General features: G+C 41.1%; 2 protein-coding genes and 2 pseudogenes across 4 annotated transcripts; 3 read left to right on the top strand and 1 right to left on the bottom strand.

Moving 5' to 3' along the window:
- Nucleotides 1-9,394: 9,394 nt before the first annotated feature.
- fam114a2 (family with sequence similarity 114 member A2) lies at nt 9,395-22,634 on the top strand. Of its 2 annotated transcripts, none has more exons than XM_029627641.2 (14): nt 9,395-9,527; nt 10,010-10,290; nt 10,448-10,547; nt 10,694-10,795; nt 12,011-12,114; nt 12,217-12,351; nt 12,455-12,613; nt 12,884-13,007; nt 13,221-13,306; nt 13,588-13,683; nt 13,791-13,930; nt 20,121-20,193; nt 21,642-21,695; nt 21,815-22,634. In XM_029627641.2, exons 2-14 carry the CDS (start codon nt 10,027-10,029, stop codon nt 21,914-21,916), a joined length of 1,539 nt encoding a protein of 512 aa, XP_029483501.1. In that variant the 5' UTR covers nt 9,395-9,527; nt 10,010-10,026; the 3' UTR covers nt 21,917-22,634. The 2 variants fall into 2 exon arrangements, with proteins under 2 accessions (XP_029483501.1, XP_029483500.1); XM_029627640.2 differs by having other exon boundaries at nt 9,396-9,518.
- A 249-nt stretch (nt 22,635-22,883) lies between these two features.
- Nucleotides 22,884-26,544, top strand: LOC115105513 (CCR4-NOT transcription complex subunit 8). 2 transcript variants are annotated; one of them, XM_029627637.2, is made up of 7 exons: nt 22,884-22,996; nt 23,809-23,973; nt 24,102-24,295; nt 24,466-24,627; nt 24,780-24,924; nt 25,272-25,382; nt 25,620-26,544. In XM_029627637.2, the coding sequence occupies exons 2-7, from the start codon at nt 23,857-23,859 to the stop codon at nt 25,746-25,748; spliced, it is 858 nt and encodes a 285-aa protein (XP_029483497.1). In that variant the 5' UTR covers nt 22,884-22,996; nt 23,809-23,856; the 3' UTR covers nt 25,749-26,544. The 2 variants fall into 2 exon arrangements, with proteins under 2 accessions (XP_029483497.1, XP_029483498.1); XM_029627638.1 differs by having other exon boundaries at nt 23,772-23,973.
- Nucleotides 26,545-32,343: 5,799 nt separating this feature from the next.
- On the top strand, nt 32,344-35,600 carry LOC135563710 (intelectin-like; annotated as a pseudogene).
- Nucleotides 35,601-37,318: 1,718 nt separating this feature from the next.
- On the bottom strand, nt 37,319-50,997 carry LOC135563709 (gem-associated protein 5-like; annotated as a pseudogene).
- Nucleotides 50,998-72,089: the final 21,092 nt, after the last annotated feature.

Here is a 72,089-nt window from a genome sequence, read left to right as displayed (position 1 = left end):
CCTTCCCGCCACATTGTATGCTTTTCCAATATCAAAATATACTAATGAAATCACTTCCTTCATTGATAAAGCTTTGGTCACCTCAGTAGTGATTTTAACTAATGCATCAAGGGTAGGTCTTCCTTTTCTGAATCCACTCTGGTATGGACTTAATAGACCCCTATGTTCCAGATAATACGTAAATCTTCCTACAATCAACTTCTATATTAATTTACAAAGATTTGATATAAGTGCAATAGGTCTATGATTAGCAGTGTCATGACTGACCACGAGAATTCCAAATAGGTCAGATCCAGTTTGCAATGAATAACTTAAATCAGACCCCCTTTCACCAGTTGAGGGGGGAGGAAAGAACTAGTAGGGATTGATACTTACGTCCTGTTGTAAATCAAGGGAGAAGATCCAATCCTGTGCTCAGAATTCACCAAAGGAATGTGTTTTGTCTCAACAGACCTTTTCCCGCTGAAACTCTAACACATTCAAAAGCAAATACTGGAACAGTATTTCGAATGTAGAACATGCGGAATGATCAGAGGCGATCTACAGAACACGAATGTAATTTTGTTTGTTATTTTGTGATGTCATAAAAAGAAAATGTTCGCAGGCCTACTAGCTGCTACCGCAAATGTTCCGAATTATATGATGAGAGGTTATGATTAATAAATTGACTGTTTATAGATGTGATAGGTAAAAACCTTTTAGAGTTTAATTCGGGAGATGGTAACTATTTAAAGAACCGCTCTTGTGATGCCCCAGATCCTAATGGGTTCATTTTTATATGATTAATTTAATTGAAAACCTGTTGTTTTGCAATCATGTTGTACCTTGCAATCATGACACAATATGCACCTACACATGCAGACCATACTTGCTATAAAGTTACAGAACGCTAAACCGACAACTACACAAACTGAAATTGGATACATTGTAAACAGAGGTCTAGCTAGCAATGATTTGTTTTTGCAGAGATATATTGTGGTGATTGATGAACATTCATTTCTCTAGGCCCTACTGTTGCATTAAAGACGCGGTGGCGCTATGCTGTCAAATCCTCCCACGTTTCTAGTTTGTCCAGATGTTTTCAGCAACGGGTATTTTTTTCTTTGGTTGTCATATTGGCAGGTTTGCTATCAACAAACTATTTAACTAGCTTCTAGACTAGTGTTTGATATGCAATGTAATCTCCTTGTAATTGTCAGTGTTGAAGTGTAAGGGATTACCTCTTCATCCGAAAAGGAGAGGCGGAAAGGATCGGAGGACCAATATGCGGCGTGGTAAGTGTCCATGGTTCTTTTAATAAGAAATAGTACACATGAACAACTGAATACAAAAAACGGGGAATGAACGAAACCCAAAACAGTACCGTGTGGTGAAAAACACAGACACGGAAACAAACACACAGTGAAACCCAGGCTACCTAAGTATGATTCTCAATCAGAGACAACTAATGACACCTGCCTCTGATTGAGAACCATACTAGGCCGAAACATAGAAATCCCCAAATCATAGAAAAACAAACATAGTCTGCCCACCCCAACTCACGCCCTGACCATACTAAATAATGACAAAACAAAGGAAATAAAGGTCAGAACGTGACATGACGAGTGTACTGACGAGAAGGCAAACTTTTCTAGCTGTGCCAGGCAAAACCAGGCATTACCAGCTCATTGTTATGGATTTATCCAAATAAATGTCAATAGAAAATAGCTACTTTGTTGTTATTCTGGCTGCAGAGGTTGTGACTGTGTTAGCCGTAGCTAGCCGGATAGCTAGCTGGCAAGGGATAGGAACGTTGCCAGCGAGCACAGATATTGAACTAAATCGAACGAACGACTGGGTCGCGTCGATAGCAACAAAAGTATGAATTTGCTAATATAAATGGAAATATCAACGAAAAACACATTTCTACCGATAAATCCAAAAGGCTTCTTAACAGCTACTACCAACAAGCCATAAGACATCTGAACAGCTAACCAAATATCTCCCCAGACTATTTGCATTGACCACCTCCCCCCACCCCACCCCCATTTGTATGCTGCTGCTACTCTCTTATTATCTATACATATTCACTTTACCTCTACCTACATGTACATATTACCTTAATTACCTCGACTAACCTTATTTTTATTTATTTTTTCTTCAGTTTATTTGAGTAAATACTTGACACTTATTTTTCTTAAAACTGCATTGTTGGTTAAGGGATTGTAAGTAAGCATTTCACTGTAAGCATTTCACTATTCACTACCTGTTGTATTCTGCGCATGTGACAAATAACATTTGATTTAAATGTATGCTTTCATATTGTTTTCTTTGGCAACTGTGGTATAAGCGGGATAAACAGTTACTTAAGAATTTATCTGCACTGTATAGCTAGCCAGACAGTTGTAGAGGAATGATTGCATTATTTTTTTCAAATTAACTGCCAATGTGCTACACTCCAGTTTAACTATGCAGTCAATCCGAAGCCATACACTGGTTGAAATCAGTTGATAATAGGACTTAGACAAGTTGTAAATGCAACAAGTACTGATATTGTATCATATAATAGCACTCACAGCTTTCAGAGAAAACAAAAATGTAGACATTTATGGTCTGTTAACATATATTTTAGAAGCTATTTATACAGAAAATTGGCACTAACCCCGTATAAACTGTATTCATTATTATTTTACAATATTTTAGGTTGACAATAATTCCATGAATATATTTTAATAATGTTACATGCCTTATTTTTTATTTTCCTGCATAAATAAAATCACGAGTATGCCTCTACTGCTGGTTTGGATTTCACCCTGACCAATATGCTTGCCCATTTCTTCCTATTCTGGAACTTTGAGGGTTTATGACAGCCCTTCTAGTAATTGAATAGGATCTCTATGCGTCAAACAACCTTGTGAACAATGATATCTGAAATGCAGAGTAAAGTGGTGCGGGAGGAGCTATATGAGGACGGGCTCATTGTAATGGCAGGAATCGAATAAATGGAATGGTATCAAACATATATAAACCACATGATTGACTCAGTTCCATTAATTATATTCCAACATTTACAATGAGCCCTTCCTCCTATAGTTCCTCCCACCAGCCTCCTCTGCCGAAATGTCATAGATACACTACAAAACTAAGAAACATGCCTGCAAGAACAGGTCACTCTGGAGTCAGATGTTAACAGATGTAGTGATGCGTTGTTCGCGAACAGCTCATTTCGAACAGATTTTTTGGTGAACATCGGGAACCAACTCACATCTGAGAAAGAGCCATTCATTTAGGGTCATTCCATGAAAAGAGTGCATGCCTTTTGAGTAGAAATTGTGCACAAATATTGCATTTTAAAAGCCTTCTATATTAAATGTAGTGCCCTTTAATATAGGCCATAATGGGAATTCAATAAATATTTTTTTTATATGAAAAAATACTTGCTAAAGTGCCAAAATTCAGCATTTTGACATGTCCCTCAGTGCACCCTCTGTGAATTATAGGAAGATTTTAACCCACCCCGACATTTCTTCAGGTTTTCACCATCATTGTAAAGCCCTAGTTATGTTGTTGCTTTGACAAAGTCATTTCTGAAGATCATTATTTATTTAATGTGATTAGTGATTCATTTATATCAGTCCCTTATTTTAAGGCAAACCCTGTTACATTAACTGAACTCTTGTTTTAATATGAATTCACTATTCCCTTTGAAAAATACATTTGCAAAAGAAACAATGAACATCTAATAGTCAAATCATAGTGTAAACACAGGTGAGCTGGTTCTACTCTTTTTAAAAAAAATGTGGTGTTATGTGGTGGAAAACTGAGCGGTTCAAGCATAACACATCACATACACATGTTTAGCAGATGTTATTGCGGGTGTAGCAAAACTCTGTTACCCATTGACAGGCAAGAAATGTTTTAACAATTGACAATTTTTTGTTAAGCTTGCATTCTATTGCCATTCCCTGTTGGACACAAAAAGCTTCCGTTCCCCGCGTCACAGGGGGATTTATGGCTGATTTAAGATGAAATTATCAACCCTGTCATGGTCAACCCTGCTACTTTATTTGCCACTTACTATAGTAATCTTGAGATGGGAACGTTTTATTTGACCAAGTTTCACTTGAATTATTCAATTATTTTCATTTTTTTTGCAGGATATCTAATAACTCAGTCAAGTAAAATGTAATTGAACTTTCATGTCAATATCTGACATAATGGTAGCCACATTTTCAGGTTTTACATTTACATTTGAGTCATTTAGGAGACACTCTTATCCAGAGCAACTTGACTTACAGGCAATGTTCCCTCTAATTATTTTCTACACTGAGAAGATTTCAGGTCTGCTGAGCGCAAACTTGAACCAAATTGAACATTTACTGTGAACACTGAGGCTGTGCCCTCTTTAAGTTACAGTTCCAGACAGTGGTCAAGTAAGCTACTGTGGGTAATGTAGGCCTAACATTGAAAGTTAATATATTTAAAAAAAAAATTGAAAGTCAATATACATTGAAAGGCAATATAAAAAAAACATTGAAAGTCAATATATTTTTAAAAAACTATGGAGAAAATGCATTCAAGAACATTTTAGCATGGAAATACTGTAGCAGTTTTATCATTCAGCCGACAGTAGCAGCCAATGTGTGGTGAAACATTGAAACATTGAAAGTCAATATAAAAAAAACAATTGGAGAAAATACATTCCATAACATTTTAGCATGGAAATAGTGTAGCAGTTCTATCATTCAGCCTACAGTAGCAGCCAATGTGTGGTGTTCAATGTAGGCCTACATTCCATGGGACTTTAAAAAAACATGCAGGGCTTGACATTAAGTAACCTCCACTTCCACGTAGGTACTGTTAAGGTGTACTACTCCAGTGGTCATGACACCACCCTGGAATTTCTCTCACAACTCACCTATCTCTTATCTTTTCCAGGGACCATCCCTTACCTCCCCCATCAACACCACTGACATAACAAATTACAGGTATTCTTTATTTTCTGTCTGCAATTAACATTATTGCATGTCTAATCAAACATTTAAATTCAATAATTCAATAACTGTATTTTTACGTACCTGATCAACCTGTAACCTGTGTGTTTGCTTGTTTACATCTGTCTCCTACCCTGTTCCCTTTACTCTGCTCCTGTTCTCCAGGACCTAGGGGTTCTGCCTAACACTCAGACATGGAGCCACCTGATGTACTCCATTACCAACCACCCTCCAATTTTTCATGACATTATCTACAGCTACTGTTATTGTCATGTTGTCATTATCTGCTTAGAAAGAGCAAGAAAACTATCATAATGTCATGCCCTGACCTTAGTATTCTTTGTTTTCTTTATTGTTTTGGTTAGGTCAGGGTGTGACATGGGTGATGTATGTGTTTTTGTACTGTCTAGGGGTTTTGTAGGTTTATGGGGTCGTTTACTATCTAGATGTTTATGTATGTGTATGGTTGCCTAGATTGGTTCTCAATTAGAGAGAGCTGTTTATCGTTGTCTCTAATTGGGAACCATATTTAGGCAGCCATCTTCTTTGGGTATGTCGTGGGTTATTGTCTATGTCTAGTTGCCTGTGTTTGCACTGGTGGAGCGTAGCGGCACGTTTGTTTTGTGTCTATCTTTATTAAAAGTATCATGTATTCACATTACGCTGCGCCTTGGTCTCCTCTGTACCACGAATGTGACACATAATGGGCACATAATGTGAGATACACAGATTAGCTAAAAACACTAGCACTGCAAACACTCAGAACAAAGAGAGCAGCAGTGCCTGGACTTTGCAGTCACCCTCTTCGAGTCCCCTTTCCAGAGACTGACTGCCTGTTGAGAACAAGTGACAGGCAGAACCTCCCATCCACACTGCACGCACCTCCTCTCTACTCCACACGCTAGAATTCAGTATTTGTCTATGATTACCATGTGAGTGTACAAAAAAATCTATGAAAGTAAATTGACACACATGTACCAAAAAGAGATCAAAGTTTATACATTCAAAACTTAAATATTACTGTAAATTGTAACATATCCCTTGATGGTATTTGTTAGTTCAACATTATTCATTGTTGTATCCTCTGACCTACGATAGATATATATTCAACCACAAGGGTGTACTAATGAGCTATGATAATTGTTTTTATCATAATAGAGAGCTACTAAGGAATGGCCAGTTTAATGAAAACATGCCAGCCAGACAAGCCAGTGTATGAATGGAATGTATTTGCATGTGAATGGAGTGGAAATTAGCTGACTTTGTGATCTGTAAGGTAAGTAATATTGTTGAGTGTGTGTGTGTGGGGGCATCGAAATGATTCTATTATAGCGTCGTCCGGGTCAGGGAGGGTTTGGCCGGTAGGGATGTCCTTGTCTTATCGCGCACCAGTGACTCCTGTGGCGGGCCAGGCGCAGTGCGCGCTAACCCAGGTCGCCAGGTGCACGGTGTTTCCTCCGACACATTGGCTTCCGGGTTGGATGAGCGCTGTGTTAAGAAGCAGTGCGGCTTGGTTGGGTTGTGTTTCGGAGGACGCATGACTTTCGACCTTCGTCTCTCCGAGCCTGTACGGGAGTTGTAGCGATGAGACAAGATAGTAACTACTAATAATTGGGGAGAAAAAGGGGGGTCAAAATTCAAAAAATAAAAAATATATAAGTTATCCTGTACGAGTTTATGTGCCGAATACATTACGACGTTACAGGTGTCAAGTTTATGGGCGTGTGGCAGCAGTCTGTAGGAGGGAGGGTCCAAGGTGTGAGAAATGTGCAGAAGGGCAAAAGAAAAAGGAATGTGTAGTATTGGGGAAAGTAGTGGAATGTGTTAATTGTAGGGGTGCCAATGGAGCTGGGGATCAGAAATGTCCCGTGAGAGAGAGGCAGGTTGAAGTTTCCAGGGTTAGAATAGTGCAGAAGTTGTCAAAAGTTGAGGCAGTGAAGAAAGAAGCGGAAGATGGGTTGAGGGGGAGGAGTAGTGAGAGTACTAGAGATATACCAGTACAGAGGGCTAGGCGAAAAAGTGATCTACGTTTTAGTAAGATTGAAAATTGTGGTGGCAGCTGTAGAGAGGTATTTGGGTGTGCAAGACATGACATCAGAAGAGTTACAGGGTGTGTTAAATGGTGATGTCCCATCCTTTCAGGATGATGGCACGAGGTAGGAATACATATATTTAATTAGTGGAGTAGGGTGGTGTTAATTTTATATAATTTTGAAATTAGTGAGTGTAGTGTTAGATGGTAGGGTATTTATTTAGTACATTTTTATTTGTCAAGCAAAGTATAAGGGAGTTGTACTCCAGTCTAGTAGGTGGCAGTAATGCAACAAATTGGATGCCAACGGCCGGTAAACCTCATAAAGAAGAAGACAGTCCACGTTAATTCATGGCTGTATTTTATGGCACTAGGAACACATTAGGTGACTTGGTGCTAAGTATCAGTAGCTTAATTCTGGAACGAATCTCCTCCCATACTACACGATCTTACAGCCGACAGTGATGCTGAGCTGGCATGTGACCATGCAGCGCGCATGCATTTCGACCTATCACACTCACAGCCACCTTCCCAGTGATGCCAATTTAGTTGCTAGATTTAGCAACTTTTCAGAGTACCCTGGCAACTTTTTTTGAAACAGCACCTAGCAACAAATTTAGCTACTTTTAAATATGTATTTGGAACTTTTAGCAACTTTTGAAAAGTGACTCAAACGCAAAAATGCATTTTCCCTCTATATGACACAAACCGATTTTCTCTGCCACACACTCAGTCACAACACACGTGCCTGGCTGCAAAAGTGCATTGTGAGTGAAGTCAGCAGCAGGCGCTCAGCTCGTGCACAGGCAGCAGCAGGCCAGCAGCAATTTCAGCAAATTGCAAGTCATTGTTGGCTGACTGCAGCAGCAGTAGTATGTGTTCGAGGAGACAAACTCAATGAATATAGTTGGTCACAAATGTTTGATCTTGAACAGAACTTACAACATCAATCAACATGTCTCAATCAAAATTGTAAAGCCAGAAGTACAGAAAATAGTGTGAGTCTGTACCTGAATTTAAAGGGTGAAGTCAATAACTACACACTCTTCCGGGTCAATTTCATTTGAAGAACTGTGCAAAGCTGCACTCGCTGCCCTCTCCTTGTACACTCAAATGCGGAGGTTGAACGGCTGTTCAGCCAAATGAGTGTGGTCAAGTCAAAGTTAAGAAATAGAATGTCACTGCACACTCTCAACTCCATACTCCTGGTGAGGTATGGACTGAAGCTGGCTGGTGATACCTGTTATCAGCATAAACTACCAAGTGAAGTTCTGCAGCTGTTTGGCACCACAGCAGCATACAGCTTTAAGGCCACTCCATCCTCTACTGCTGGTTCCAGCTCCGTGACAAAGCAGTTGGACAGTGAAGATGAAGAGGATTTCCTTGACAATCTATGATTCATCATATTTACAGTACGTATACAAGGAGTGGACTTTCTAGAACTGGTGGAGACACACAGCTGATGGTGGCAGTGTGCACTGCAGTGTGTGCGAGAACAGTGGCAATATCTGGAGGAAACCATTGAGCAGCTAGCCAGCCAAGCAGCACAACAATCTGGAGAGAGATGGAAAGAGATGCCTAGCGCACACATTATTTGAGTTAAGTTGCTTGTTCAATAAGATAGCATATATAACTTGTTATTAGCTTGTACCTATAATTGTTGATCAGTTAGGTAGCATGTTAACTACCAATACACTGCTTAAAACTATAATTGTTCAGAATGTGTAGGTTTACTAGTTAAAAATAAAATAAATCAAATGTAATTGTTCAATAATGTGTAATTGTTTAATAATTCAATGTGTTGTGTTTAAAAATAAAAATATCTGATTATATAAAATGTGTAGGGTTAATATTACTTTTACAAATAAAAATATATGATAATAAATGAACAAATCTAAACTAACCATTGTCAAATCATATTTTTCGCAGAGATGGCCAGTCAATTTGAGTAACGTTATTGTGTATTCTACGTAACGATGCAGTTTTACGTTATTACGCAATGACGCCATCACGCAATGACGTCACAGCGTCATTTAGCAACAAATCGAACTGCCTCTAGCAACGCTCATGTGCTTTATGTATTGATTTGTTGTTAATAAAAATAAAATATAAAATAAAAAGACCTGCCTCTAGCAACTTCCCCAGAAAATTTGTTGGAAAAACTGCGCATTCCCGTTTACGTTCTATATGGAACACGATCTACTAACGATATATCCCTGTCAGGCCGACGTCGGCGAGATGAACAGTATGTGTGAGTAGTAGAACTACTCCCCAACAATGGTTTTGGACCTAAAAGCAACTGGGAGCTAATGCTTGTGTAATGTTCCCTCCAGGTCAGCAGTTGGCGTTGTGTACTGTTTTGAACACTATAAGTACGTGTTTATGCAGTAGAAGAAGAGATCCCTCACCATAACAAATTATCGTGTGACGTGGCTAATAGGGGGTTTTGTAGCTAGACCTTGCAAGATAACGAAGAAAATCAAGACTATCACACGAAATCTGGGATAAAATGTGTTAGTAACGTAAATAGATGGCATTCTTGATCAAAACCATGTGGCTTCTTTCTTAGACATTTGTCTATCACCTAGAAGACTTGGGAGCAATGACTTTAGCATAGAAAGCTAACAGCTAGTTAAGGGAAAGTGCAACAATGTCTAGCCATTGATGTGCTGTCACTGATGTTTTTTGGACACAGTTACGCTTGGCTCAGACAACTGTTATCTTAGCTAAACAATAACTATAAAAGTCTGATTATCAGTCTCTATTCTCTGTAATTTAGTTTATCTATGTAGCTAGATTTAATCTGCAAGAATAGCCTGTCACTAGACTTCTCTTGCCCCAGGTTGTGGCTGGACTCAATTTGAGTAACGCCTGGGGTAATGTGAACTTCTACTGTACATCCCACTTGTTTTGACTTATTGATTGGATATAAATTATTTTAAAAACTATGGTTTCAATGAAACATTACACAAATTCTTATTGTCTTTTCATCCAATAACAACAGGTATGTGTTAAGTTAAGATGTCAGACAGCGAAGCCCCTGGTGACCCTGCTGGGAGTTCAGAGGTCGCAGAGACAGAGGCCCCACCACTGCAGACCTCCACTGTGACGCCACCAGACAGTGCTCCACAGACACTACCTGGAGAGAGCACCACACATGACTCCACAGATGTCCCCCCAACCAGGAACGGAAGGAAAACCAGGAAGAGACCAGATCCAAAACCTCCAGTTGAAGTCCACAAGACTCAGGAGGAGAAACCTAAAGTAGATGGAGAGCCAGCCAAGGTAAGACATGCATGGATACAGCAGAATGAAAGATTCAACAAGCTTAGCTTCTAACCTTGGGGCCTGGATATGGTTTAGTTTTTTTATAGCTGTATAGGGTACAAACGATAGCCAGGTACAAACGTTTTCTCCCTCCATCTCTCTCTCTCTCCTCCAGACATCCAGTGAGTCAACAGTAGTCCAGGGAGGATGGGGCTACTGGGGGAGCTGGGGAAAGTCCATCATGTCAACGGCCTCGGCCACTGTGGCCACTGTAGGTGAGGAGAACCAAAAATGGTGTTTTCTGCTTGTGGCCATTTTGTGTTCTCATTATGGTGTTAAACAATGTTTGCCCTTTCAGTGAGCATATGTAAACTTTAAAATATCTAAAAAATACATTTTATTATGTTTGTTTCATTCTAAGGTCAAGGAATCACCCAGGCTATTGAGAAGGCAGAGACTTCTCTGGGAATCCCCAGCCCCACAGAGCTGTCTACACAGATTGGAGAGGAGGACAAACAAGAGGGTAATGATGGCATACACTGGTCATCAACACGATCAACACATGAGTCATCACTCTAGATTTAACATCAGCCGTGATAAGCCTTAGTATATTTAGGATGCGTTTGTTGTGGAGATGTAAACTGCTTCACTGTTGTAGCTATGCACGTTAGGTTGATGTCTGAGATCTACAGTGCGGTCTGAAATTATTGACACCCTTGATTTAAGATAAGCAAATATTACTATAAAATATTTTATAGCTATTATGTATGCTACATTTTTTTTGTAAATATATATTTGTCTACTAATACAATTTCTCAAAGAGATTTTGACCTCTAACAAAGTTAGAGGTCAAAATTGACATCCCTGTTTTCAATACCCTTCAACAGCTCGCCTTGCGAGGATAACGGCACTGAGCCTTTAAAAAAAAATGTTTCATGAATTGGAGAACGCATTGGGAGGGATCTTTGACCATTCCTCCATATAGAATCCTTTTAGACCCTTGATATCCTTTGACTGCGCTTATGCTCTGCCCTCTTCAATTCAATCCACAGGTTATCAATGGGTTTCAAGTCTGGAGACTGAGATGGCCATTGCAAAACGTAGATTTTTGTGGCCAATTAACAATGTCTTTGTGGATTTTGGTATGCTTAGGGTTATTGTCTTGCTGGAAGATCCACTTGCGAGCCAAGTTTCAGCCTCATTGCAGAGGCAACCAGGACATTTTAGCCAAGACAATAACCCCAAGCACACATCAAAATCCAAAAAGAAATGATTATTTGGCCAGAAACTCAACATTTGCACTGTCCGTCTCTGTCTCTGGACTTGAAACCCATTGAGAACCTGTGGTTTGAACTGAAGAATGTAGTCCATAAGCACAGACGAAAGATATCAGGGATCTGGGAAGATTCTGTATGTAGGAATGGTCTAAGATCCCTTCCAATGTGTTCTCCAACTCATTTTAGAAAAAGGCTCAGTGCCGTTACCCTCGAAAGATGAGGTATTGAAAACAGGTGTCAATAATTTTGACCCATAACTTTTTGAGAAGAAAAAAAGCATTACTTCTTAAACATAATCTCTTCCTCTGAGCAATTGTATTAGTATCAAATAATATAATTTAAGCAACAAAAAAATTGCAAAGAGTATAGCTGAGTATTAGAATTATTTACTTTATATAGACTTTTTGCTCATCTTTATTAAGGGTGTCAATTATTTTGGAACTATTGTATTTTACTTCTAGGTGAACCCAGTAATGAGACTGATAAAGGGGAAGGAGATGGCGCATTGGCTATGGGAAGCGCCATTGGAATGTTCTCATCCCTCAGCAGTGTTGTTCAAAGCACCGTAAGAAACAATGCTTCTTTGCTTTTTTTGGCGATTACCATCATATGTTGTTTATGGGCAAAAGTGACTTGGTTACTGACTAAATGTATATCTATATTTCAGGGGAAAACGGTCCTAACAGGGGGTTTAGATGCCTTGGAGTTCATAGGCAAGAAGACCATGGATGTCATAGCAGAGGGAGATCCAGGGTACAAGAAAACAAAGGGTCTGATGAACAGGACTAACACTCTTTCTCGGGTGAATATTGTTGAATGGATGTCAGAGAAGCCACCCCCAGTGTTGGGCTTACACCTTATTGGAGTTGGAAAAATTGAATTCAAGGTTTTTGTTTTGGCTGAAGGTCTTACGGGAGGCCAAGGAGAGAGAGGAGCAGGAAACAGCCAAGGAGATGTCCTCCGACACAGAAAATAAGGCCCATTACGGAATGCTGTTCGATGAATTCCAGGGCCTATCCCACCTGGAAGCTCTGGAGATTCTCTCCAGGGAGAGTGAGTCAAAGGTGATAATGAGCAAGTTCCACATTTTACTTTGTACAAAGAAACAAGTAAACGGCCTCTCAAAATATGATTGATTGTGCACTGTGCACAGCCTACCATTGAAATCAGTACAACCTTTTGCTAGCAATACTTTGCACACTTGTAAAGAGAGCACCTACAACCATTGCAACCTCTTGAGATATAAAAATGGATCCATGCCACTTTAAAATCCTCCTGGCTCCTTTTAGTAGATGTTATCTATGACTGAATCAGTTGTCTGTTGTGTGGTGTAGGTAAAGTCTGTTCTGACCACTCTGTCTGGAGAGGAGCTGGACCAACTTAAAGAGGACCTGGAGCTCATAAAGGAACCCTTCTCTCTGGTGGAGTTTGAGGAGGAGGAGGTGAACGAAAAGAAAGGTAGCCTATCGTCACAGAACTGCCACACAAAGTCTACTATCACAATGTTACATTTACATTCTTTTAGTACTACTAGTAAACAAAATACTTTTGGTGTATGCTTTTCTTCTGTGGGTGATAAGCCAACTGAAAAACATCCGATGTGTTATCTTGTTTCTGTGATAATACAATGAACAAAATCAATACATTTTGTTTATTCATATTTATTTTCAGATGAAGATGGCGCTGAGTTTCTGAGGGAATTAACAGGGGCCCTGGATGGACTACACATATCCACAACATCTGACAAACTTCGCAAGGTTGGCACAATACATTTCTCTCTTGATTTCATTTAAAGCCAGATATCTTTCCGTCTCATGCTAGTGGTCCAATATTGTAGCAGTCTTCTGAAGAGTTTTGGTAGAACTGAGTTTTAAATGGACTTAGTTCACTACTCGTCTTTGCGTATTTGTGCCTGCAGCAATTTTTAGATTCTATATGTTTCTGTATTCTCCATTCATTGCAATTCAGGCAGCACCTCTTCTCCAGTTGATAGATCACTGATCTCTAACCTATTTCCTCTCTGCATACCCCTTATCAGGTGAGTAAGAATGCATGTGACCAGATTGCCCAAATGACCAAACTCATAAAGGAAGAAGGGAATGAAGAGGAAGTGGCAAAAACCTATACTGTTGAGGTATGGAAAAAAAAGGATCAAGGTCATTATCTGACTGTGACTATTGAAATGGAGCTTTACTCCTTTCTGTTGTAACTACTGATGTGAGAGTTGTTGATTCCTCTCAGGATGTCCACTCGTTGGCAATCAGAAACCTGGCTGAGCTCACAGCCAGATCCATAGAGCAGTTCCACAAAGTGGCCGAGACGATTCTGTTCTGTACCAGCCAGGAGGTCACCACTCTGGAGCAGGCCAAAATCCTCTCGCAGTAAGTTCCTACACACCATCAGCCATCTACAGTGTTATATTACGAGTCATAGATACAGCCTTCAAAGTATTCACACGCCTAGACTTTTTCAGACTGAATTTAAAATGGATTAAATTGAGATGTTGTCACTGGCCTACACACAGTATCCCATAATGTGAAATTATGTTTTAGAAATGTTTACAAATTAATTAAACATTATCATCTGAAATGTCTTGTGTCAATAAGGATTCAACCCTTTTTTTATGGAAAGCCTAAATAAGGTCAGGAGTTAAAATGTCCAGTCACATAATAAGTTGCATGGACTCACTCGGTGTACATTAATAGTGTTTAACATGATTTTTAAATGACTACCTTATCTCTTTACCCCACACATACAATTATCTGTCAGGTCACTCAGTTGAGCAGTGAATTTCAAACAGATTCAACCACAAAGACAGAGCGGTTTTCCATTGCCTCGCAAAAAAGGGCACCTATTGGTAGATGGGTAAAAATAAAACAAAGCAGACATTGAATATCCCTTTGAGTATTAATTACACTTTGGATGGTGTATCAATATACCCAGTCACTACAAAGATAAAGGCATCCTTCCTAACTCAGTTGCCGGAGAAGAAGGAATCCGCTCAGGGATTTCACCATGAGGCCAATGGTAACTTTAAAACAGTTAAGGAAATAATGGCTATGATGGGAGAAAGTTACTCCACAATACTAACCTAAATGACCGAGTGAAAAGACGGAAGCCTGCACAGAATAAAAATATTACAATAAAAGCATCCCGTTTGCAATGAGGCACTAAAGTAATACTGGGAAACAAACGTGGCAAAGAAAGTAACTTTGTCCCGAATACACCTTATGTTTGGGGCTTATTTGGAGTTTATTTATTTTTTAATGAAAGAATAGAACTCAACACAGGCAAAATCCTAATGGAAAACCTTGTTCAGTCTGCTTTCCAACAGACAATGGAAGACAAATTCACCCTTCAACAGGACAATGGCCAAAAATACACTTTAGTTGCTTATCAAGATGACATTGAATGTTCCAGAGTTGCCTAGATTTGACTTACATCTGCTTAAATCTATGGCAAGACTTGCTGTCTAGCAATCTTCAACAACCAACTTGACAGAAATGAATAATATAATACAGTGAGGCAAAAAAGTATTTAGTCAGCCACCAATTGTGCAAGTTCTCCCACTTAAAAATATGAGAGAGGCCTTCCTCCATGCAGATCTCCTCTAGAGCAGTGATGAGGCCTGTAATTTTCATCATAGGTACACTTCAACTATGACAGACAAAATGAGAAGAAAAAAAATCCAGAAAATCACATTGTAGGATTTTTAATGAATTTATTTGCAAATTATGGTGGAAAATAAGTATTTGGTCAATAACAAAAGTTTATCTCAATACTTTGTTATATACCCTTTGTTGGCAATGAGAGGTCAAACGTTTTCTCAAAGTCTTCACAAGGTTTTCACACATTGTTGCTGGTATTTTGGCTCATTCCTCCATGCAGATCTCCTCTAGAGCAGTGATGTTTTGGGGATGTTGCTGGGCAACACAGACTTTCAAGTCCCTCCAAAGATTTTCTATGGGGTTGAGATCTGGAGACTGGCTAGGCCACTCCAGGACCTTGAAATGCTTCTTACGAAGCCACTCCTTCGTTGCCCGGGCAGTGTGTTTGGGATCATTGTCATGCTGAAAGACCCAGCCACGTGTCATCTTCAATGCCCTTGCTGATGGTAGGCTTTGTTACTTTGGTCCCAGCTCTCTGCAGGTCATTCACTAGGTCCCCCCGTGTGGTTCTGGGATTTTTGCTCACCGTTTTTGTGATCATTTTGACCCCACGGGGTGAGATCTTGCGTGGAGCCCCAGATCGAGGGATATTATCAGTGGTCTTGTATGTCTTCCATTTCCTAATAATTGCTCCCACAGTTGATTTCTTCAAACCAAGCTGCTTACCTATTGCAGATTCAGTCTTCAATTTTGTTTCTGGTGTCCTTTGACAGCTCTTTGGTCTTGGCCATAGTGGAGTTTGGAGTGTGACTGTTTGAGATGGTGGACAGGCGTCTTTTATACTGATAACAAGTTAAAACAGGTGACATTAATACAGGTAACGAGTGGAGGACAGAGGAGCCTCTTAAAGAAGAAGTTACAGGTCTGTGAGAGCCAGAAATCTTGCTTGTTTGTAGGTGACCAAATACTTATTTTCCACCATAATTTGCAAATAAATTCATTAAAAATCCTACAATGTCATTTTCTGGATTTTTTTTCTCATTTTGTCTGTCAAAGTTGAAGTGTACCTATGATGAAAATTACAGGCCTCATCTTTTTAAGTTGGAGAACTTGCACAATTGGTGGCTGACTAAATACTTGTTTTGCCCCACTGTATATATATATATATATATTTTTTTTAAAGAATAATGTGCAAATGTTGTACAATCCATGTGTGCATGGCTCTTAGTCTTACCCAGAAAGATCTACAGCTATAATCACTGCCACAGGGGATTCTAACAGAGATTTCTGTATTTCATTTTCAATACATTTGCAAACTTTTCTAAAAACATGTTTTCACTTTGTTATTATGAGGTATTGTAAGGAGATGGGTGAGGAAAAAAATCATGTTTAATCAATTTTGAATTCAGGCTTTAACACATCAAAATGTGGAATAAGTCAAAGGGTATGAAGACTTTTTGAAGGCACTGTATAACTCTGGTTCACACCTCCCTAACCTGCAGACATAATGTGTATTGATAACATTCATTGGTAACAATGAGGGTATCAATCAATGTTGTCTCTACCTTCTTCCCTTTGTGCTGTTGGCTGTGCCCAATAAGGTTTGTACCATGTTTTGTTCTGCTACTATGTTGTGTTGCTACCATGTTGTCATGTGTTGCTGTCTTGCTATGTTGTCTTAGGTCTCTCTTTATGTTGTGTTGTATCTTGTCATGATGTGTGTTTTGTCCTACTGTTCAAAAGTTTGGGATCACTTAGAAATGTCCTTGTTTTTGAAAGATAAGACAATTCTTTTTGGGCTGTTAAAATAACATAACATTTATCAGAAATGCACTGTAGATGTTAATGTTGTAAATTACTATTGTGGCTGGAAACTGCAGATTTATTTTTAATGGAATATCTACATAGGTGTACAGAGGCCCATCAGCAACCATCACTCCTGTGTTCCAATGGCACGTTGTGTTAGCTAATCCAAGTTTATCATTTTTATAATTGGCTAATTGATCATTAGAAAACCCTTTTGCAATTATGTTAGCACAGCTGAAAACTGTTGTTCTGGTTAAAGAAGCCATAAAACTGGCCTTTAGACTAATTGAGTATCTGGAGCATCAGCATTTGTGGGTTTGATTACAGGCTCAAAATGGCCAGAAACAAAGTACTTTCTTCTGAAACTCATCAGTCTGTTCTTGCTCTGAGAAATTAAGGCTATTCCATGCGAGAAATTGCCAAGAAACTGACGATCTCGTACAACGCTGTGTACTACTCCCTTCACAGAATAGCTCTAACCAGAATAGAAGAGTGAGAGGCCCCGATGCCCAACTGAGCAAGAGGACAAGTACATTAGAGTGTCAAGTTTGAGAAACAGATGCCTCACCAGTCCTCAACTAGCAGCTTCATTAAATAATACCCGCAAAACACCAGTCTCAACGTCAACAGTGAAGAGACGACTCCGGGATGCTGGCCTTCTGGGTAGAGTTCTTCTGTCCATCTTAATCTTTTCTTTTTAATTGTCTGGTTTGTGATATGGCTTTTTCTTTGCAACTCTGCCTAGAATGCCAGTATCCCGGAGTCGCCTCCTCACCGTTGACGTTGAGACTGGTGTTTTGCGGGTACTATTTACTGAAGCTTCCAGTTGAGGACTTCTGAGGCATCGGTTTCTCAAACTAGACACTCTAATGTACTTTTGTTTAGTTGTGCATCGGGGCCTCCCACTTCTCTTTCTATTCTGGTTACAGCCCGTTTGCGCTGTTCTGTGAAGGGAGTAGTACACAGCGTTGTAGGAGATCTTGAGTTTCTTGACAATTTCTCGCATGGAATAGCCTTCATTTCTCAGAACAAGAATGGACTGACGAGTTTCAGAAGACAGTACTTTGTTTTCTAATGTTCAATTAGCCTTTTTAAAATGATAAACTTGGATTAGCTAACACAATGTGCCATTGAAACACAGGAGTGATGGTTGCTGATAATGGGCCTATGTAGATATTCCATAAATAATCAGCCGTTTACAGCTACGATAGTCATTTACAGGATTAACAATGTCTACACTGTATTTCTGATCAATTTGGTTATTTTAATGGAAAGAATTGAGCTTTTCTTTCAAAAACAAGGACATTTCTAAGTGACCCCAAACTTTTGAAAGGTTGTGTGTGTGTTATAATATACACACACACACACAGTTGAAGTCGGAAGTTTACATACACTAAGGTTGGAGTCATTAAAACAACTCGTTTTTCAACCACTCCACAAATTTGTTGTTAACAAACTAGTTTTGGCAAGTCTGTTAGGACATCTACTTTGTGCATGACACAAGTCATTTTTCTAACAATTGCTTACAGACAGATTATTTCACTTTATAATTCACTGTATCACAATTCCAGTGGGTCAGAAGTTTACATGCACTAAGTTGACTATGCCTTTAAACAGCTTGGAAAATTCCAGAAAATTATGTCATGGCTTTAGAAGCTTCTGATAGGCTAATTGACTTCATTTGAGTCAATTGGAGGTGTACCTGTGGCTGTATTTCAAGGCCTACCTTCAAACTCAGTTCCTCAAAAGAAATCAGCCAAGACATCAGAAAAGAATTGTAGACCTCCACAATCTGGTTCATCCTTGGGAGCAATTTCCAAACGCTTGCAGGTACCATGTTCATCTATACAAACAATAGTATGCAAGTATAAACACCATGGTACCAAGCACCCTGCCGTTATACCGCTCAGGAAGGAGACTCGTTCTGTCTTCTAGAGATGAACGTACTTAGGTGGGAAAAGTGCAAATCAATCCCAGAACAACAGCAAAATGACCTTGTGAAGATGCTGGAGGAAATGGGTACAAAAGTATCTATATCCACAGTAAAACGAGTCCTATCTCGACATAACTTGAAAGGTCGCTCAGCAAGGAAGAAGCCACTGCTCCAAAACCGCCATAAAAAAGCCAGACTACGGTTTGCAACTGCACACGGGGACAAAGATCATACTTTTTGGAGAAATGTCCTCTGGTCTGATGAAACAAAAATAGAACTGTTTGGCCATAATGACCATTGTTATGTTTGGAGGAGAAAGGGGGAAGCTTGCAAGCCGAAGAAAACCATCCCAACCGTGAAGCACGGGGTTGGCAGCATGTTGTGGGGGTGCTTTGCTGCAGGAGGGACTGGTGCACTTCACAAAATAGATGGCATCACGAGGAAGGAAAATTATGTGAACATATTGAAGCAACATCTAAAGACATCAGTCAGGAAGTTAAAGCTTGGTCGCAAATGGGTCTTCCAAATGGACAATGCCCCAAGCATACTTCCAAAGTTGTGGCAAAATGGCTTAAGGACAACAAAGATAAGGTATTGGAGTGGCCATCACAAAGCCCTGACCTCAATCCTATGGAAAATTTGTGGGCAGAACTGAAAGTGTGTGTGAGCAAGGAGGCCTAGAAACCTGACTCAGTTACACCAGCTCTGTCAGGAGGAATGGGCCAAAATTCACCCAACTTATTGTGGGAAGCTTGTGGAAGGCTACCTGAAACGTTTGACCCAAGTTAAACCATTTAAAGGCAATGCTACCAAATACTAATTGAGTGTAAACTTCTGGCCCACTGGGAGTGTGTTGAAAGAAATAAAAGCTGAAATAAATAATTCTCTCTATTATTCTGACATTTCACATTCTTAAAATAAAGTGGTGATCCTAACTAACCTAAAACAGGGAATTTTTACTAGGATTTAATGTCAGGAATTGTGGAAAAACTGAGTTCAAATATATTTGGTTAAGGTGTATGTAAACAAAACAAAAAAAAAAATATATATATGTATGTTGTTTTATCCCAAGCCCCCGTCCCCACAGGAGGCCTTTTGGTGGGCTGTTATTGTAAATAAGAATTTGTTCTTAACTGACTTGCCTAGTTAAATAAAGATTTTCAAAATATAAATATCATAGTATTTGATTGTTCTCTAACTCAACATTTTGTTCTCCCCTTACAGAATAACAATTCTTCTGTGTAAAGAGATATCATTACTTTCCAAGAAGTTCACCTCCTGTTTAACTACAATAGGGGTAAGATGGTAATTCTTTACGAACCTATATCACAAAGTATATTTAGCCTATCACTTAGCTAACACTCTTCGACGCTACATTCACAGAACTCTGCTTCAGATGTTAATATTCAAGGCTTTGCACAACAACTTTTCATCATGGAACATGTTTACTTCATCACTATGACAACTAATAAATGGTATTTTGTGTTTCACAAAGTAATCATCCTTACTTTAAAGCAGTGGTATTCAAAGTCGTGGTCATGACCCCTATTGCGTCGCGGGGGAATTGGAGTGTGGTCCCCAAAACAAAAATAAATTAAGAGAAAATATTTGTAGCGGACAATATACAAATGTGTTTGGGAAAGAAGTTGATTAATGAGATGAAAATGTAATTATTTGAACGTTGCTGGTTGATTTAAAAAAAAAAGATATAACTGTTTTTAAGGTTGTCCTTGGATTTGGGGAGGGGTGTATGTGTCTTTCGGAGGGGTTGGGTAAAAAGTGGACATTTCAGCTGAACCTTGTGAGCAATTGGCCAATAGAGTGATCTTAAACAAAAAATATGGTGGTGGATATTGATTTTATGGGGCTATTTTGCTTCCACTGGTCTTGGGGCCCTTAAGGTCAATGGCATCATGAACTTGACCCAGTACCAGGACATTTTATCCAAGACAACAACCCCAAGCGCACATCAAAATCTACAAAGAAATGGTTAATTGGCCACAAAAATCAACATTTTGCAATGGCCATCTCATTCTCTGGATTTGAAACTCGTTGAAAACCTGTTGGTTAAATTGAAGAGGGCAGAGCATAAGCACAGACAAAGGATATCAAGGATCTGGAATAATTATGTATGGAGAAATGGTCAAAGATCCCTCCCAATGTGTTCTCCAACTCATAAAACATTTTAGAAAAAGGCTCCGTGTTGTTATCCTCGCAAGGTGCGGTATTGAAAACAAGTGTCAATTTTGACCATTACCTATTTGACAACTTGTAAAACAAAATCTATTTCTCGGAGCAATTGTATTAGTATAAAATAATGTAAAGTAAGAGTACAGATTGTTGTACTTTTTTGAGAACGATAAGTTAAGAGATGAGAATTGTATTAATTGAAGGTTACGTGTTGATGTAAAAAATGAAGTAAAATATACAGATTTTAAGGTTGTGATCAGACTTGGGTAGGGGTGTGGTCCCTGAAATTATGGCATAAGAAATTGGGTCCCTGCTGAAAAAGTTTAAAAACCACTGCTTTAAAGAGCTTCAATCCATAAAAAAAATTGTTGCAGGGTGGTCGGTAACAAGTTGATGCAATCTTTCCATGCTGCAATGCTGAGATTAATAATTCTAATGGAGATTACTTTAGTTAATTAGACCCATATAGTAGTGTAAATCAGTCTGAATATGTGTATAAGATTCCTGGTTCACTGAGTCCAGAGACTAACGAGAGCAAAACATTTTGTTTTGCAGTCAAATAAAAAGGGAGATGTCCTCAATCCACTCATAACAGGAGTATTTTTGGAGGTTTGTATTATTGTGCATCACTGCATATCACATAATTCTGTCTGAAACCTGAATATTGTGTGTATGATTTACAAATGTGGTGCATTAAGTATCTACAGTATGTATCTCCTCTTCTTTAGGCTTCCAACAGTGCATCGTACATCCAGGATGCCTTCCAGCTCCTCATGCCTGTATTGGAGGTGTCCCACATTCAAAGGAGTGCTGACTCTACCCAACAGTGACCGTATCACTTTCTCTGCTGTGCTAGCAAGGGACTGACAAACAAAAGCATTGGCGTGTCATTGCGGTTTTAAAAACATTTACTTCCTCAGCTCTCATTCATATTTAGTTTGATGCCTAAACTAAATTGTCATGCCTCATAACAAATGCACCGTTTGATAGTGTTTACTCGTTGTGGGGAATTGTAATGCTTTTGCTGTTGTGTAGCACAGTAGATAGACCAATGCACACTATTTGATGAGTCGAGCTGATGTGTTTGAATGACACTGACATCTGCATTTCTCACGTCTCTATTTAACAATTACTATGATTCAATTCATTATTCATAACACCAGGATTCAGGATAACCTCAAGTTCTTAACCAAGTATACAGGTATCTGTATTACAGATGAGTGTGATATCGCTTTGCCATACCTCCCTATTTATCTGCAAATGTAATGTATGAACAGAATATTAGTAATTGAATGAATGAACTATTTTAATTGTTTTAATGTGAAAAGTGGTAACTTGCGTCTTGGAACTATATCAGGTTTTCCTTAGACAGTTGGAGCTACATAACCGTCAGGTATTTTATGCTTTCCAAATCAAAGTAATTTCTTAAACAAAATCCTATTACAGCTTTGTATTGATTGTGGAATACCAAAGCCCAAATGAAGATTTGCATAAATGTGATACTTTGTAAAGCATTTTGTTTTGTAAAAACCTTTGCAAGCCAATGAACTCCTGGATAATTGAGTCTTTATTGTGCTGAAAACTTACTGTACATGGGGGGTCATGACAACAAACCACATTGGCAACTATAAAGTTCAAAACTATAGATATGTAGCTTGCTATAATATTGTAATTCATTTTTCTTGGGGGAAACGGCTGTATATGCTCCGTGCTCTTCAGCAACTACAATCAAACTATTTGGGTCAGAGCTTCAAGAGAGTGAAGGTGCGCTTTTTTTTTTTTTTACTGCGCCTGCGTAAATGTTTATCTGACTTCCGATAGCAGCAAGTAAGCCAACGTTAACCAGTAACGTTAGCTATCAAGTACTAGCAGTAGCCCCAGCTGAAGTACAAGATCATACGACGGATCAGGTAAGCATTGTTATTTGTGGTTTATACGGTTCATAGTAGCTAGCCAATACCATAATATGCGAGTCCAGCAAATTACCTAAGTGAGTTGGCTAGCTGTCATGCCGTTTTCCAGCTAACGTTAGCTTGTCATCTTCATACTAACCAAACGAACCAACGCTAGCAAACTGAGAACGTTAGTTAGCCATGTCGCTAACTAGTCTAAACTGATTCGGCTAGCGACCGTTGAATGTTATGGAAGATTGCAGTGATGTGACAAGTTAGTAATTTGGATATCACCAAATCGGGGGGGTTAAATACCAAAAATAAAAACAATGTGTTACGGAAGATTGACGAGGTAGTTAACATTTATGTTCGCTAGCCACACTGGGGGTTAATGTTATCTACCGTTAACGTACTATGTTTCCCCCTGTAATTGAGTTAGCTATTGTGTTAGCTACATAGCTTGTTCGTCATTCCATTGTTGCTAGCTAGTTAACCAAGTGTTTGTACAAGAGACGTTCATAATTTGCAGAAAAACAAAGTGGAGTCGTTTATCCAGCCAAGCTCGCTTGCTATTGAACTACCAGCTAACGTTAGTTAGCATCCCTCATACCGCAGTGATGATATCCAGGCCAGTCAGGTTTTGATTTAAGCGCCCAGCCATGTAGTTAGCTACATGTGTTTGATGTTGAATCCAGCTACTGCACACCGTTTTTAACTAGCTATCATTTTGCATTTAAAATGTAATGGTTGATTAGCTGAATGGCCTATATGAATTTAAACCTCTTGTTCCCAGAAAGTTTTTTAATTCTTCGCCACACTGCTCCCTGAAGGTGCTGCAGAATTATCGGTGTTTTCAGTCCTTTCCTCAACCTGCAAAAATGCCAGCCGCACTTGCAGATACCAGTCAGATTATCTGTGAGGTCTGGGCAAGCAATGTGGAGGAGGAAATGAGGAAAATCCGACAGATAATTCAAAGCTACAACTCCATTGCCATGGTAATCTATCGTGTCAAATATGCCAATACCCTATTTTTAATTTATGCTTAGTAGGTCTGGGAAGGTTTTGATATTGCATTAAAACATTTTATTTCAGTCATTTAATGATGTCCTCCTTGTTCCACCAGGACACAGAATTCCCTGGAGTAGTAGTTCGACCAATTGGCGAGTTTCGCAGTACAGTAGATTACCAGTACCAGCTCTTGAGGTGCAACGTGGACCTTCTGAAAATCATCCAATTGGGACTGTCGTTTATGAACGAGGACGGAGACTATCCTCCTGGAACAACAACATGGCAGTTCAATTTCAAATTTAATTTAACGTGGGTGTTATTCCTTACATCCTTTTTACAATACAGCATAGCCAGTGATGAAATTAAAACCAGCATGCTTATGCCTATTTGGGTAGGATTTGTTGCCTCATTAGAGTACTTGAGTAATAGTTTGTTTTGTTCCTTTCTGGAAAAAAAGACTGATGTTCTTTTGTAAACAGAGAGGATATGTACTCCCAGGACTCAATAGACCTACTCCAGAACTCTGGCCTCCAATTCAAAAAGCACGAGGAAGAGGGGATCGACACACTTTACTTTGCTGAGCTCCTGATGACGTCTGGTTTAGTGCTGTGTGAAAATGTCAAGTGGCTCTCCTTTCACAGGTAGGGATGTGTGGAGAAATGTCAGTGGGCCTAGGCCCTAGTTTTTCCTGGTGACCAGGTTCAGCTCTGGGCCCAAGTCATTAACTCACAACAGTGCCTCAATTGTCATTTGAGAAATGTTATAATGATCTACCTGCTGTTCTCATTTGCAGCGGGTATGATTTTGGCTACCTGGTGAAGCTCTTAACGGACACTCGCCTACCTGAGGAGGAACATGAGTTCTTCCAGATCCTCAATCTCTTCTTCCCTGCAATCTATGATGTGAAATATCTGATGAAAAGCTGTAAGAACTTAAAGGTAAAGACACATTCCTGGTAACCTGCTTATTCATTTATGTTATGGTATTAGCAAAGCCAATGAAAGCACTGTTGGCTGTAAAGCATGTCTGACAGTTTGAATCTGAGTCTCATGCATGCCTCAACTTTGTTGGCATGCTTAGCTTGATTAGCTAATGCAAGTCTTCAGGTCTCAGACAAGGTTACTCATCACACAAGCGTGGCTCATTGAACTGCCCCAGCTACACAAGCAATGGTGGTCTATTGGTAAAGAAATGTGACTGACATGAAATGTCCTTTGACTTCCCCAAAGGCTGAGGTAGAGCATATGGCTGCAGTTGGCTGACTGTTACCTCTGTGTTTGTTCAGGGAGGACTCCAGGAAGTGGCTGACCAGCTGGAACTGAAAAGGATTGGGAGACAGCACCAGGCCGGTTCCGATTCACTGCTCACAGGGATGGCATTCTTTAGGATGAAAGAGGTACCTACTATTCTATTCCTGATGTCTCCTATCTTCCATGACATTTTCAACATTGTGCTTACACCTGTCATGTCCTTTCAAATCAGTGGTCAGGAAGGAAAATAACCTTTTAAGGTTGACAGTCCCAGTTCAAGATGTAGAAACTAGCCTTGATGATGGGGACGTGCATCTTGGGAGAAACTGAGTCTGACAATGTTTCTGTTACTTGAAACCTCTGAAGTAATTTGTCTTTTGCAGCTTTTCTTTGAAGACAACATTGATGATGCAAAGTATTGTGGGCGATTGTATGGATTGGGCTCTGGGTCCACTCAAAATCAGAACGGCATCTCAAGCTCTTCCCAAGAGGAAACTAACAACAAGCACTGACTGACCACGAGGCCATCAAGTGGAAGACTCACTTGTTTTATCCCATCCGGTAGATGTTTTTCTTCTCCTCTCACTCCCAGAAGAAAACATGAGATTCATTTCTGTATTGAACTTCACCAGCTGCAAAAAGGGCATTGGTTACCACAGACTCTCTTGAAACCATTTTGTTCTGTCATAGTTGATTTTTACTGCGTATTGCCACCATTCAAATTCCCTATTGTACCACCATTGAGCCTTTCTAGCACCCATCTCACAGGTCCAGTATTCGAAAACCTTTTATCTGTGTGTTACAGCATTGCAGTAACTACCATTCTTTTAAAAGCATGGGACCAGCTCGTGTATTGTACTACAAATGATAAGTGTAGCATTTAAGTGCTCAACAGCAATTCCCTGCACTCCTGCTTTTCATAAACTTTATTTAGACCCAACTGTAACTCAAGCATCAGTAGGTATCGTTCCCAAATAATGTATGTGTTGGATACATGCTTGTAGGGATTGTACACTTTAAAAAAAACAAAAAAACAATTATGCTGGACAGGTATGTAAACTATAATGTAAAATTTCACTGCAGCCAACCTGTTTTAGCATTTTTCCTTTCAGGAAAGAGATTTTTAGGTGGGTACCAGGTTGGTCTGAGTATGAACTTGTTTACAGGGGCACCCTGCAGTTCTGTGTAACATTTGCTTTTAATTTGTTCACCGCTCAGTTTAAACAGATGTTTTTGGTTGCTATTGTTTTTACAACATACATTGTTTGAAACAGTTGTATATTAAAACATTTTCTATTTTCAATGTGACATTTTTAGTATTTTGTCATGTCTTGTTTTATGGCATGCCCAAAAATGTATTTCCTATATTTAGGCATGCCTTACTGAACCAATTGTGTTGCTGTTTTAAGGTTGAATTGGGTTATGTAGTTGGGCTGCATTCTGTCACGTAACATAGCTACTTGACTTTTCATCCATATTGTATCCTCTTCAATATTGTGCCTAGGCTAGCATACATTTATCTTTCCCAGACCAAGCTTGAGCTGTTAACTGACAGCGCAAGACCTGCATCTGATTTAAAAAGGGTAAAGGTTCTAAGTTGTCTTGGACAGGTTCATTTCCACCCTGAGGTAGTTGGATCCTCTGCATAATTAAGGCTTCTCCACGTATTCCTCCTTAACATGAGGGATACTCGGAGTGAGGTAATGTACACAGAATTGGGTGCTGTTGTTTTGTAAATATAGGGTTCTAGTCCATTACACATAAGTGCAATAAGTATCAAACTGCATTACTTCAATCATTTCATTCCAGACTAAAATGCTACACCTGATGAATCAGTACATCAATTTATTTCATATTTTTAGGCTGGTGTTCATATACCCAAATCTCATGAAAGTCAGATGTATTTTAGTGAAAAGGTTTACTGATATACAGTGCCTTCGGAAAGTATTCAGACCCCTTCACCTTTTCAACATTTCGTTAAGTTTACAACCCTTACTCTAAAATATATATATATTTTTAAATCCTCTACAATCAACACACACTAACCAATAATGTCAAAGTGAAAATAGAATTTTAGAAATGTTAGCCAATTTAGAAAAAAACTTGTATTCGGACCCTTTGCTGTGAGACTTGCAATTGAGCTCCGTTGCACCCTGTTTCCATTGATCATCCTTGATGTTTCTACAACTTGATTGGATTTCACCTGTGGTAAATTCAATTGATTTGGAAAGGCACACACCTGTCTATATAAGGTCCCATAGTTGACAGTGCATGTCAGAGCAAAAACCAAACCACGAGCTTGATGGAATTGTCCAACCACAGATCTGGGGAAGGTTACCAAAACATTTCTGCACCATAGATGGTCCCAAGACCACAGTGGCCTCCATTAATCTTAAATGGAAGAAGTTTGGAACCACCAAGACTTCCTAGAGCTGGCCACCCAGCCCAACTGAGCAATTGGGAGAAGGGCCTTGGTCACTAGTCAGGATCGAGGCAAAGATGAACAGAGCAAAGTACAGCGAAAACCTGCTCAGGATCACAGACTAAGGCAAAGGTTCACCTTCCAACAGGACAATGACCCTAAGCACACAGCCAAGACAATGCAGGAGTGGCTTCGGGAAAAGTCTGAACTCCTTGAGCCTGGACTTGAACCTGATTGAACATCTTTGGAGAGACCTAAAAATAGCTAAGCAGCAACCCTGCCCATCCAACCTGACAGAGTTTGAGAGGATCTGCAGACAAGAATGGGAGACACTCCCCAAATCATCCAGAAGGCGAGGTCAGTACAGGTGCTTTAAAGCAGGGACCGAGAGACTGAAAAACAGCTTCTATCTCAAAGCCATCAGACTGTTAAACAGCCACCACTAACATTGAGTGGCTGCTGCCAACACACTGACTCCAGCCACTTTAATAATGGGAATTGATGTAAAATATATCACTGGCCACTTTAAACAATGCTACCTAATATAATGTTTACATACCCTACATTACTCATCTCATATGTATATGTATATACTGTACTCTATCATCTACTGCATCTTTATGTAATACATGTATCACTAGCCACTTTAAACTATGCCACTTTTGTTTACATACATTACTCATCTCATATGTATATCTACTGCATCTTGCCTATGCCGTTCTGTACCATCACTCATTCATATATCTTTATGTATATATTCTTTATCCCTTTACACTTGGGTGTATAAGGTAGTAGTTTTGGGATTGTTAGGTTAGATTACTCGCTGGTTATTACTGCAGTGTCGGAACTAGAAGCACAAGCATTTCGCTACACTCACAGTAACATCTGCTAACCATGTGTATGTGACAAATAAATTTGATTTGATTTGAAATGCAGGTGTGCCAAGCTTATACTGTAGCATCATACCCAAGAAGACTCAAGGCTGTAATCGGGTCTGAATACTTACGTAGATTTGACAATCAATGTTTTTATTTTGAATAAATTAGTGAAAGTGTAAACCTATTTTTGCTTTGTCATTATGGGGTATTGTGTGTAGATAGGACAATTATTTTTAAATCAATTTTAGAATAAAGCTTTTCGTGGTAATTATTCTAATCAAAGGAGAGACTTGAGAACCTGAGTAGAACGAAGCCACAGCATTTTATAGCAAAGTCCATCCTCCTGGATGTTCATGACAAACACATGTGTGGAATGGGTCAAAAGATTAGGATTTGTATGAAATAAATGAATAATTCACATTATCTGCTGTGTTGACTGTTCTCATTGTAAGGAAACCAGGGCTTGGCCCCCAAGATGAGGGTCCTCTCATTATCCATACCCGAGCCATCTCCTCCCTGGTACCTCATAGTACACAAACACCAACTCATTCTATGGAATATTGTCTTATCACCAAGCCATCGTAAATCAACTGTCAGCATTAAGCCTCAGAGGCTTAATTTCACTAACCGCTCTCCCAAGACAATTCTCTAACCGCTCTCCCAAGACAATTCTCTAACCGCTCTCCCAAGACAATTCTCTAACCGCTCTCCCAAGACAATAGTTTCGGGAAACATTTCAAAGTGAGAGAAAATGACTACCCCCATTCTCCTGGAAGAGAAAGTGTATATATCGTTAATATTCACTATACTACCTCTTAATCAGCAACCCAAATGTTTTAATTACAAACAAAACATGATGAAGATAATTCCACTGTACTCCCTCCAATCATACATTGTTTGTTTTAATCTACCCCAACATTTATGTGCCCTTAATTTAACATGCGCTGCACTTATACACGGCAACATATATCTCACCACTGAGTCTAACAATTCACTTCCTTACATGACTGGTCTCCCTTTCCAGTAATGTTATAACTTTAACCTTTTGCATTGATTTAGTAAAAATATAAACCTGTTGTTTAACAAATCTAGAACCTTCAAAAAGTTGGTGCTGTCTCATCAGCGTAATAGTAAAAACTAACTGCAATCCACTTTAATGACTTGACACTGTTCCACGTAACGGAAACAGATTATCGTTTGAAATGACATTACCTTCCTGCTCAAATTCCCTGGTGTTACCTAAACTATAGAATTGAGTAATAATAATTAGAAATTGACAAAGAACATCTCCCATTCAACTTAGTCATATCTCTACACCAAACTAACCCACTTCATTTCTTACAGGCCGCTCAAGTTCAGCGAGCACCAGTTGCTGACACCCACAGACTAAAACATGGAAACTCTACTCTTACCAGTAGAAAAAAATATAACCCATTCTCAAACAAAGTTCTGTGTTTACCTCTATCGTAAGGTTAAAAAACAAAACTTGACAACTTTCTCTTCTCCTTCACACTCATGAAATGTCCATGACTTAAAAATTAACATGTAATGCGCCCGAATTTATAAAATACATCAGTCAACCCATAAAGAAAAATATACATTTCACAATAGATGAGCCTCTTCCTGCCCACAACTTAAATGCATTGTTGTTGAAGCCTTGTTTTATCATGGAATAATTAATGCCTATTTTAAGTTATCAATTAAGATAATGGTCACAGCTCTATCGCAATTGCATATCCGCTAATATTAGAATCCTTTAGATATAGGTAACAGTCCATTCTAATTAGACTACAGGTAATAAAACAAACACTTGCTGTTGTTGACAAGCATATAGTCAATTCGTATTAATATTCAATTTAATGAATGAAATTACGACCCTATTTTCAGTAGTTTCCACCAGCAAACCATTGGGCAACACAAAAAATGATTAACTCCATCGGTTAGGGTAAATTAACCAAAAGTGGACATACGCCAATCAGTTTCTGAGACTATTGCCCAGACTTTGTAGACAGTCATAATGCTTAAACCTTAGAAAACATTTTTTTTTTCACCCTTCATATACGTCTACTTTTGTACACACATGCAATTTGTCATATATTCACAGAATCCATATATAGCGTTAACATCTTAGGTACTCATTAATTAACCACCCCATTTGCATTTCCAACGACTCCATCACCCAACTCCCAGCAGAACCCCAAAAACGTTGGTTTCCGGGACACTGCCCGGTGGGTCATGGGAATGATGCTCCTCCCGTGTTCTCAATGGTCCTCTAACCTCCCAGAAACCACAGACGTGCCGCTACTGTCTAAAATAACATCCCACACTTAATAATACAAAATTATATTTACTATGATAGGCAGTAGTGGACTGAATCCCAAGATAACGTTATATATCAAAATTTATAATCCAAATCTAAATCAGATTATTATACACACTATTCAATACCTTATTATCCAAACCACAGATTAAGACTTATTTCCACATTCACACAACTCTCATATCACATTCACACAATGCTATTCCCAAACACACTTAATATGTGTATAACCTGCAGGAAAATTTTATAACAGGGCCCAAATTTGGAATGTCAAATATTTTGCATTTTACCATAACCAATAATGTGATTAACATAGTGTTGTAATTCTACCAGTCTGTAACCTAACAAAATGTGGGAAAAGTCAAGGGGTCTGAATACTTTCCGAATGCATTTTTACATTAACAAAGTCATAGACTGAATAAAATAAACATCTACATCTAAACCATTAAGATTGGAATTGCTGCGAGGCTTTGCGGAGAGAGGCTGTAGTTCCATAACTGTGGAAGAAAGCCATTGCTTCTTGCTGGAGGAAATCAGGAACTGTAGCAGAATTGGAGATACAGAAGAACTAAGCAGTACTCCAGAACCTTTGGGTATGGATATTTCTGAAATGGGAGAGCAAGAATATTAACAAAATATAGGTATTCAGTGAACAGTTTTTAAAGATGCACTATTGTCACGTGAATTTTCTATCCCAATGATAATAACTGTCAATCAATAGCACTGACCAATCCCTGAGGTTTGTAAGACCATGGGTATAATAATAATTAGTCAAAGACTCAGCTTATGCAAAAGGTTAGTAAAGTGTATTCAGAGAACATTCTAAAGTCAAGAATACAAAGACATCCATTTTGTAGCTGTGCACATACTTCCACACAAACAGTAGATATCCTACGCACATACATACACACAAACAGAAGATATCCTATGCACATACTGTCTCACTACCCAGCCGACAGAGATCAGGGAGACCTTGACCTTGAGACGTACTCCCTGTTCTCTCCCAAATCTCTAGTCAGGTCGGCGCCGAATTTTGATCAGACAGTCTGTGTTTAAAATACCATAAAGACCCTAATTCTGACTAGAACTACACATTTATTGATTATAATTTTATACATTCTAATCAATTCCATACAATTTTATGGTTTCAGGGTGGAATATTCTAATCGTTCAATTAACAGATAAATCCCATTAACAACTATGCAGAAATCGCTCCGCCATTTCCTGGTTGCAAAAATTCTATTAGTTTGCCTATTTTCAGTTTGTGACCAAACAAGCCAGTGTAGTGCAGTGAATCATTGTACCATCTAAACCGCTGTGAAATATCTTTTGCATAACCAGTTGGCAATTCTCCAACCGGGATTTTGGGAAAACCAGGGAATTTATTGAATGTTCCCGGAATTTTGCAACCCTAGTTTTAAGTATGAGACTGTATTACTTTGACATAGTCTGGAATTTCAGCCAGCTTTTTGTGTTGCCCAGAAACCATGGTGATTAAGGGATTAAGGATTCAGTGTCAGGTCTGAAAAACAAAATTGTACATGAACTCAAGCTTTCAGTTACACCAACTACAGTGAGCTACAAAAGTATTTGGACAGTGGCACATTTTTTGCTGTTTTGCATCTGTACTCCAGCACTTCGGATTTGAAATGATACTTGAATAATGAAGAGTGAAAAAGTTACACGCACAAATATCATACCCCCCCAAAATGCTAACCTCCCCTTTAATTGTAATGGTCTTGGGGGTATGATATTTGTGTGTCTAACTTTCTCACTCAGTCCTAAATGAATTGTAATAGTATATGCAATCATGGTAGGGTCCAGATTCATGTAGATGTGTTTAGAAACATATTATATTCTTATTTACAAAAAAGTGACTCCAAAATGACACAATACATTATTTACCATTCATTTCTATTGGGCACAAAATAATCTGAAAAAGTCGCAACCAAAACAAACCGCAAATGCATCCAACAAGTTTGTAGTCACACGCCTGATGTAATAATCATTGTGTGCTAGAAATATGGGACCAAATACTGAACCTTTGACTACTATAATACACATCAGTGAATTTGTCCCAATACTTTTAGTCCCCAGAAAGGGGAGGGGGGGGGGGGGAAGACTATGTACAAAAGTGCTGTAATTTCTAAACGGTTCACCCCAATATGGATGAAAATATCCTCAAATTAAAGCTGACAGTTTGCACTTTAATTTCAAATCCAAAGTGCTGGAGTACAGACCCAAAACAACAAAAAATGTGTCACTGTCCCAATACTTTTGTAGCTCACTGTATTTCTCTGAAAACACAATTACAGTATCAGACTGTCAAGTAACAAATTATTGCAGTTCTACTTTTAGGCTGAACATCTAACCCTAAAAATCCAAAGACATATGATAACCCTCTGGATGGCCTGGTGGCCGTGGGGCTCAGACAGCAGGACCTGGCAAGCCTTCACACACACTCTCCTCTTCACGTCCCAATTCTGAGCACTCATACACACTTCCGTCCCATCTCCATTTGGAGTGTCAGTAACGGGGCTGTCTGACCCGTTTGGTTTTCGCTGGCTGAGTACAGTCCATTAGTCATGTTGCTCTGAGCCTCCAGGCTCTGAGCTGCAGCCAAGGCCTTTTCCTCTGAGGGGTCCACCATATTTTTGTGTTGTTAGATAGAGTCGATTACCTACCAGAGAAAGAGTGGAATGAATGAGTTCATTTCACATTGGGTTCAAAGGATGCAACGCCTTCATAAAGTTGGAAGATTAAAACCATACAGAGTCAATATCCATACTTCCATTGAAATTAATTCTGTATGCACAGATCGCCCTGTTGTCACCTGTCTGTGCACATGTGGATAAGACAGATCAATCAGAGCTGCTATGGGTATAAATAGAAGTATTGCCAAGACTTGAACACAAACAGAATCTCCTGAAGTCAGACTCAGACACTTTACTGAGACCTCACCACATCTACTGAAGACATGATCTCCTGTGGAGGATCCCTCTACTGATGGTGCAACATATATCAAGTAGACCTACAAGTAAATCAACTTCACTGCCTCAATTTGAACAAGCAGTGCCAGCAGTACAAGCGGGCAAGCATGCAAGGGCCAGAAGTTACTTTAATATTCGTAGAGCCTGAGAAATAGAACCCTTTACGTTGCCAGAAGCTGTAAAGAAATAAGGGACAGATATAACCAAAATGAATATGAGCTATACTACCTGACCACAGCCAGTGGGGTGGTCAATCAGACCTTCTGTGACATGACCACTGGTGGCTAGTATGCACACAAACAACATTTACGAGAAGTGCAAAGTGGACGACCGCTGGTCCAGCCAGAAGGGAAGTAACCCCAACTGGCCAGAAAGAGAGGGGAACTGGGCCAACAGGGCCACTTTTGGAACAGCAGAGGGCACAACCACCACCAACTTCAAGAATCCTGGGTATTATGACATCATGGTAGAGGACATGTCAGTGTGGCACATTTCCAACAACTTCCCTCTGGAACCTGGCCTCCATCACCACACTTTAATTAAGGGGGAAATCTCTACCAACTCTTCAAGCACTACCCAGTGGGATACAATCTGGGTTTTACATTTGAGTTATTTTGCAGATGCTCTTATGCAGAGCGACTTACAGTAATGAATGCATACATTTTCAGATTTGTTCATACTGGTCCCCCGTGGAAATCAAACCCACAACCCTGGCATTGCAATTGCCATGCTCTACCAATTGAGCCACATTCCTATTGTCTATGACCATGGAGACCCACAAACCACCAGAGACTTATGGACCAAACCCAAGAAATGAGCTTCAGCCTGGCTTCATCACATTCAGAGTGATCAATAACGAAAAGGCAACCATGGCCAGCAGCTCTGGGGTTAAACCAATTGACTGCAACTCTGAAACCTACTGTAATGTGAGTTTTTGGACACTTCCCTGAGAGAGCTCCTATATATATAGTGCGGGGACATCCCGGCATTTGACTGGGATATCTATGGACACGGCAGAGGATGGAGTGCATATAAAGCAGGAGCCGACAACTTGTCCCACAGGAGCTGCACCACCTGGGGATGTAGGCTCCCATCCCAAGGTGGTGGACCCTCCCTTGAGAGCATAACCACTGCCACACTCAGGGTGTTAGGTTCAGTGGGGCAAAAAAGTATTTAGTCAGCCACCAATTGTGCAAGTTCTCCCACTTAAAAATATGAGAGGCCTGTAATTTTCATCATAGGTACACTTCAACTATGACAGACAAAATGAGAAGAAAAAAAATCCAGAAAATCACATTGTAGGATTTTTAATGAATTTATTTGCAAATTATGGTGGAAAATAAATATTTGTTCACCTACAAACAAGCAAGATCTCTGGCTCTCACAGACCTGTAACTTCTTCTTTAAGAGGCTCCTCTGTCCTCCACTCGTTACCTGTATTAATGTCACCTGTTTGAACTTGTTATCAGTATGATGATATAGGCTATCTTAGAGAGATTCGACGGGAAGGAGGAGGGCTGAAGCTCGAAAATGAGGGCACACTGAGATAGGAAAGCCCGACAGGTGCTCGGCTCTCCATTAAAGCATTCCGGGGAGGTAAACCGGGCTCCCGGGAAGGTGGAGTGGCTGGTGGGGCGGCGCTGCTGACCGCTGAGTTACTGAGAGGTGGTGGGGTTACCACCGTGGCAGGCTTCCCCCCAGGCAACCAGCGGAATTGCTCCAGCAGCATGTCCAACGCCCGGTCATGGTGCTAAGCCAATGTTTGGACCCCCTCCTTAAGACCACGAAGCAATTCCTTGTGCCTACCAATGGAGGCTCCTTGGGAGGAAATGGCGTTGCACAGCTGGCCAGGGTCTGCTGGGTCAGTCATGGCTAGTTCGTACTATCAGGTATGAAGGTAAGACCCAGATGCAGACAACGCCGAATAAACAATGGTTTAATAATTCAACAGGGACAGGCAATAGACAGGTCAAGGCAGGCAGGGGTCAGTATACCAGAGGTGGGGCAACGGTACCAGACGGCAGGCAGGCACAGTGTAAATACACTGGGGATAATGAGGAAGATGGCCGACACCTGGAGGGGGGTGGAGACAATCACAAAGACAGGTGAAACAGATCAGGGTGTGAATCCATACAATTGACTTGTTGTCAATGCATTATATTACAGTAAAGAAAGTAAGTAAATAACTAACCATTCTGTAACATCAATTGTATATTAAGATTTGTTGTTGTCTGTTGAAATTATATGTAGGGCCTCCCGGGTGGCGCAGCTGTGCCACCAGAGACTCTGGGTTCGCGCCCAGGCTCTGTCGTAACCGGCCGCGACCGGGAGGTCCGTGGGGCGATGCACAATTGGCCTAGCGTCGTCCGGGTTAGGGAGGGTTTGGCCGGTAAGGAAATCCTTGTCTCATCGCGCACCAGAGACTCCTGTGGCGGGCCGGGCGCAGTGCGCGCTAACCAAGGTTGCCAGATGCACGGTGTTTCCTCCGACTCATTGGTGCGGCTGGCTTCCGGGTTGGATGGCGCTGTGTTAAGAAGCAGTGCGGCTTGGTTGGGTTGTGTATCAGAGGACGCATGACTTTCAACCTTCGTCTCTCCCGAGTCCGTGCGGGAGTTGTAGCGATGAGACAAAATAGTAGCTACTAAACAATTGGATACCACAAAGGGGTAAAATTAAAATTTAAAAATTTAAAAGATATGCAATGGATACTGTGGCAGGTATCCTAGTGGTTAAGAGAGTTGGGCCAGTTCGAATCCCAGGGCAGGCAAGGTGGAAAAATCTGCTGTTCTGCCCTTGTGCAAAGCAGTAAATACCCCAACAACACCAGTTCGCTGACGACATGGATACTTAAGGCAGCCCCCGTGCGTGCACCTCTCTGATATCATAAAAGTCAAATTTCTAAATTGAAGGTACACTACAAATACAATTACAAATATAAGCAGAGTATACCACACATTAGGAACACCTTCCTAATATTGAGTTACACCACCCACTTTTGTTGTCAGAACAGGGCAGGAACTCTACAAGGTGTCGAAAGCGTTCTACAGGGATGCTGGCCAGTGTTGACTCCACAGTTGTGTCAAGTTTGCTGGATGTCCTTTGGGTGGTGGACCATTCTTGATACACACGGGAAACTGTTCTTGACACAAACAGATATGCCTGGCACCTACTACAGTACCATACCCAGTTCAAAGGCACTTTAAATCTATTGTCTTGCTCATTCACCCTCTGAATGGCATACATACACAATCCATGTCTCAATTATCTCAAGGCTTAAAAATTCTTTATTTATTTAATTCATTCTTTAACCTGTTTCCTCCCCTTCATCTACAATGATTGAAGTGGATTTAACAAGTGACAATAAGGGATCATAGCTTTCACCTGGTCAGTCTATGAAATGCGAATGTGATCTTGACTCAGAAAAGGTTGGTGACCACCGACCTAGAGGAAATAGCAGGCTGCCCGTCTCACTTCATCTGGCCACGCCCTGCAACAGCTCTTCTAGTGCCACCCCCCAGTCACCTAACAACCAGCGCACTGTGCCCAGGGTCACGTACAGGGACAGTTGTGTCAGAAGCTGGAAGAGGACAAGAGCCATTACAGTTGGTTCAGATGAGACACAAGAGGCACCACTGTCTTCAACAGAGTAGATATTTCCCAAAAAGTCTACAAAAGTACATTTGCTGACTATACGGTCAGTATCAGTCAATATCGCTCACCATCCCATCAACAGAATAATTATGCAAATCAAATCAAAGTTTATTTGTCACGTGCACCGAATACAACAGGTGTAAAACTTGAAACAGTGAAATGTTTACTTACAGGCTCTAACCAGTAGTGCAAAAAAGGTATTGGGTGAACAATAGGTAAGTAAAGAAATAAAACAACAGTAAAAAGACAGGCTATATACAGTAGCGAGGCTATAAAAGTAGCGAGGCTACATACAGACACAGGTTAGTCAGGCTGATTTAGGTAGTATGTACATGTAGATATGGTTAAAGTGACTATGCATATATGATGAACAGAGAGTAGCAGTAGCGTAAAAGAGGGGGTGGTGGGTGGAGGGACAGAATGCAGATAGTCCTGTTAGCCAATGTGAGGGAGCACTGGTTGGTCGGCCCAATTGAGGTAGTATGTACATAAATGACTATGCATATATGATAAACAGAGAGTAGCAGCAGCGTAAAAAGAGGGGCACACAATGCAAATAGTACGGATAACCATTTGTAAGGTAGAGGTCTTTGGCACCTCTAAGGTAGAGTGAATGGGACAGGTCACTTTCACCAGAGATCTTCGCCAGACTGGCGGGCGTCTTTCAGTAAAACTGGATCGTTTTCCTTTGGCAGCGTCGAAGCTGGAGTCCACGGCGAGATAACAGGGTGATACATTTGATTTGATAAATACACAGCGTGTTCCATTAGCATCAAGTCAGCTATTCAGAGGAACCGTCTTTTTCTCTACCTGCGTTACACAGTGCAATTTTACACCGACATGCAGTTTTATTAATGAAGATGGGTAAATGTTAACAAATTATACTAATTGCCTAGTTGGTTGCTGAATCAGAAGAGCTTAATATTGTAAATATGCATTCTAAACAGGAAAAAATAGGAAAACATTTCAACTTTAAATTAGTGCTCTTTACATGCAACAGAGAGCAGGTGATCACTCAGCTCTCCTTTCCCAGGGGCCTCCTGCAGAGCACCTGCGATGTCACCTTTCCACAGTCTCGGGTACACCACAGACTCATAGTGACCTGCCTCCACACACCTATAGAATACCTACTCATTCAAGGGTTTTTCTTTATTTTTACTATTTTCTACATTGTAGAATAATAGTGAAGACATCAAAACTAGGAAATAACACATATAGAATCATATAGTAACCAAAATAGTGTTGAACAAATCAGAAAATATTTTAGATTCTTCAAAGTAGCCACCCTTTGCCTTGATGACAGCTTTGCCCCCAGTGATGCGTTGTGCATCTGTCCTTTGGTCTAATGAGTCCAAATGAGAGATTTTCTGTTCCTACCTTCATTCATAGTTTTGATGTCTTCACTATTGTTATACAATGTAGAAAATAGTAAAAATAAAGAAAAACCCTTGAATGGGTATGTGTGTCTGTGTTCCTGACTGTGGCCAGGTTGAGACAGTCCTGCTGGAGGTCTTCCCTGGGCCGGTGGTCCAGGAGCGAGGCTTCCTCTTCTTTAGAGACACCTCATGAAGAAAAGACAGCAAACACTAAAGGGGGTTGCAGTGGATGGAGACTGATCATGCAGACTTATACTTGTCATGATAAGTAAATGAATAGGACTTGTAACTGTGTGTTAGTTGACATAGGGTGCTGTGGTTTTCCTGGTCAGGTCAGTGGTCAGGAAAAACTCAGGGCTCTATGAACAATAATGTTCTTGTTGGTTTCTCCACTTTTTTCATTTCTTTCTTTACAGTTAATAAGGATTTCCCTCTATTGTGTACTTTCTCCACCACTGGTCTGTCCATTTAATTACTGGATGAAGAAACTGAAAGGAAATGAGTAGTATGTGTGACATGATAATTCTTAACTTGTATGGAAGCAATTAAAGATGCAATTAAAGATGACTGGATTGAGACAGCCTGAATGTAATGGTGGACTGGACATGGCTACAGTGCTACCTGTCACAGATGAGATACTAGTGGTCAACTCCACAGTGATGCTCTGTGTTTGTTACCTTTGGGGGGCTTGGGAACTCCTGCTTGGACACGGCCCACTCCTGCACAGTGAAGTAATTTGCTCCCGTCCAGACCTGGTCTGGGTCCACAGGAGACCACTGGACACACTGCTGCCGGCCCCTGTGAGCCCTGTGGTTACAAATCCCCTCCTTCTTCTGCACATCCCACAACTGAGGATCACATATAGAACAGTAGTTTTAATAGAATATAATAATAATATAATACATTGCAATTCAATAGCGGCTGATTGGAATTTGTAGCAGCAAAACCCTATTCCCATCTACAGTATATACAGTAATGTTTATGCATTGGGACTGACTTGTGCTGTACCATCACGACAGACGTGACCAGTCGCCTGTCGTGATGGGGCCTCCAGCCAGGCCGGTCATCTTGGCAGTGTGAACCGCCAGGCTCCAATACACCTCGGTCAACACAACGGGATTCTCTAGGGGAGTCTCTGAACACAGACAAGAAAAAAAAGAGCATTTTAGAAATTAAAATACTGTGAAATTAACCAGAAATTGTTAACTCGTACCAAAAATGTAAAACAGCATATACAGTGAGGGGGAAAAGTATTTGATCCCCTGCTGATTTTGAACGTTTGCCCACTGACAAAGAAATGATCAGTCTATAATTTTAATGGTAGGTCTATTTGAACAGTGAGAGACAGAATAACAACAAAAAAATCCAGAAAAACGCATGTCAAAAATGTTATAAATTGATTTGCATTTTAATGAGGGAAATAAGTATTTGACCCCCTCTCAATCAGAAAGATTTCTGGCTCCCAGTTGTCTTTTAAACAGGTAACGAGCTGAGATTAGGAGCACACACTTAAAGGGACACCTGTCCACAGAAGCAATCAATCAATCAGATTCCAAACTCTCCACCATGGCCAAGACCAAAGAGCTCTCGAAGGATGTCAGGGACAAGATTGTAGACCTACACAAGGCTGGAATGGGCTACAAGACCATCGCCAAGCAGCTTGGTGAGAAGGTGACAACAGTTGGTGCGATTATTCGCAAATGGAAGAAACACAAAAGAACTGTCAATCTCCCTCTGCCTGGGGCTCCATGCAAGATCTCACCTTGTGGAGTTGCAATGATCATGAGAACGGTGAGGAATCAGCCCAGAACTACACGGGAGGATGTTGTCAATGATCTCAAGGCAGCTGGAACTATAGTTACCAAGAAACAATTGGTAACACACTACGCCGTGAAGGACTGAAATTCTGCAGCGCCCGCAAGGTCCCACTGCTCAAGAAAGCACATATACATGCCCGTCCGAAGTTTGCCAATGAACATCTGAATTGTTCAGAGGACAACTGGGTGAAAGTGTTGTGGTCAGATGAGAGCTCTTTGGCATCAACTCAACTCGCCGTGTTTGGAGGAGGAGTCATGCTGCCTATGACCCCAAGAACACCATCCCCACCGTCAAACATGGAGGTGGAAACATTATGCTTTGGGGGTGTTTTTCTGCTAAGGGGACAGGACAACTTCACCGCATCAAAGGGACGATGGAGGGGGCCATGTACCGTCAAATCTTGGGTGAGAACCTCCTTCCCTCAGCCAGGGCATTGAAAATGGGTCGTGGATGGGTATTCCAGCATGACAATGACCCAAAACACACGGCCATGGCAACAAAGGAGTGGCTCAAGAAGAAGCACATTAAGGTCCTGGAGTGGCCTAGCCAGTTTCCAGACTTTAATCCCATAGAACATCTGTGGAGGGAGCTGAAGGTTCGAGTTGACAAACGTCAGCCTTGAAACCTTAATGACTTGGAGAAGATCTGCAAAGAGGAGTGGGACAAAATCCCTCCTGAGATGTGTGCAAATCTGGTGGCCAACTACAAGTAACGTCTGACCTCTGTGATTGCCAACAAGGGTTTTGCCACCAAGTACTAAGTCATGTTTTGCAGAGGGGTCAAATACTTATTTCCCTCATTAAAATGCAAATCAATTTATAACATTTTTGACATGTGTTTTTCTGGATTTTGTTGTTGTTATTCTGTCTCTCACTGTTCAAATAAACCTACCATTAAAATGATAGACTGATAATTTCTTTGTCAGTGGGCAAATGTACAAAATCAGCAGGGAATCAAATACTTTTTTCCCTCACTGCATATCATATACAAACGGGACAGTAATGGTATACACAGTGTATGCAGTGCATTCAGAAAGTATTCAGACCTCTTGACTTTTCCCACATTTTGTTACGTTACAGCCTTCTACAGTATATACAGTCTTATTACAGCCTTGTTCTAAAATTTATCAAATAAAAACATGTCATCATCAATCTACACACAATACCCATAAGGACAAAGCGAAAACAGTTTTTTTTGTGCAGATGTATTAAAACTTAAACAGATACCTTATTTACATAAGTATTCAGACCCTTTGCTTAGCGACTCAAAATTGAGCTCAGGTGCATCCTGTTTCCATTGATCATCCTTGAGATGTTTTTTGAGATGTTTCTACAACTTAATGTGGTAAATTCAATTGATTGGACAATGATTTGGAAAGGCACACACCTGTCCATATAATGTCCCACAGTTGACAATGGATGTCAGAGCAGAAACCAAGCCATGAGGTTGAAAGGAATTGTCCGTAGAGCCCAGAGACAGGATTGTGTCGAGGCACAGATCTGGGGAAGCGTACTAAAACATTTCTGGGGCATTGAAGGTCCCCAAGAACACAGTGGCCTCCATCATTCTTAAATGGGAGAAGTTTGGAACCACCAAGACTCTTTCTAGAGCTGGCCGCCTGGACAAACTTAGCAATAGGGGGAGAAGGGCCTTGGTCAGGGAGGTGACCAAGAGCCCGATGATCACTTTGACAGAGCTCTAGAGTTCCTCTGTGGAGATGGTAGAAAGTTCCAGAAGGACAACCATTTCTGCAGCACTCCACCAATATGGCCTTTTGTGGTAGAGTGGCCAGACATAAGCCGCTCCTCAGTAAAAGGCAGATGAAATCCCGCTTGGAGTTTGACAAAAGGCACCTAAAGAGCCTCAGACCATAAGAAACCAGATCCTCTGGTTTGATGAAACCAAGATTGAACCCTTTGGCCTGAATGCCAAGCGTCACGTCTGGATGAAACCTGGCACCATCCCTATGGTGAAGCATGGGGGTGGCAGCATCATGCTGTGGGGACATTTTTCAGCGGTAAGGACTGGAAGACTAGTCAGGATCTAGGGAAAGATTAATGAAGCAAAGTACAGAGAGATCCTTGATGAAAACCTGTACCAGAGCGCTCAGGACTTCAGACCGGGGTGAAGGTTCACCTTCCAACAGAACAACGACCCTAAGCACACAGCCAAGAGGACGCAGGAGGGGCTTCGGGATAGGTCTCTGAATGTCCTTGAGTGGCCCAGCCAGAGCCTGGACTTAAACCCGATCGAACGTCTCTGGAGAGACCTGAAAATAGCTGTGTAGCATCACTCCCCATCGAACCTGACAGAGCTTGAGAGGATCTGCAGAGAAGAATGGAAGGAACTCCCCAAATACAGGTGTGCCAAGGTTTAAGCGTCATCCCTGTCACAGATTCCTCCGGTACTGTTGCTCATTCCGAACACCAGCTCCGGAGTCTACGTCACCGGCATCTAGGTGTCACTGAACTGTTTCATTACGGACACATGGTCCCGTTCCCCTTGATTAGTAATTCTATGTATATGTGCCCTCTGTTCACCATTGTTTGGTCGGTTATTGTTCCCATGTCCATTGGTCTTGTGAGTATCTGTGCTTTGTTGTTTCGGCTTTCATGCTGCTTGTATTGTGTACTCGCTATTACGGGTCTCGTCCTGTGCATTGTTTACAGGTCTCGTCCTGTGCATTATTACTATGGGTATTCATTAGAGGTTTAACCTCGCTCTTTTGTTTGGGTTTACATCCCTGTGTTTTGTATACGTGTTTGTCTTGGGCTTCGTCCTCGTGCTTTTCATGGCATGTTGTATTTTTGGGTAGAGTATTAAAACCCCCTATTACGTATTCCTGTGCCTGTCTCCAATCATTTATACAATGTGACAATACCCCCAAAACTCAAGACTGTAATCGTTGCCAAAGGTGCTTCAACAAAGTACTGAGTAAAGGGTCTGAATCATATGTAAATGTGATATTTCAGGTTTCTATTTTTAGAAATGTGCAAAAATGTCTAAAAACCTGTTTTTGCTTCGTCATTGTGTGTAGATTGATGGGGGGGAAAACAATTGAATCTATATTAGAATATGGCAGTAACATAACAAAATGTGCAAAAAGCCAAGGGGTCTGAAAAATTTCTGAATGCACTGTATATGGTAGATATGTAAAACTAAAGGTCTAAGAACAACAACATTGACGTATACGCTGATTCTGTGAGCTAGTTTATTTGCAAGTGCATCGGTGATGTTGTACCCACTGTGACTATTAAAACCTTCCCGAACCAGAAACCATGGATTGATGGCAGCATTCGAGCAAAACTGAAAGAGCGAACCACCGCTTTTAATCATGGCAAGGTGACTGGAAACATGAACGAATACAAACAATGTAGCTATTCCCTCCGCAAGGCAATCAAACAAGAAAAGCTTCAGTATAGAGACAAAGTAGAGTCGCATATTCAACGGCTCAAACACGAGACGTATGTGGCAGGGCCTACAGTCAATCACGGATTACAAAAAGAAAACCAGCCCCGTTGCGGACATCAACGTCTTGCTCCCAGACAAATTAAACAACTGCTTTGCTCGCTTTGAGGACAATACAGTGCCACTGATATGTCCCACTACCGAAGCCTGTGGGCTCTCCCTCATCGTGGCCAACGTGAGTAAAACATTTAAACGTGTTAACCATCGCAAGGCTGCTGGCCCAGATGGCATTCCTAGCCGCGTCCTCAGAGCATGCACAGACCAGCTGGCTGGTGTGTTTACGGACATATTCAATCAATCCCTATCCCCGTCTGCCGTGCCCACATGCTTCAAGATGGCCACCAATGTTCCTGTTCCCAAGAAAGCGAAGGTAACTGAACTAAATGACTATCGCCCCGTAGCACTCCTGTCATCATGAAGTCCTTTGAGAGACTAGCCAAGGATCATATCACCTCCACCCTACCTGATAACCTAGACCCACTCCAATTTGCTTACCGCGCCAATATGTCCACAGACGACGCAATCAGCATCCCACTGCACACTGCTCTGATTGTAGAATAATAATGAAGACATCAAAACAATGAATTAACAAATATGGAGTCATGTAGTAACTCAAAAGTGTTAAACAAATCAATATATATTTTATATTTGAGATTCTTCAAAGTAGCTACCTTTTGCCTTGATGACAGCATTAGACACTCTTGGCATTCTTTCAACCAGCTTCACCTGGAATGCTTTTCCAACAGTCTTGAAGGAGTTTCAACATATACTGAGAACTTGTTTGCTGCTTTTCCGTCACCCTGCAGTCTATCTCATTCCAAATCATCTCAAATGGGTTGAGGTAGTGTGATTCTGGGGGCCTGGTAATCTGATGCAGCACTCCATCACTCTCCTTCTTGGTCAAATATTCCTTACACAGCCTGGAGGTGTGTTGGTTCACTGTCCTGTTGAAAAACAAATGATAGTCCCACTAAGGGAAAACCAGATGGGATGGTGTATTGCTGCAGAGTGCTGTGATAGCCATGCTGGTTAAGTGTGCCTTGAATTCTAAATAAATCACAGACAGTCTCAGCAGCAAAGCACATGCGGAGATCCTCCGTTCACCTACTCTGAGTCTTACAAATTCTTACAAAGACACAGCAGTTGGAACCAAAAATCGCAAATTTGGACTCATCAGAACATAGGATAGATTTTCACCGGTCTAATGTCAATTGCTCTTGTTTCTTGGCCCAAGCAGGTCTGTTCTTATTGTTGATGTCCTTTAGTTGTGGTTACTTTTCAGTCATTTGACCATGGCCTGATTCACGCAGTCTCCTCTGAACAGTTGATGTTGAGATGTGTCTGTTACTTGAACTCTGTGAAGCATTGATTTGAGCTGAAATTTCTACTTTGGTAACTCTAATGAACTTATTGGGTCTTCCTTTCCTGTGGTGGTCCTCATGAGAGCCAGTTTCATCATAGCACTTCATGGTTTTTGCGACTGCAACTGAAGAAACTTGTTGAAATTGCCCTCATTGACCGCATTGACTGACCTTCATGTCTTAATGCAATGATGGACTGTCGTTTCTCTTTGCTTATTTGAGCTGTTCTTGAGATAATATGGACTTGGTCTTTTACCAAATAGGGCAGTCTCCTGTTTACCACCCCTACCTTGTCACAGCTGATTGGCTCAAACACATTAGGAAGAAAATAAATTCCACAAATTAACTTTTAACAAGGCACACCTTTTAATTGAAATGCATTTCATGTGACTACCTCATAAAGCTGGTTGAGAAAATGTAAAGATTGTGCAAAGCTGTCATCAAGGCAAAGGGTGGCTACTTTGAAGAATCTCAAATAAAATATTATTTGGATTTGTTTAACAGTTTTTTGGTTACTACATGATTGCATATGTGTTGTTTCATATTTTGATGTCTTCACTATTATTCTACAATGTAGAATAGTAAAAATAAAGAAAAACCCTTGAATGAGTAGGTGTCCCCCATTTTTGCCCTAAGAACAGACTCAATTTGTCAGGGCATTAACCCTACAAGGTGTTGAAAAAAACATTACACATGCTGACTCCAATGCTTCCCACAGTTGTGTCAAGTTGGGTGGATGTCCTTTGGGTTGTGGACCATTTTTGATACACAGGGGAAACTGTTGAGCGTGAAAAACCCAGCAGTGTTGTAGTTCTTGACACAAAATGGTGTGCCTGGCACCTACTACCATACCCTGTTCAAAAGCACTTAAATCTTTTGTCTTGTCCATTCACCCTCTGAATGGCACACATACACAATCAATGTCTCAAACGTCTCAAGGCTTAAAAATCCTTCTTTAAAATCTCTTCCCCGTCATCTACACTGATTGAAGTGGATTTAACAAGTGACATCAATAAGGGATCATAGCTTTCACCTGAATTTACCTGATCAGTCTATGTCATGGAAAGAACAGGTGTTCGTAATGTTTCATACACTCAACATATATCTTCCAAAACCATTAGTTTTACATTGCTACCATTCCAAATAGAGCCCTCTGCCGGCTCACTGCTGCCTCTGCACCCCATTTACCCTCTGCATCATACCTTGAGATGTGCACTCTTGTCTTTAACACAGATCATACAACATATCAACAGGAGATTTAAACACTCAGATCTCAAAATATGATTCGGCACCAGCATACACACCAGGGGAACTCCCCTCACCTATGACGGCGGTCGTGGACCTAGACTACGGCGTTGCTGGATCCAGAGGCCAGGAAGTTCTACAGCATGGGCAGGGAGCTGTGGTCATGGTGTCAGCGCAGCACGTTGATGATCTTATGGTGCTGCTGGATGGTCGGACCTGGTACACCTCTATGGACCTGAGAGAGACAAAACCAGGAATTATAGTTGCCCCAATATAATTTTAAGCACTTTGAGACCTAGTTAAATGGATACATAAATAAAATGACCACATTCAAATAACTTTTTCCCAAAGTGCATTTAAACTTCGTAATACATTTTACAGTAAAACCGTCAGTACAGCTACAGTCTCCTTTTAGACAGGCACTCATCAATCATTTTAGATGACAGTTGCCTCCAGTTAATTCTCCAGGCCTATACACAGTTTAAGGGAAGACGACTCTCCCGTCCTCATTGCCAATGGCCACAACTTTACCATCTGGTTTCCAGCTGAGATCTGTGTGGGGTGGCAGCTTGTGCTGCAGAAAATAGAACATGACCTTCAAAATGTATTCAAATTAACACCATTATATTCAATTGCACGTCACCACATGCAGTGACTGGGTAAAATACTTAGGGAGTTATGTAGAGGGTCCTGCTGAAAAGTAATAGATAAATACATAAATGTAGAGAGCCTCTCCATCTCACCATGATGCTGTTGGTGTACTTGATGACCCTGTCAATGTCTGTGGCCACTCCTGTCAGTTTCCAGGGGTTATGCTGTAGGATGAGGCCCTCTCCAGCACAGCTATACAGGCTGTAGGACAGACAGTCTCCTGCTCCACTAGGAGATTACACACTGACTGTTACACACTGTTTTAGCACCCTGTTGTCTCTCTTATTCACGCACACACACACACACACACACACACACACACACACACACACACACACACACACACACACACACACACACACACACACACACACACACACACACACACACACACTTGCAAAGGCATACAGACCATCATACTCATCCAGCGTATATTATGGTAAAGTCTGACACAACACTAATCAGTCAACGATAACCCTCAAGAGGTCACATCTCAATCTCAATGTTCACATGCCACTCTGGGCCACCAGCAGGAGGAGGAGCCACGCCAGCAAAAAGTATCTAAACAAATTAACATGGTCTTTGTTGGTTTAGAAACCATCAGCAGATCCTTCACACAGCAGCAATTATGTTTACTGTTTCAAAAGGCTGAATGACGGATATGGTAATCAAAATGTCATCTGCCGGAAGCTGGTAAAATTAACTTTCCACCATCTTGATTTCCCAATGAACGGCTCAGGGAGAGAGGTAAGCGTTTTCTCAACTCAATTATGGAGTATATTACAAAAGCGTCAAGAGATGTTTTCTGCTGACTCATGGCTTTGGCACAACGCCCACTCGCAGAAGTTGTTGGGTCAGAGAGTGCTCAGCATACAGTACACACACTTAGATAGACTTAAGAGCTTACCAATTGACAGAGGGGTGACTGGGGGTTCCCAGGCTAATGTGTACACAGCCTTTTTGTGATAAGTGCTGGATACCTGAGGAGGCCTGGGAACAACACAATAAAGACCATTCATTAATGTCATAACAGATATGAAATGTAATTATCTTGGTGAGAAATTACGATAATCACTAACAGTTTGAATTTGATTAAACCGCCACTATACAGTATCTCAGATATAAATAGATGTATAAATATAGCAGCCTGGTCTCATAGACTAGACGTACCATAATAAACGTAAAGTAAATGAAAATCCGGACCTCTCAAATTTGTATGATTGGTTACGTTTGGTATGGTTACATAAGACAGAAGGTTTCTTAAGGAAAAAAAGGCTAAAACTAAAGTTGGGTGGTTGGTTGGGAAGGATGGATGGATGGTTGGGCCTATAACGCATAACGCAAACGTTTAGCAACCCAAAGGTTGTGTGTTCAAAAATCATTACAAACAGCATTTTTACAGATTTTGCAACTACTTACTACATTTTAGCTACTTAGCTGACCCTTCACCTTTAACATAATTCCTAACCCTAACCTTAACCCCTAACCCCTAGTAGGCTTGGGTGGTATCCAGATTGTAATACTTTTATACCAACCTTGTAACATCCCGGGATATTCGTTAATACCGGCACTGAACACAAGGGGTGAAATTTTCAAACCCCACTGAGCCTCTGAGATTCGAAGGTTACCAATGCTAACAAGTACATGTAAAATTCCATATCGAATGCTAAATAAATGCTAACGAGCATTGCAAGCATTTTATACAGTCTCTGACCTAAACTATTTGCAGGACAGAAATGCCAGCTCATAAACTTATGCAAGTAACTAAAAAATGCTGCACGCACAAAACAAATATTAGACAGCAAAGCTCTTGATCCATGAGAGAAGTCTCTGCTGTTACCAAGCAAAGCTTGAATTTGCAAGAAGCTAAGCACTTGGCTAGATAGTTAACTAGCTACTAAATTAGCAAACCAAATGCACAACTGCAGAGCATTTAGCACATTTTAGTCAGTTAACTTAATAGTTATAAAATATCTAGCTGGTAAACATTTTGTTGTGAATTCCATACCATAACTAGATCACGTGGCGCGTGCTGCACAACAGTGAGGTTCTGGTCTCTCGTCGTTGTGTACTTGTAAAAAAAATAAAACGTGACAGGAGAAATGAAGAAGACAATCTTCTTTATCTCCTAACGTATTGCGCAAGTTTATGACAGGTATTCACTTAAAAAGTAGCTACAAGTATTAAATTGTATAAACATTTTTTAAATAAATCGTTTCAACGGTATTGAAGAACCATCCCTGAAGCAATTTCTAAATACCCCGGTATACGGTATATAGGGTTTACATCTCAAGCCTAACCCATAGCCTAGCTAACGTAAGCCACCTAGCTAACGTTAGCATTAGCCACCTAGCTAATGTTAGCGTTAGCCACCTCACTAACATTAGCCACAACAAATTGGAATTTGTAAAATATTTAGATTTTTTTTTTTTTTAATTCATAAGATATTGTACAGATGATTGACATCTACAAATTAATACATACCATACGAAATGTAACATATACTAATTTCATTGTCCCGGATTTACATTTACTATTTTACACAGATGCGCTAGCCATCTTCACGTTTACCATAAACCAGTAGACAATAACTGATGTCAATATGCCCTAAGAGTCTCTTACCGCTGTGACTTTGGACTTGAAGCCCTGCCAGAAGGTCTTGGTGTCGTACTTGTTCTGGATGGAGAGGCTGCTCCACACTCAGATCATGCAGTCTCCCACCCCCAGGGCCAGGCAGCCACACAGGAGAGAAGATCAGGGGGTACACAAGGTGGAGGTCCCACATGATCAGCTCACCCCTACACACACAGGGGGAAGTTAGTACAAAATGACTGCTCAAAATACTAAGTATTGTCAAGTTGCCGACTTAATCATATTTATAATGAATAATGGTACTATCCTCAATTATGTTTTCATAGTTCATACCCAAAGCAGCTTGACACGACTTGTGATGGCTTCCCCTTGGGCTAGTGCACAGTGAGCCAGATTCTCTCCTTGACCCCCGGGTTCACCTCTGTCCCTCTTCTCTTCAGGAACGGCAGCTTCATGGTCATCACACCTGACAGAGGAGGGGGACATAATCATCTTTAACTCCAAGAGATGGGACTCTCTTAAAGAGCAGACTGCACCAACTCTCAATAGTTGTATGATAACCATAAAAGGCTATGGAGCATGCAGGTTGATAACTCAGTTAGGTTGTTGTCTTACCTTTGCCCTTCAGCGTGCTCCAGATTCTCCTTGTCTGGTCCTTGCTCCAGGATGCAAGATAACACCCCTTCTCTGTGCCCTCTGTTACCCCATTGGTTGTTTCTGAAATATAATTTTGTCAATCAAAGGGGTAAAATGTCTTCTGTTAACCAGATCTGATGACTACAAATACTGTAGATAGTCTTCTCAGCATGCCATTTGTCACTGACTGAATACATTCTGTACATTTGAACCTCGGTGTTGTTGTTGGGCATGCTGTAAAGCACCTCTTTATTGGGCAGTGGGGCCCAGGCCAGGGTGTGGATCTCATCGTCATGGCCACGGAGATGATGCACTACCTCACCCTTCTTACTGATGTCAATCAGCACAATCATGCATTTTTTGTACCTAAGAGAGAGAGATTGAGATACATAGCCGTCTGGAATGCATTCCTGGGAAGTAATTTGTCCCTGGTATTTGCAGTGCGTGACGGATGCATTTGAATGGATTCTGTAAAGCACACTTCTCAGCATGAGCAGTTATTGTAGCTCAGTTGGTAGAGCATGGTGCTTGTAATGCCAAGGTAGTGGGTTTGATTCCCCAGACCAACCATTTGTAAATTGTATGCACACCTGACCAAGTCTCTTTAGATAAAAGTACAAAACTTGAGAAGGGTTAAACTATATCAGTTTGCTTGTTTAACAAACTGTTTTTATTAATTTGATTAATAATTGTTTTTTGTTCATATGGTTAGCTAATTCTATATGTCCTATCAGATAATATTTATATATAAATATGATCAGGGGTATAACTTTCACTGGGGACAGGGGAGACATGTCCATTCTGAAATTTGATTTTTGTTCACCCCAGTTTTATTTATTTTATTTATTTTTATTTCACCTTTATTTAACCAGGTAGGCTAGTTGAGAACAAGTTCTCATTTGCAACTGCGACCTGGCCAAGATAAAGCATTATCATTGGAATGTGATACAAAACGATGCAACAGTGTGCTTTAGGACCATGCAGACACATCTGAGCGGTCGGGTAGGTTGTTTGGAGTTTTTATCTGACTGGATAAAAACTGTATTTCTAAAACCAAAGTTGTGTCCCTGAATATTATGCATTTTAACAATAAAACGAGAAGAGACCACAGATAGAAGAAGGATAAAGGAAAACATTACTAAAGAGAGGAACATGGAGAAGGATGACCAGAGGTTGTGGATGATGTACAGTATATACTTCAGGGATGTGTTCCTGCACTAGCAGGCTCAAGAACCGTTTTTTTCCAGCTACTGTAACCCTGCTGAACTCTGTGACAAGGCACTAGCCATATCCACCCGACCACTGCTTAGTATGGCCTCTCAGGGACCTTGTTGCACTACTGTCTTTGCACTCTTCACGGTACTACTGGACTCTGACATTGCTTTGCAAAGTCTGATTAAGGACATTATTCAGTTGTACATGAACATGTCTACCACGGTAACCTCATTGCTGCTATCCCTGCATTTTAGTTGCATGCTTCCTTGCACTTTGAATTTGCCTTCATTGCACATTTAGACTTGCCATTTGCTTTCAATGCACATTTATACATCATACTTAATAACATACTTTGTACTTAATTGTTTCACTTGTAAATTTGTTGTACTCTTTTATTTGCACTTCTGGTCAGATGCCAACTGCATTTTGTTGTACTGTACTTGCTCAATGACAATAAAGTTGAATCTAATCTAATCTAATCATGTGACCAGTACTGAGTCCAAATTGGCGTAGATCAGTGAGACAGTCACTTCCACAACGTTTACTACATTAACAACTAACCAGTAGCCTACATAATAGGGTTCAGGCTCTATAATATGCCACTGATCACAATAAGCTTCAGTGCCTAAGAGCTTAGATATCATTACCACATGGGCAGTCAGCCGCGGTCTGGTGAAATTCACGTGTCATGGCCAATGATCTATACAGTGGTCATGACCGATGGATAACAGTTTTTAGTTTTGCCCATGTCAGGATCTGGCCATTTGTGATGAGCCTATATGCTACATCAATAATAAGGTATAATATTTAAAAAATAGCTCTTATTTTATTTTACCTTTATTTAACTAGGCAAGTCAGTTAAGAACAAATTCTTATTTTCAACGTCCGGAAATGCGTCGCAGAGTTTCAATTAACGTATCATATGCTATAAGTCACGGGAAGTTTCATAGAAAGTGTCAAATGCTATAGGTTTGATACGCACAATGCTTAAAGACCAGGGCCCGGTTTCCCAAAATCATCTTGGTTCATCTTTATGGTTCTAACAATGAACTTAGCCTTAAGATGCTTTTGGTAAACTGGGCCTTGAGCCACATTTCCCATAGCCTTCCTTTAGTGTTAAAATCATCGTTTGAACTATCTTACGATGTATCTTTAGCAGCAGAGGAATTTCCCAGAGTCTTCCTTAGTAACATGGCTCTTGAAACCGATGCACATCTATGAGTGATCCAAACCACTCTTAGAGCGCTAAAGTGCACCGTCAGGCTTATTTTCTGCCTTTACCTCACAATATATCATTCTAAAACAATGGATAAATGTTTTGTGCAAATGGAAATGATCATACAATGATAAATGTTTAATTTTGGTAATGTATAGGATCTAAATTACACTGAACAAATATATAAATGCAACATGCAACAATTTCAAAGATTTTACTGAATTAAAGTTACAGTTCATATAAGGAAATCAGTCAATTGAAATAAATTCATTAGGCCCTATTCTATGGATTTCACATAACTCAGAATACACATATGCATCCGTTGGTCACAGATGCCTTAAAGAAAAGTTAAGGGCATGGATCAGAAAACCAGTCAGTATATGGTGTGACCACCATTTGCCTCATGCAGTGCAACACATCTCCTTCAATGTTGATTGTGGCCTGTGGAATGTTGTCCCACTCTTCTTCAATGGCTGTGCAAAGTTGCTGGATATTGGCGGGAACTGGAACATTCTGTCATGCACGGCAATCCAGAGCATCCCAAACATGCTCAATGGGCGACATGTCTGGTGAGTATGCAGGCCATGGTAGAACTGGGACATTTTCAGCTTCCAGGAATTGTGATCCTTGCGACATGGGGCCGCGCATTATCATGCTGAAACATGAGGTGGTGGTGGCGGATGAATGGCACGACAGTGTGCCTTAGGACGGCATCTCTGTGCATTCAAATTGCTATCGATAAAATGCAATTGGGTTTATTTTTCTGTAGTGTATGGCACCACATACCATAACCCCACCGCCACCATGGGGCACTCTGTTCACAACGTTGACATCAGCAAACCACTCGCCCACACGATGCCAAACACGCTGTCCTCCATCTGTCCGGTAAAGTTGAAACCGGGATTAATCTGTGAAGAGCACACTTCTCCAGCATGCCAGTGGCCATCGAAGGTCAGCATTTGACCACTGAAGTTGGTTCCAACTCTGAACTGCAGTCAGGTCAAGGTCCTGGTGAGGATGACTAGCATGCAGATGAGCTTCCCTGAGACGGTTTCTGACAGTTTGTGCAGAAACTTTTTGTTTGTGCAAAACACAGTTTCATCAGCTGTCCGGGTGGCTGGCTAGCCTCCCTACACTGGCTTCCTGTCAAGGCAAGGGCTGATTTCAAGGTTTTACTGCTAACCTACAAAGCATTACATGGGCTTGCTCCTACCTATCTCTCTGATTTGGTCCTGCCGTACATACCTACACGTACGCTACGGTCACAAGACGCAGGCCTCCTAATTGTCCCTAGAATTTCTAAGCAAACAGCTGGAGGCAGGGCTTTCTTATATGGAGCTCCATTTTTATGGAATGGTCTGCCTACCCATGTGAGAGACGCAAACTCGGTCTCAACCTTTAAGTCTTTACTGAAGACTCATCTCTTCAGTGGGTTATATGATTGAGTATAGTCTGGCCCAGGAGTGTGAAGGTGAACGGAAAGGCTCTGGAGCAATGAACCGCCCTTGCTGTCTCTGCCTGGCCGGTTCCCCTCTTTCCACTGGGATTCTCTGCCTCTAACCCTATTACAGGGGCTGAGTCACTGGCTTACTAGGGCTCTTTCATACTGTCCCTAGGAGGGGTGCGTCACTTGAGTGGGTTGAGTCACTGATGTGATCTTCCTGTCTGGGTTGGCGCCCCCCCTTGGGTTGTGCCGTGGCGGAGATCTTTGTGGGCTATACTCGGCCTTGTCTCAGGATGGTAATGGTGGTTGAAGATATCCCTCTAGTGGTGTGGGGGCTGTGCTTTGGCAAAGTGGGTGGGGTTATATCCTTCCTGTTTGGCCCTGTCCAGGGGTGTCATCGGATGGGGCCACAGTCTCTCTTGACCCCTCCTGTCTCAGCCTTCAGTATTTATGCTGCAGTAGTTTATGTGTCAGGGGGCTAGGGTCAGTTTGTTATGTTTGTAGCAGTTCAGACGTCTTTTGTCCTCGTCTTGTCGTGTCGTGTATATATATATATTTACAACTTTTTTCACATACATTTTATTTTTATTTTCCATCAACTCATCTTCAATACACTCTGCAACCTGCCTCACCAATTGATATGTATAAATACGTATTATTTACCTCAAATCTGCAATCCTCCAAGAAGCTAGCAAGAAGCTAGCCAGAAACTCCAAGAAGCTAGCCAGAAGCTAGCCAGGAGCTAATCAGAAGCTAGTTAGCTTCTTTACTGGCAACTCGTTAGTATTCAGCTAACCACGGTTTGTGGTCATCAGCTATCCTTTAACTCGAAAATCTATCGCCAGTTTTGTACGGCGCAGCGCGGCTCGGAACGGAACATACCGGACCGATTTTTCTCTCCATGTCCCTGGATTTCAACTGCTCTCTGGACATTCACTCCCGGATCTCACAGCTAGCTGGCTGCTATCCGTGTGTCTATCTGCTTTCGTCGATTCCGGAGCAAACATCAATTACTCCGGAGCTAGCCAGCTCCGTCAATCACCCCTGAGCTCCGTCAATCACTCCTGGGCTGCAGTCACCTATCCGGACCCGTTTTACTGCCTACGCGGAGCCCCACCGGGCCTTCACAACTGGACTGCCGACGTTATCTACCCGAAGGAGATCCGGCTGGCTCCTCCGTCGCGACGTTACCTGAATGCCCATCTGCGGCCTGCTAACCGTTAGCTGTCTTACCGGCTGCTCTCAGAATAGACAATCGGACAATTGATTTATTTTTATTATTATTATGTTTCTTCTTGGGCCTCTATAACTATATCTATTGTTTTTATTTTTTTTTTGTTGTTGTGTGATTTGGACTAATCCCCTCTACAACACGGAACTCCACTAATCTACTGACGGAACGCAAGAGGTGGCTAACAACAGACCTCCATCCTATGCTAGCTTGCTACCGATGTCCTGGCTAGCTGTCTAAATCGCCGTGACCCCCAAACCAACCTCTCCACTCCCTGGACCCTTTTGATCACTCGACTAAGGATGCCTCTCCTTAATGTCAATATGTCTTGTCCATTGCTGTTCTGGTTAGTGTTTATTGGCTTATTTCACTGTAGAGCCTCTAGTCCTGCTCACTATACCTTATCCAACTTATTAGTTCCACCACCCACACATGCAATGACATCTCCTGGTTTCAATGATGTTTCTAGAGACAATATATCTCTCTTCATCACTCAATACCTAGGTTTACCTCCACTGTATTCACATCCTACCATACCTTTGTCTGTACATTATACCTTGATGCTATTTTATCGCCCCCAGAAACCTCCTTTTACTCTCTGTTCCAGACGTTCTAGACGACCAATTCTTATTGCTTTTAGCCGTACCCTTATTCTTCTCCTCCTATGTTCCTCTGGCGATGTAGAGGTGAATCCAGGCCTTGCAGTGCCTAGCTCCACTCCTATTCCCCAGGCGCTCTCTTTTGATGACTTCTGTAACCGTAATAGCCTTGGTTTCATGCATGTTAACATTAGAAGCCTCCTCCCTAAGTTTGTTCTTTTCACTGCTTTAGCACACTCTGCCAACCCGGATGTTCTAGCTGTGTCTGAATCCTGGCTTAGGAAGACCACCAAAAATTCAGAAATTTTAATTCCAAACTACAACATTTTCAGACAAGATAGAACTGCCAAAGGGGCGGTGTTGCAATCTACTGCAAAGATAGCCTGCAGAGTTCTGTCCTACTATCCAGGTCTGTACCCAAACAATTTGAACTTCTACTTTTAAAAATCCACCTCTCTAAAAACAAGTCTCTCACCGTTGCCGCCTGCTATAGACCACCCTCTGCCCCCAGCTGTGCTCTGGACACCATATGTGAACTGATTGCCCCCCATCTATCTTCAGAGCTCGTGCTGCTAGGCGACCTAAACTGGAACATGCTTAACACCCCAGCCATCCTACAATCTAAACTTGATGCCCTCAATCTCACACAAATTATCAATGAACCTACCAGGTACCCCACCAAAGCCTTAAACACGGGCACCCTCATAGATATCATCCTAACCAACTTCCCCTCTAAATACACCTCTGCTGTCTTCAACCAAGATCTCAGCGATCACTGCCTCATTGTCTGCATCCGTAATGGGTCAGCGGTCAAACGACCTCCACTCATCACTGTAAAACGCTCCCTGAAACACTTCAGCGAGCAGGCCTTTCTAATCGACCTGGCCGGGGTGTCCTGGAAGGATATTGATCTCATCCCGTCAGTAGAGGATGCCTGGATATTTTTTAAAAATGCCTTCCTAACAATCTTAAATAAACATGCCCCATTCAAGAAAATTAGAACCAGGAACAGATATAGCCCTTGGTTCTCCCCAGACCTGACTGCCCTTAACCAACACAAAAACATCCTATGGCGTTCTGCATTAGCATCGAACAGCCCCCGTGATATGCAGCTGTTCAGGGAAGCTAGAAACCGTTATACACAGTCAGTTAGAAAAGCCAAGGCTAGCTTTTTCAAGCAGAAATTTGCTTCCTGCAACACTAACTCAAAAAAGTTCTGGGACACTGTAAAGTCCATGGAGAATAAGAACACCTCCTCCCATCTGCCCACTGCACTGAAGATAGGAAACACTGTCACCACTGATAAATCCACCATAATTGAGAATTTCAATAAGCATTTTTCTACGGCTGGCCATGCTTTCCACCTGGCAACTCCTGCCCCGGTCAACAGCACTGCACCCCCAACAGCAACTCGCCCAAGCCTTCCCCATTTCTCCTTCTCCCAAATCCATTCAGCTGAAGTTCTGAAAGAGCTGAAAAATCTGGACCCCTACAAATCAGCCGGGCTAGACAATCTGGACCCTTTCTTTATAAAATTATCTGCCGAAATTGTTGCCACCCCTATTACTAGCCTGTTCAACCTCTCTTTCGTGTCATCTGAGATTCCCAAAGATTGGAAAGCAGCTGCGGTCATCCCCCTCTTCAAAGGGGTTGGACACTCTTGACCCAAACTGTTACAGACCTATATCTATCCTACCATGCCTTTCTAAGGTCTTCGAAAGCCAAGTCAACAAACAGATTACCGACCATTTCGAATCTCACCATACCTTCTCTGCTATGCAATCTGGTTTCAGAGCTGGTCATGGGTGCACCTCAGCCACGCTCAAGGTCCTAAACGATATCTTAACCGCCATCGATAAGAAACATTACTGTGCCGCCTTATTCATTGATCTGGCCAAGGCTTTCGACTCTGTCAACCACCGCATCCTCATCGGCAGACTCGACAGCCTTGGTTTCTCAAATGATTGCCTCGCCTGGTTCACCAACTACTTCTCTGATAGAGTTCAGTGTGTCAAATCGGAGGGTCTGCTGTCCGGACCTCTGGCAGTCTCTATGGGGGTGCCACAGGGTTCAATTCTTGGACCGACTCTCTTCTCTGTATACATCAATGAGGTCGCTCTTGCTGCTGGTGAGTCTCTGATCCACCTCTACGCAGACGACACCATTCTGTATACTTCCGGCCCTTCTTTGGACACTGTGTTAACAACCCTCCAGGCAAGCTTCAATGCCATACAACTCTCCTTCCGTGGCCTCCAATTGCTCTTAAATACAAGTAAAACTAAATGCATGCTCTTCAACCGATCGCTACCTGCACCTACCCGCCTGTCCAACATCACTACTCTGGACGGCTCTGACTTAGAATACGTGAACAACTACAAATACTTAGGTGTCTGGTTAGACTGTAAACTCTCCTTCCAGACCCATATCAAACATCTCCAATCCAAAGTTAAATCTAGAATTGGCTTCCTATTTCGCAACAAAGCATCCTTCACTCATGCTGCCAAACATACCCTTGTAAAATTGACCATCCTACCAATCCTCGACTTTGGCGATGTCATTTACAAAATAGCCTCCAATACCCTACTCAACAAATTGGATGCAGTCTATCACAGTGCAATCCGTTTTGTCACCAAAGCCCCATATACTACCCACCATTGCGACCTGTACGCTCTCGTTGGCTGGCCCTCGCTTCATACTCGTCGCCAAACCCACTGGCTCCATGTCATCTACAAGACCCTGCTAGGTAAAGTCCCCCTTATCTCAGCTCGCTGGTCACCATAGCATCTCCCACCTGTAGCACACGCTCCAGCAGGTATATCTCTCTAGTCACCCCCAAAACCAATTCTTTCTTTGGCCGCCTCTCCTTCCAGTTCTCTGCTGCCAATGACTGGAACGAACTACAAAAATCTCTTAAATTGGAAACACTTATCTCCCTCACTAGCTTTAAGCACCAACTGTCAGAGCATCTTACAGATTACTGCACCTGTACATAGCCCACCTATAATTTAGCCCAAACAACTACCTCTTTCCCAACTGTATTTAATTTATTTATTTATTTTGCTCCTTTGCACCCCATTATTTTTATTTCTACTTTGCACATTCTTCCATTGCAAAACTACCATTCCAGTGTTTTACTTGCTATATTGTATTTACTTTGCCACCATGGCCTTTTTTGCCTTTACCTCCCTTCTCACCTAATTTGCTCACATTGTATATAGACTTTTTTTTTTTTTACTGTATTATTGACTGTATGTTTGTTTTACTCCATGTGTAACTCTGTGTCGTTGTATGTGTCGAACTGCTTTGCTTTATCTTGGCCAGGTCGCAATTGTAAATGAGAACTTGTTCTCAACTTGCTTACCTGGTTAAATAAAGGTGAAATAAATAAAATAAATAAAAATATCTGGAGTACTTCTCCTGTCCTATCCGGTGTCCTGTGTGAATTTAAGTATGCTCTCTCTAATTCTCTCTTTCTCTCTTTCTTTCTCTCTCTCGGAGGACCTGAGCCCTATGACCATGCCTCAGGACTATCTGGCATGATGACTCCTTGCTGTCCCCAGTCCACCTGGCCGTGCTGCTGCTCCAGTTTCAACTGTTCTGTCTGTGATTATTATTATTTGACCATGCTGGTCATTTATGAACATTTGAACATCTTGGCCATGTTCTGTTATAATCTCCACCCGGCACAGCCAGAAGAGGACTGGCCACCCCACATAGCCTGGTTCCTCTCTAGGTTTCTTCCTAGGTTTTGGCCTTTCTAGGGAGTTTTTCCTAGCCACCGTGCTTCTACACCTGCATTGCTTGCTGTTTGGGGTTTTAGGCTGGGTTTCTGTACAGCCCTTTGAGATATCAGCTGATGTACGAAGGGCTATATAAATCAATTTGATTTGATTTGATCTGTGGCATTGTGTTGTGTGACTAAACTGCACATTTTATTGTCCCAAGAACAACATGCACCTGTCTAATGATCAAGTTCTTGATATGCCACACCTGTCAGCGGGGTGGGTTGTCTTGGCAAAGGACAAATGCTCAATAACAGAGAAGTAAACAAATTTGTGCACAGAATTTGAGAAAAATAAGCTTTTTGTATGTATGGATTTTTCTGGGATCTTTTATTTCAGCTCATGAAAAATGGGACCAACACTTTTACATTTTGTGTTTATATTTTTTGCTCAATGTAATATTTGAAATGTGTGTATGTAATATTTTGTCAAGATTAGTTTTATCCCAGGCTAAATCTTATCCAGTACAAATAGGAAACACCTGGAACATTATAAGCGCCAAGCCATTGTAAGATGTCAGCAGAACAACAATAATAATACAGTATACTGTATGAATGCTATTCAGCAGATTGTTGCTCTCAAAAATAACCTGCTGCGCAGTCTGTTGGTGTATATACATGCTCATTTTCATCTGTAGTCCGTAAAACATTTAGACATAGGTGAACATCTTGACATGGAAACATTATATACAAAACAGTAAAACAGAAATACATGATGCAGTTTAAAAAAACCAGAGATCAGGATATAACACAGAAGTCAAAACATTGTGGTGCAGTGTGCTAAAGTACCATGGAAAAAAGAAGACAACCGGGTTTCAAATCCTAAAATCAATCAACACTACATGATGAAAATTGTTTACAGGTGAATGTTTTAATTTATTTTCTTTCATAATAACTGGTCTGCGAAATGTACAGGCCTAGCCTATGTTTCTCCTGTCCTATCCGGTGTCCTGTGTGAATTTAAGTATGCTCTCTCTAATTCTCTCTTTCTCTCTTTCTTTCTCTCTCTCGGAGGACCTGAGCCCTAGGACCAACAGGAGAAGTTGTGCTTGCTTATGACGCAAGCAGCATCGATTTCAGCACCAAAGAACTGGACAGCTCCCCCAAAGGAATCGTGAAAAACCAAAAAGTGCCTCCAACGACGCTCTTAGCTGTCGCTCTTACAGGTTTACTCTGTGTGCTTGTTTGGGAAACACTTAAAAAGTTGGGTAGTAGATAACGATGTATGCTTAAAGCGGCAATCAGTAGTAGAAAGAATAACAAAGTGGATCTCCCACCCCTGGTTCCGTAAAAAGCTGAAGGATGGAGCTGGAGAAACGATACCACTCTCAAATTCATAGACAGGGCTTAGGACTGACAGTCCATGATATCAAAATGATGTTTTTAGCCATGTTTTAAAGCTATGTAGTGTTTGTTTACATGTTTTGTTTACAAACGGAGTAAAACAAGCTTCTATTTTGGGTTCTGATGGGGTACTCGTGATGCATTTATAAGTTATATTCTTTAAGAATCAATGGGTACATATCATTAATTTATAAGTCCAAAATGGATGTTGTAACTTCTGATTGCCCCTGTAAGTTACATCACAACCGGGAAACTAGGCCCTGATCAGTCGTCTCTCCTGGACTGTCAACTTCAGTGTTCTCCAGACAGTCCTGGGGAAAGTTCTTCACACTACAAAAACCACAATTGCAATAAGGTAGGCTAGACTATGGTTTACTACATTCATTTATCCAAATATGTAGGCTACTATGCCTTTGCAGGGGCACATAGTGGCTCGCCATATGATTGATAAAAAGTAGCCAATGCCTACAAGTGGATATCGAACAACTTAAAACAACCTTTCCTCTGCTTCTCTATGCGCTGCTCATTCTTTGACAACCAGCAGCTGTTTTGTAGAATTCCACGCTTCCCAAATGTCCAGCTATTTTGCTATTGCATCTCATATGTGGCACAGATTTTTCATTTCACTAAATGGATAGGCTATACTTTTGGCCTATTGATAATAGCTTTTTCATATTGTAGGCTAATTATCCAGTCAAAGTAGCCTACATTTCAACAAAACATTTCCCTGACAATCAAGGCGAGGCTACTGCAAAAATACACATTTGTGAAATCTCTAGGAAGAAATGTATCCTACGCCTCCCATCCGTCCTTATGGCGAGCCGTTTTGCGCCCCTGCAATGTAACAGCATAGTAGCCTACATATTTGTGTATAAAAAACATTGTAAACCACAGCTTAATAGCATTGCCAATTTGGTTTTCGAACTGAGGCACTTTTCCCGGGACTGTCACTGAAGGTGACCCAGTCCAGGAGAGACCGGACCAGTCAGGTCTTAAAAGCTTGGTTGCGCATCGGAGAGTTTCAAAGTCATATGCTCATAGGTCCGTTGACAGCTCAGTTTTTATATCGTACCTAATTATTAATGTAGATGGAAATGTCCAGATCCTGAAATAGGCAAAACTACAGACTGTTCTCCATGGGTCACGACCACTGTGTAGAATAGATCATTGGTCATAATGCACAAATTTCAACAGAGCTTGGCTGTCTGCCCACGATTAAATGACTCTATAATGGAATATCGAATGACACTCATGCTTTCCTGTAAAATCGAGTGGTTGTTGTCTAAACTCTTAGGCACTGAAGATTGTGGTGATCAGTTGCATGTAATTGAGCCTTATACAATTATATAGACTACAGATAAAAGTGCTTAATTTATGGCTAGGGGTTCCTCTAGCGGAACATTTCGACAACATCCCGACAACATCCGTGAAATTGCAGAGCGTGAAATTCAAAATAAATTATTAGAAATATTTCACTTTCATACAATCACAAGTGCAATACACCAAAATAAAGCTTAACTTCTTGTTAATCCAGCCACCATGTCAGATTTTAAAAAGGCTTTACGGTGAAAGCAAACCATGCTATTATCTGAGGACAGCACCCTATCAAACAAACACATGACAATCATATTTCAACCCGCCAGGCGCTACGCAAAACTCAGAAATAAGATATAATTCATACCTTACCTTTGAAAATCTTCTTCTGTTGGCACTCCAATATGTCCAATAAACATCACAAATGGTCCTTTTGTTCGATTAATTCCGTTGTTATATCCCCAAAATGTCAATTTATTTGGCGTGTTTGATTCGGAAAAACACCGGTTCCAACTCGCCCAACATGACTACACATTATCTAATAAATGACCTGTAATCTTGGTCCAAACATTTCAAACAACTTTCCTAATCCAACTTTAGGTATTTTAAAACGTAAATAATCAATCAAATTTAAGACAGAATAAACTGTGTCAATTGCGGATAAAATTAAAGTGGAGCGAGTGCCAGGGCGAGCGCCCCAAACACAACAGTACACTAGACTCGACACTCAGTCTGAACAGCCTTACTTCTTCATTACTCAAAAGAAAAACATCAACCAATTTCTAAAGACTGTTGACATCTAGTGGAAGCCCCAGGAACTGCAACCAGATGCCTCAGACCAATTGAAAACACAGTCACCTCAACAAAAAAAACAATTCCTGGATGGTTTGTCCTCGGGGTTTCGTCTGCCAAATAAGTTCTGTTATACTCACAGACACAGTTTTAGACACTTTAGAGTGTTATCTATCCAAATCTACTAATTATATGCATGTCCTAGCTTCTGGGCCTGAGTAGCAGGCAGTTTACTTTGGGCACACTTTCCATCCGGACGTGAAAATACCACACCCTATCTCAAACAGGTTATACGGTTGTAAAAGTTGTGGAAGTGTCTGACTGACCTAGGCCAATTTGGACTGGGCACATGACCATAACCGCGGGAAGTAGGGGTGCTGAGGGTGCTGCAGCATCCCCTGAAAAATCGGAATAAAAAATATATGTTAATTAAAAATAAAATAAAATTCAAGTTGTGCACTGGGCCTTTACCAGCCCTGTATTACCGGTTTGATATATCCGTCTGTGGCGCTCCAAAAATTAAAAAAATCCAGCCCCACCCCACCAGCAGGGGCATCATATGGGTAGGCAACAACAACATAAAGTTTACTAAAATCATTCCAATCCCTATTAAAATGCAATGGCTGTTTAACATAAGGGCTGGCTTTAGGACTATGCGGAGCATTGCTCAGAGAGCAGCTGCCAGCCTGTGCCCCTTTCTGTCACATTTGCTTTACCGGTCAGCTTTTTAGGCAGTGCACCGATTGCTTTGAATTTGATGACAGTATTTGAACGTGGCCTTGTAAGCATTGTTGTAATCTGATAACCAGTGGTTCATTTAATTGGCGATTGAGGGGTGGAGAGCCCTCATTTTTGGTGTCCATTCGAAACCAAAAGCTGTTTAATTGCTATTAAAATATAGGTTGTGATATCTGTAAGCCTATTTGTTATTCTAATTTATTTGTCCAGTAGGCTAGTGGAATTTTGGTTTCATGTAGGCCTATTGGTATGAAGATAAAGAACTGAACAACAAAATTGAGAGCATTTCCCAAAAATACGTGTCTTGTTTTTGGCTTCAAGGACAATAACAATTGTAGGCTATAACAAATGTGCATTGTCATGCAGTGACAGAATGATAATTGAGATAATGCAAATAATGAATGATTACCTAGTTGGGCTACGTTTTCAAACTTCTTGCTGTAGGCCCACATCATCATCATCTGCCTGCATCCCTACCTGTACCCTACCTGCCTCTGGTATAATGCATTTCTATCTCTGACTCTATCAGTCTTGCTTGTCTATTTTCTTAAATTAATTTGAGATACTCTAACAGATCATCGCGGGCCGCCTCCGCGTTGGCTACTATGTTGCAATATTCATGTTCTCGGAGTAGTTTTGTTGATACAAAATGTTTCAATATTCTCCGAGCCACCTCGTTTGTTGATACAATGTTTCAATATTCTCAGAAACACCTTGTTAATGGAATGTTTCAATATTCTGAGAATGTTTCCCTTCCCTGGAGAATAATGCAGACAGGCAAATACATACATTTGCTGGGCGCACACATTATAAGGAACATCTCTGAATGCAGAGCAAACATTTGGGTGGTAAACGCACAAGACAATTACACTGTCACAGTACGCTGTATGCACCATTACACACGGGTGACTTCATATAGCCCATAGCAGGGGGTCTGCAACCTTTTTCATGTGAGTGGCAATTTACAATTGATCCTACAATTTCTAAAGATCTGCGTGCCAGTTATGATTTTCATATAAGCATTGTATGCAACGTATAAAATGTCTAACTGCCCACAAACTGAATAGCCTAATTCTAGCTGGCTACTAGACAGAGACGCTGTCCATTTAGCCACACCATACGGAGCTCCACTATGCCTACGTGTACATTGTGTATGGAGGTGTTGTCCATTCAGCGGTGCTGAATTACAGGCGCGCCCTTAATGTGTAGATTTGGTCAAGTTTTTTGAGTAGTACATTGTACACGCCATTAAAAAGACCTTTAAACATAATGACCTTTAAACGGTTTGTTTGCTTTTGCTGAAATAGCATTTTAGTAAATGGTGTAGCACCCCAAATAGCCATACCCTAGGTTTAGCTGAACCGATGGCTCATAGTTGAACACCATCTGCTCTAATTCGCTCACAAAACAGTAATTGAAGAATATCTAAATGCATATTCATATGAAACTGATTGAGATCAAATGGTTGGCATGCAGACCAGTGCTTGACTTGGACTGAAATAGGTTCCGGTGTGGTGAGATAACGCGATCGGTTGGAATAAGGCGATTTGAGCGCTTATTTCAAAGAGCGCTCTGTATGCCATGTCCCAGTGACCCGAGTTTGTTAACAAAACAGACCATGGGACGCCTTTTCACACAGAGATGCATTTGTCAAAAGATGGCGCTTGTTCTGTGTAAACTGTGCGATTATATTGGAGACAGGTTTAAAGCAGTGAATGTCATCTATTAGTTTGCTGTTATAGTATTTCTAAATAGCTGCCATATCAGCCAGGGAAACGAATTGTTCTCACTTTATGATCGAACACTCAGAGTTTTCTGCCTGACTGTGGCGCTATTTCAAATCAGGTGTAGACCTTACAGTGAAATGCTTACTTGCATCTCTTAACCAACAATGCAGGTTTAAGAAAAATACGTTTTAAGGAAGTATTTACTAAAATAAACTGAAGTAAAAAATAATAATACATTTTTTAATATATAAAATAAAATCAAAATAATAAGAAAAAAGCTGATAATTAAAGAGCAACAATAAAATAACAGTAGCAAGGCTATATGCTGGGGGTACCGGTACAGATTTAATGTGCGGGGGCACAGGTTAGTCAAGGTAATTGAGGTAAAATGTACATGTAGGTAGAGGTAAAGTGATTATGCATAGATAAAGAGTAACAACAGGGGTGGGTGGGTGGGTCAATGTAAATAGTCTGGGTAGCGGTTTAATTAGCTGTTCAGGAGTCTTATGGCTTGGGGGTAGAAGCGCTCTGGTACAGCTTGCCATGGGGTAGCAGAGAGAACAGTCTATGACTGGGTTATCTGGAGTCTGGCAAGTTTTAGGGGCCTTCCTCTGACACCACCTGATAAAGAGATCCTGGATGGCAGGAAGCTTGGCCCCAATGATGTACTGGGCCGCACGCACTACCCTCTATAGTGCCTTGCGGTCGGAGGCTGAGCAGTTGCCATACCAGGCGGTATGGCAACAACCAGTCAGAATGCTCTCGATGGTGCAGCTGTTTAACTTTTTGAGGATCTGCCAAATATTTTCAGTCTCCTGAGGGGGAATAGGCATTGGCATTCTTGGTGTGTTTGGACCATGGTAGTTCGTTGGTGATGTGGACACCAAAGAACTTGAAGCTCTCAGGCCTATCAGTGTTGTGTTGTCGGCAAACTTAATGATGGTGTTGGAGTTGTGCTTGGCCATGCAGTCATGGGTGAATTGTTATGATTTCTTGTGATCACAAAAAAACAACTTATTTTATTCAAATAGAGATATAATTAAATTGTGTGTGTTTAAAAAAAATATGGGCCTGGCTGAGAATAGAACATTCAGTTTTCTGCCTGAGTGTGGCGCTGTTTTTCTTGAGTATCTTGGGACCAGAACAAAACTACATATTATATTCAACTAGACATTGAAAAAGATGGTGTTTCTTTAAAAAGATGGACCGGGTAGACATGGACTGTTTTCTCATCTTATTCTCGTTGTGGTTATCCATGGTTGTTTTTTTTTTTTTACCAGGTAGCAAGAACTGAAAACAAAGAAAACACGAGTTGAACCAATAGAGTCCTTATTTTACTCAACTATAGATTGAATTAAATGCTGTTTCTTCGAAACGATGGGCCTGGCTGACATGAAAAATACATTAAGTGGAAAGGATACACAGACATAGAGGTTGATTATCTTTCTGCACATCTCTTTATTTACAGTGCTGGCTGCCATGTTTAACACAAACACAGTACATTGAATGCTACCTGAATTGATCCAGAAAACTAACATAAGTAGGACTACTGTATCACAGCAAGGTGAAACAGGTGTGTGTGTGGGGGTGTTTGTCAGATTATCCCGTGTCCACAGAAACACTTTTGATTATTCTCTGCCCCCAGTGCATGTGGTTTACTATGGTCTTAGCCATGTTCTCACCAAGCCTCATCGTTTCTCTTTCTCTGTCTCCCCTTCCTGAGTGTCATGTATTGTCATGTTATGTCTTGTTCCTGTTCTTTCTCTTCACTTCGTTTCCCCCTGCTGGTCGTATTAGGTTACCTTCTCTCCCTTTCCTTCCCCCAGCTGTTCCTCATCTCCTCTAACTACCTCGTTTACTCTCTCCCACCTGTTCCCTTTTTTCCCTCTGATTAGGTCTCTATTTCTCTCTCTGTTTCTGCTTCTGTCTTTGTCAGATTCTCGTTTGCTTCACCCTTGTCCCGTCCTGTCGTAATCTGCCTCTTCATCAGATGCTACGTGTGATCAGGTACCTCTGTCCTCTACAACCCGCGCCTACCCGGAGAGACCAGCAGTCTGTTGCCGCTAACCCTGCTATTCTCCTCTGCTGCTAGAAGGGGACTCTCCTGTAAAGATCAGAGGACTTTATGATTTATTTGTCGCCCTCTCTGCGGGTTGTCTATTTTGTCAACCTATACATCTGAAGAGGATTTATGTCTTCCCTGTGTTTGGACATTAAAAGACTCTGTTTCTGTTAAACCGCTTTTGGGTCCTCACTCACCTGCATAACACTGAGGGCCTGAGGCTCTTGGACCACGACTGAGGACACCCTGGCCTTACACCTGGAGGTGCCTGGCCCAATTCCACCTGGTCCCCCTCTACCTGCCTGTTACTTTAAAGACCAAAATTAACCTATACAGCTCTGGATCCATTGTCTTACCTACTACTGCAACAGCTTGTGTCAACTATTTGCCTTTTTATAGAATACCCTTGTTTACTGATGACTCTGGAAGAAGGACAATGGCTATGCACCTTCTATAGAAGGGCAAATAGTTGACACAATTTGTTGCACTAGTACGTAAGACAATGGACCAAGAGCTGTATAGGTTAATTATGGACTTTAAAGTAATAGGCAGGTAGAGGGGGCCAGGTGGGATTGGCCCTGGCACCTCCAGGTGTCAGGCCAGGGTTTGGGGCTTTTTGCTGTTTCCGTTTACTACTCAAAGAGAGTGAGCTCCTGTCCAAGTCAAGCACTGATGCAGATGCAGTTTGGACATTTGATTGAGAAATTATGACAAAATGTACTTTGTTTTGCACTCCCATACTTTAAAAAATTGCACTACACAACTGATATAAACTCTGGATTGCTGATGCTATGTATTGGCTAATGAGAGGCTTGGAAACCACAGGCTGGCCATATTGGCACTCCCCAGTAGGAACAGTCATCCATAGCAATTAATGGAATTCTACAATATTTCAATTAAATATTTCAAGGACAAAATTATATGTATTTAAGTAGTTTGTAGTTGTAGTGGGGACAGTAACATAACTAATCTCAAAGAATTATACTTTAAAGAAAATGTTTGCATATTTGTACATTTGTTGTTATTTATGTTTAGCTCACGGAATATAATTGTAAAGTATACATTTAGGTGTCTGTAATATAATAATGAAGCAAATACGAATGTATACATTAATAAATGCATTTCTATAGCTTCCAAAATATATTTTTTTACAACATGGGGGAGTGCCAAGATGGAGGCACATTGGCTTCAGCACAGCGTCCCCTATCAGCCATATAGTCTATATATAAATCATTGGCGGTTGATAGGGTCAAGCACAACAATTGAAAAACATATTTCTTTAGCGGGAAGAAAACAGTCGTGGTGCGTGGGTAAGATCACTGGGGAAGGCCCCCCCCCCAAAAAAACATAATGTTGTGATAATTGCGTTGTTTGGTCTATAACCTGTTAGTTCATATGCCTTGACACCATGATATATAGGCCAAAGGCCGAGACAATAAGAAGTCACAGTGGCAGAATAATTTCAACCACACATTTGTTTCATTACAAAACCAGTGAAGTCCACAAAACCAGTGGTGGAAAAAGTACTCAATTGTCATACTTGAATAAAAGCAGAGATACCTTAATAGAAAATGGCTCAAGAAAAAGTGAGTCCCCCAGTAAAATTCTACTTGAGTTAAAGTCTAAAAGTATTTGGGTTTTAAATATAGTATCAAAAGTAAATGTATGAATAATTTCTTATTCCTTATATTAAGCCAACCAGACACCACCATTTAATTTTATTTTTATGGATAGCCAGGGCCACACTCCAACACTCAGACATAATTTACAAATAAAGAATTGGTGTTTAGTGAGTCTGCCAGATCAGAGGCAGTTGGGATGAGCATGGATGTTCTCTTGATAAGTGTGTGAATTGGACCATTTTCCTGTGCTGTTAAGCATTCCAAATGTAATGAGTACTTTTGGGTGTCAGGGAAAATGTATGGAGTAAAAAGTACATTAGCTTCTTTAGGAATGTAGTGAAGTAAAAGTAAAAGTAGTCAAAAATATGAATTGTAAAGTAAGGTACAGATGCCAAAAAACCCTGACTTAAGTAGTATTTTAAAGTATTGTTACTTAATATCAGGTAAGACCAAAATGCAGACGTTGAAGTAACAATGTTTATTACAGCAACAGGGGCATGCAAACGACAGGACAAGGAAAGCAGGTGTCAATAATCCAGAGTAGTGGGCAACGGTACAGGATGGAAGACAGGCTCAGGGGCAGGCAGAGTGGTCAGGCAGGCGGGCTCAGAGTCAAGATAGGCAAGGGTCAAAACCAGGAGGGCGAGAAAATGAGAGACTGGGGAAAAGCAGGAGCTAAGACAAAACGCTGGTTGACTTGATAAACAAGACGAACTGGCAACAGACAAACATAGAATACAGGTATAAGTACCCAGGGGATAATAGGGAAGATGGGTGACACCTGGAGGGGGATGGAGACAAGCACAAGGACAGATGAAACAGATCAGGGAGTGACACTTAAGTACTTTACACCACTGCACAAAACATACAGCATGTAACAAGCAGTTACATGACCTACAGTATGGTCAAGGAAGGTAATGTTTCTGACAACTAAACAACTATTGATTAAGAACCACGGAGAGTTACTGCAAGTCGCAAAGAAAACAGGGGCTGCCTCCACTATTCCAGCACCATTTCAAGTTTAACATTTCATCATCTGTTCTTAGTCTAATACAGTGACAACTAAAATACACCAAAAAATGATTTAGTGCAATCAATGTAAGATAAATATGATGTGGCTGTCCATGGTACTGATTCCTGTGTGTGTGGAGTGTGTGTGTGCATGCGTGGAAGTAGAAAAAACATTTTGACTCAACCTACTTGTAGAGGAACGCCAATGCCATCCTTCTCTTTCAATGTTGCCTAAACGGTCTGTGACTTATGTCCGACAGTACACACTTTTAGTTATTGCCCTAGGCTACCTGGCTAAAATGCTTGCTCAACAGCCTTCCTTTCATGGGCAACTATGCACCAGGCCATCTAGTTAACATTAGCATGCTACATCTAGCTACATGTTGACCTTCCATCCTCTCAGGCCAAGGGCACAATGTATTCATTTAAGGTTGGATCAGAATCACCAATATAATCATTGGCCAGTATGGAGAATTAAGTAAAACCACCAGTCCAAATCCCTATCTCCATCCTAGCTAGCCACTGGATGACGACGACACAACGAGATGCAACAATACAAGGTTTTTTTTGTCGATGATGTTTGGCTTCTGATGTGATGTGATTGTTCTGATGCCAAATCCAAGCTGACTGCCCTTGACACTTTTTGTTGGTGTGCCTGGATCAATTACAGCTTCACCCACTCAGTTTAGCTTAATGCTGATTGGCTATTATTTTATTCAAAAAATTGTCAAGGGAGGCCAAATGCTCGCTGACTTCCATTTCATTCAATGGTATGGATGGCAACAATGTAATTTTGACCAGACAGCATCGGATGGATACGCTCAACATACTGAAACAGGGGGGCGCCGTTTCGTTTGTGCGGAAGCTTTCTGCAGTGAGATACTGTGCCTTCGGAAAGTATTCAGACCCCTTGACTTTTTTCCACATTTTAATTGAACCTTTATTTAACTAGGCAAGTCAGTTTAGAACAGAGCTCTGACAGAGCTCTAGAGTTCCTCTGTGGAGATGGTAGAACCTTCGAGAAGGACAACCATCTCTGCAGCAATCATGCCTTTATGGTAGAGTGGCTAGACGGAAGCCACTTCTCAGTAAAAGGCACATGACAGCCCGCTTGGAGTTTGCCAAGAGGCACCTAAAGGAGTCTTAGCATGAGAAACAAGATTCTCTGTTCTGATGAAACCAAGATTGAACTCTTTGGCCTGAATGCCAAGCGTCATGTCTGGAGGAAACCTGGCATCTTCCCTATGGTGAAGCATGGTGGTGGCAGCATCACGCTGTGGGGATGTTTTTCAGCGGCAGCGACTGGGAGACTAGTCAGGATCGAGGGAAAGCTGAACGGAGCAAAGTAC

The sequence above is a fragment of the Oncorhynchus nerka genome, linkage group LG22, assembly GCF_034236695.1.
Source record: "Oncorhynchus nerka isolate Pitt River linkage group LG22, Oner_Uvic_2.0, whole genome shotgun sequence".
Taxonomy (NCBI): domain Eukaryota; kingdom Metazoa; phylum Chordata; class Actinopteri; order Salmoniformes; family Salmonidae; genus Oncorhynchus; species Oncorhynchus nerka.
The sequence above is the reverse complement of the archived record's forward strand: the minus strand, read 5'-3'. Positions and strand labels throughout refer to the sequence as shown.

What these genes read in the sequence shown, in the direction of transcription:
- LOC115105513 (XM_029627637.2), top strand. Translation starts at nt 23,857, where the DNA reads ATGCCAGCCGCACTTGCAGATACCAGTCAGATTATCTGTGAGGTCTGG. An exon ending in AAAGCTGTAAGAACTTAAAG is followed by an intron (nt 24,925 to 25,271) that starts GTAAAGACACAT and finishes GTGTTTGTTCAG; the next exon opens with GGAGGACTCCAGGAAGTGGC. An exon ending in CATTCTTTAGGATGAAAGAG is followed by an intron (nt 25,383 to 25,619) that starts GTACCTACTATT and finishes TGTCTTTTGCAG; the next exon opens with CTTTTCTTTGAAGACAACAT.
- fam114a2 (XM_029627641.2), top strand. Translation starts at nt 10,027, where the DNA reads ATGTCAGACAGCGAAGCCCCTGGTGACCCTGCTGGGAGTTCAGAGGTC. An exon ending in CAAAAACCTATACTGTTGAG is followed by an intron (nt 13,684 to 13,790) that starts GTATGGAAAAAA and finishes GATTCCTCTCAG; the next exon opens with GATGTCCACTCGTTGGCAAT. An exon ending in CCTGTTTAACTACAATAGGG is followed by an intron (nt 20,194 to 21,641) that starts GTAAGATGGTAA and finishes TTTGTTTTGCAG; the next exon opens with TCAAATAAAAAGGGAGATGT.